Source organism: Ranitomeya imitator, chromosome 4 (genome assembly GCF_032444005.1).
Source record: "Ranitomeya imitator isolate aRanImi1 chromosome 4, aRanImi1.pri, whole genome shotgun sequence".
Classification (NCBI taxonomy): domain Eukaryota; kingdom Metazoa; phylum Chordata; class Amphibia; order Anura; family Dendrobatidae; genus Ranitomeya; species Ranitomeya imitator.
The window spans coordinates 239,138,699-239,210,238 of record NC_091285.1 but is presented as its reverse complement, the minus strand read 5'-3'; the positions used below and the strand labels follow the sequence as shown (position 1 = coordinate 239,210,238).

The 71,540-nt window shown below is 46.5% G+C and overlaps 1 protein-coding gene across 5 annotated transcripts; it reads left to right on the top strand.

The window, feature by feature from the left end:
- The first annotated feature begins 13,809 nt into the window (after positions 1-13,809).
- On the top strand, positions 13,810-69,126 carry TMPO (thymopoietin). 5 transcript variants are annotated; one of them, XM_069764443.1, is made up of 11 exons: positions 13,989-14,345; positions 30,569-30,695; positions 30,794-30,943; positions 47,830-47,927; positions 59,825-59,932; positions 60,185-60,304; positions 67,075-67,164; positions 67,284-67,394; positions 67,623-67,688; positions 68,000-68,094; positions 68,217-69,126. In XM_069764443.1, the coding sequence occupies exons 1-11, from the start codon at positions 14,121-14,123 to the stop codon at positions 68,518-68,520; spliced, it is 1,494 nt and encodes a 497-aa protein (XP_069620544.1). In that variant the 5' UTR covers positions 13,989-14,120; the 3' UTR covers positions 68,521-69,126. The 5 variants fall into 5 exon arrangements, with proteins under 5 accessions (XP_069620547.1, XP_069620548.1, XP_069620544.1 ...); XM_069764447.1 differs by lacking the exons at positions 68,000-68,094; positions 68,217-69,126 and adding an exon at positions 67,776-67,992 and having other exon boundaries at positions 13,987-14,345; XM_069764445.1 differs by lacking the exon at positions 59,825-59,932 and having other exon boundaries at positions 13,991-14,345.
- Positions 69,127-71,540: the final 2,414 nt, after the last annotated feature.

Sequence of the window (71,540 nt, the reverse complement as noted above, 5' to 3'; positions counted from 1 at the left end):
AGCCCTCCACCAGCATGTTAAAGAGCGCATCGTCCATGCACTCAGGCAATCTGTGAGCACAAAGGTGCACCTGACAACAGATGCATGGACCAGTAGGCATGGCCAGGGACGTTACGGTCTAGGAAACAGTTGGCTGTAGCCGTTCGCACCCCCTCCTCCTCGTCCTCCTGCAGAAGCGAGACCTCGTCCACAGACCGCAGTCGCACAACCACTCCATCCGCAGCTGCCACTGTTGCACACCAGGTCTCCCATTATGGGGCAGCTACTGGCAAACGTCAGCAGGCTGTATTGGCTATGAAGTGTTTGGGCGACAACAGACACACCGCTGAAGTTCTGTCCGAGTTCTTGCAGAAAGAAACGCAGTCGTGGCTGGGCACTGTAGATCTTGAGGCAGGCAAGGTAGTGAGTGATAACGGAAGGAATTTCATGGCTGCCATCTCCCTTTCCCAACTGAAACACATTCCTTGCCTGGCTCACACCTTAAACCTGGTGGTGCAGTGCTTCCTGAAAAGTTATCCGGGGTTATCCGACCTGCTCCTCAAAGTGCGTGGACTTTGCTCACATATCCGCCGTTCGCCCGTACACTCCAGCCGTATGCAGACCTATCAGCGTTCTTTGAACCTTCCCCAGCATCGCCTAATCATAGACGTTGCAACAAGGTGGAACTCAACACTGCACATGCTTCAGAGACTGTGCGAACAGAGGCGGGCTGTTATGTTTTTGTGGGAGGATACACATACACGGGCAGGCAGTAGGATGGCAGACATGGAGTTGTCAGGTGTGCAGTGGTCGAAGATTCAAGACATGTGTCAAGTCCTTCAGTGTTTTGAGGAATGCACACGGCTGGTTAGTGCAGACAACGCCATAATAAGCATGAGCATCCCCCTAATGCATCTGCTGATGCAAAGTTTGACGCACATAAAGGATCAGGCGTCTGCAGCTGAGGAAGAGGAAAGCCTTGATGACAGTCAGCCATTGTCTGGCCAGGGCAGTGTACAGGACGAGGTAGCGGGCGAACAGGAGGAGGAGGACGAGGAGGATGATGGGGATGATTATATTTTTAATGAGGAAGCTTTTCCGGGGCCAGTGGAAATTGTTGGCGCGGCAAGGCCGGGTTCTGGTTTTTGGAGGGACACAAGTGATGTGGATTTGCCTGAAACTGCCCCTCAACCAAGCACAACCACAGATTTGAGAACTGGAACTTTGGGCCACATGGCGGATTATGCCTTACGTATCCTCAAAAGGGACACACGCATAACAAAAATGATGAACGATGACGATTACTGGTTGGCCTGCCTCCTTGATCCTCGCTATAAAGGCAAATTGCAAAATATAATGCCACATGAGAACTTGGAACTAATATTAGCAACCAAACAATCAACTCTTATTGACCGTTTGCTTCTGGCATTCCCTGCACACAGCGCCCATGATCGTTCTAACACGAGCTGCAGAGGCCAGCAGACCAGAGGTGTTAGAGGGGCAGAAATCAGAAGTGGCGTTGGCCAGAGGGGTTTTCTGACCAGGTTGTGGAGTGATTTTGCTATGACCGCAGACAGGACAGGTACTGCAGCATCAATTCAAAGTGACAGGAGACAACATTTGTCCAGTATGGTTACTAACTATTTTTCATCCCTTATCGACGTTCTCCCTCAACCGTCATTCCCATTTGATTACTGGGCATCAAAATTAGACACCTGGCCAGAATTGGCAGAATATGCATTGCAGGAGCTTGCTTGCCCGGCAGCTAGTGTCCTATCAGAAAGAGTATTCAGTGCTGCAGGTTCAATACTAACAGAAAAAAGGACTCGTCTGGCTACCCAAAATGTAGATGATCTAACCTTCATTAAAATGAACCACAACTGGATTTCGAAATCTTTTGCCCCACCTTGCCCGGCTGACACCTAGCTTTCCTATGTAAAGGTCTTGCCTGTGGACTATTCTGAACGACTTTTCCAATCTCGTAATTTGCAGCACCTGATTGTCCAGCATCCGACATGTTTACACCTCCCTAAATGGCCAAAGTCCCCACATGGGGCCGTGGTATCGCCACTTGGCGCCAGCACCCGTGAGAGTACTGTTTGTCTGAAGAGGTGGGTGTGCCCGCTTTTGGTCGACGGCACTGCCACTAGGTCCCTCATAGTACAATAAAGTGTCTGGCGGTGGTGGTGCGCACCCAACGTCAGACACACTGTTGTAATATGAGGGGCCCTGGGCCTGTACCGCCGGCCACAAGACAGTCCCCCCCCCAGGTCAAACAGTGCTCTACCACTTGCAAAATTTTCTCTCACAGCTCCCCCAATGTTTAGTCTATGCGCTGACATTCTTCAATGCCTGGCACTGTCAATACCATTGTATTGACATTTTTCTTATGTTAGGCCTTCGAAGCCTGTCTGCGGTCACTCCTTCCACTAGGCCTCCACTGACCTGTCTACTGCTGCCCGTGTTCCCCTGGAACCAATTTTAAATTGCCTACAGCCAGCCCAATTTATTATGTTAGGGCTTCGAAGCCTGTCTGCGGTCCCTCCTTCCACTAGGCCTCCACTGACCTGTCTACTGCCGCCCGTGTTCCCCTGGAACCAATTTTAAATTGCCTACAGCCCAATTTTTGTTATGTTAGGCCTTCGAAGCCTGTCTGCGGTCACTCCTTCCACTAGGCCTCCACTGACCTGTCTACTGCTGCCCGTGTTCCCCTGGAACCAATTTTAAATTGCCTACAGCCAGCCCAATTTATTATGTTAGGGCTTCGAAGCCTGTCTGCGGTCCCTCCTTCCACTAGGCCTCCACTGACCTGTCTACTGCCGCCCGTGTTCCCCTGGAACCAATTTTAAATTGCCTACAGCCAGCCCAATTTATTATGTTAGGGCTTCGAAGCCTGTCTGCGGTCCCTCCTTCCACTAGGCCTCCACTGACCTGTCTACTGCTGCCCGTGTTCCCCTGGAACCAATTTTAAATTGCCTACAGCCAGCCCAATTTATTATGTTAGGGCTTCGAAGCCTGTCTGCGGTCCCTCCTTCCACTAGGCCTCCACTGACCTGTCTACTGCTGCCCGGGTTCCCCTGGAACCAATTTTAAATTGCCTACAGCCAGCCCAATTTATTATGTTAGGGCTTCGAAGCCTGTCTGCGGTCCCTCCTTCCACTAGGCCTCCACTGACCTGTCTACTGCTGCCCGTGTTCCCCTGGAACCAATTTTAAATTGCCTACAGCCAGCCCAATTTATTATGTTAGGGCTTCGAAGCCTGTCTGCGGTCCCTCCTTCCACTAGGCCTCCACTGACCTGTCTACTGCTGTCCGTGTTCCCCTGGAACCAATTGTAAATTGCCTACATCCCAATTTTTGTTATGTTAGGCCTTCGAAGCCTGTCTGCGGCCCGTTCTTTCCACTACTACTACACTGACCAGGCCACTGCTGCCCGTGTTCCCCTGGAACCAATTTTAAATTGCCTACAGCCAGCCCAATTTATTATGTTAGGCCTTCAAAGCCTGTCTGCGGTCCCTCCTTCCACTAGGCCTCCACTGAGCTGTCTACTGCTGCCCGTGTAAAAATAAGTATTTTGCTTATAAAAAAGAAAATACTGGAGAGATATCAAATGCAGACATTTTAACATTAAAAACAAACACATACAACAAAAATCTGGTACAGTACTAAAAATGGCCACCAGCTACAATAACTTTCTCCTGCAAGTAGTTAACTGAAAGTTTTTTTCAATTTAAAACACAGATATGGCATCCACCGAGTGTTGTCCTGTCGCGTCTTCTTTATATTATTGCCAAGAAGATGCAAAACAATGAAAATAATAAAATCATTATTTACCAAAAAAATAGAGTAAGTCAAAACCACATTGCAAATAAACATTCATTACAAATAAAGAAGCAGGGCGCGTCCGAGGGTGAGTATGTACCTAATAAGAATATAATCACCCTCGGACGCGCCCTGCTTCTTTCCGACAGCCTTCCTTCCTAAGAATCAGCCCTTCCGTAGTGTAGAGAGAGGGTGTGTTACACTCCAAGGTGTTCCCCAGGTTGCCTTTCCTGAGCTTCGATCTTCATGCTCTCGTTTAGTAGTTGTCGGAAAGTAGGCTGCATTAGGCCTACAAATTGGGTATGGGGTGGAGAGAGATGGTGTGTTACACTCCAAGGTGTTCCCCAGGTTTCCTTGCCATTGCTTCGGTCTTCCGACTCTCGTTTAGTAGTTGTAGAAAACTACACTGCATTAGGCCTACAAAATGGGTATCTGGTGGAGAGAGATGGTGTGTTACACTCCAAGGTGTTCCCCAGGTTTCCTTGCCATTGCTTCGGTCTTCCGACTCTCGTTTAGTAGTTGTAGAAAACTACACTGCATTAGGCCTACAAAATGGGTATCGGGTGGAGAGAGATGGTGTGTTACACTCCAAGGTGTTCCCCAGGTTTCCTTGCCATTGCTTCGGTCTTCCGACTCTCGTTTAGTAGTTGTAGAAAACTACACTGCATTAGGCCTACAAAATGGGTATCGGGTGGAGAGAGATGGTGTGTTACACTCCAAGGTGTTCCCCAGGTTTCCTTGCCATTGCTTCGGTCTTCCGACTCTCGTTTAGTAGTTGTAGAAAACTACACTGCATTAGGCCTACAAATTGGGTATCGGGTGGAGAGAGATGGTGTGTTACACTCCAAGGTGTTCCCCAGGTTTCCTTGCCATTGCTTCGGTCTTCCGACTCTCGTTTAGTAGTTGTAGAAAACTACACTGCATTAGGCCTACAAAATGGGTATGGGGTGGAGAGAGATGGTGTGTTCCACTCCAAGGTGTTCTCCAGGTTGCCTTTCCTGAGCTTCTATCTTCAGGCTCTCGTTAAATTGTGGTTAAATGGAACAACTGCATTTGGCGTACTAGTTGGTTTGGGGCCTAATAACAGTGTCTGCCGCTCCTTGCTGTTCTCCTGGTTTCCTGTCCTGAAATTCCGTTTTCAGGCGCTCGTTAAGTAGTTGTTAATGTTAGACTGCATTTGGCCAACTAGTGGGGTTGGGGCCTACTATCGGTGTCTGCCACTCCTTGCTGTTCTCCTCCACTGAACAAAGCTGTGCCGCCTGTTTACTACGGTTGCCAATTTTGAACTGCATTTCGACTACTTACTGATTTGGGCCTACTCTCTGTGTCAGCCTCTCATTCCAGTTGTCCTCCACTGCAATGCCCCCTGGTTATTCCTGTGTTACCAATTTTGAACTGCATTTAGCCAACTTTATTCTTTGGGCCTATATCTGTGTTTCCTCCTCATCCTGCCCATTGCCCAGCCAGTGATAGATGAGTCTGCTGGTACATTGACCCATAACGCAACATTCCCCGTGCACGCTACACAACAACATTGTGACCCTGCTGAAAGTCAGGTTGCTCTTCCCGCATACCATACCACCTTACACGGGGACAAAGAGGAAGGTGCAGGTTCCTTCATCAGGTGGGGGGAGGAATACTAGTTGGCGACGTCACTGGCACAGGGCCTCTCATAGTACGCAAAAGTGTTGCTGCCGGTGGGAGGCGCCCCCGTCGTGCAAACACACTGCTGTACTTTGAGGGGCCCTGTGCCAGTGCCAATGCCAACGAGTGGGCCCCCCCTGCTTGCTCAGGTTCACAGCACTTGCAAAGTTGAAATACTTACCTCTCCCTGCTCCACTGCCGTGACGTGGTCCAGATTTCCTGGGCCCACTAATTACTTGAACCAGCCCTACCCCCCACAACTTTAGCCAAATGACCCCCAATTTCAAATGCCTTCCAATTATTATAAGGTAAATTACGCTTGACAAGCTTCATTAAGAAGAATGGATGGTTTTGACATTAAAATGGGCACTCTAGGTGTTTTCCTGGCCCCCACTCACTGCCGACTATGCTGCCCCATTGACTTGCATTGGGTTTCGTGTTTCGGTCGATCCCGACTTTACGTCATAATCGGCCGATTTCACTCGACCCGACTTTTGAGATAGTCGGGTTTCGCGAAACCCGGCTCGACTCTAAAAAGGTCAAGGTCGCTCAACTCTACTCACCACATATCTAGATAAGTTCCTTGGGGGGTCTAGTTTCTAAAATGGGGTCACTTGTGGGGGGTTTCTACTGTTTAGGCACACCAGGGGCTCTGCAAGCGCAACGTGACGCCCGCAGACCATTCCATCAAAGTCTGCATTTCAAAAGTCACTACTTCCCTTCTGAGCCCCGACGTGTGCCCAAACAGTGGTTTACCTCCACACATGGGGTATCAGCGTACTCAGGAGAAACTGAACAACAACTTTTGGGGTCCAATTTCTCCTGTAACCCTTGGGAAAATAAAAAATTCTGGGCTAAATAATTATTTTTGAGGAAAGAAAACGTATTTATTATTTTCACGGCTCTGCATTATAAACTTCTATGAAGCACTTGGGGGTTCAAAGTGCTCACCACACATCTAGATAAGTTCCTTTCGGGGTCTAGTTTCCAAAATGGGGTCACTTGTGGGGGGTTTCTACTGTTTAGCCACATCAGGGGCTCTGCAAACGCAACGTGACGCCCGCAGAGCATTCCATCAAAGTCTGCATTTCAAAATGTCACTACTTCAATTCCGAGCCCCGGCATGTGCCCAAACAGTAGTTTACCCCCACATATGGGGTATCACCGTACTCAGGAGAAACTGGACAACAAATATTGGGGTCAAATTTCTCCTGTTACCCTTGGGAAAATTAAAAAATTCTGGGCTAAATAATTATTTTTGAGGAAAGAAAACGTATTTATTATTTTCACGGCTCTGCATTATAAACTTCTGTGAAGCACTTGGGGGTTCAAAGTGCTCACCACACATCTAGATAAGTTCCTTTCGGGGTCTAGTTTCCAAAATGGGGTCACTTGTGGGGGGTTTCTACTGTTAAGCCACATCAGGGGCTCTGCAAACGCAACGTGACGCCCACAGAGCATTCCTTCAAAGTCTGCATTTCAAAACGTCACTACTTCACTTCCGAGCCCCGGCATGTGCCCAAACAGTAGTTTACCCCCACATATGGGGTATCAGCGTACTCAGGAGAAACTGGACAACAACTTTTGGGGTCAAATTTCTCCTGATACCCTTGGGAAAATAAAAAATTGCAGGCTAAAAATCATTTTTGAGAAAATAATTTTTTTTTTTATTTTCATGGCTCTGCGTTATAAACTTCTGTGAAGCACTTGGGGGTTCAAAGTCCTCACCACACATCTAGATTAGTTCCTTTGGTGGACTAGTTTCCAAAATGGGGTCATTTCTGGGGGATCTCCAATGTTTAGGCACACAGGGGCTCTCCAAACGTGACATGGTGTCCGCTAATGATTGGAGCTAATTTTCCATTTAAAAAGCCAAATGGCGTGCCTTCCCTTCCGAGCCCTGCCGTGCGCCCAAACAGTGGTTTCCCCCACATATGGGGTATCAGCGTACTCAGGACAAACTGGACAACAACATTTGGGGTCCAATTTCTCCTATTACCCTTGGCAAAATAGGAAATTCCAGGCTAAAAAATCATTTTTGAGGAAAGAAAAATTATTTTTTATTTTCATGGCTCTGCGTTATAAACTTCTGTGAAGCACCTGGGGGTTTAAAGTGCTCAATATGCATCTAGATAAGTTCCTTGGGGGGTCTAGTTTCCAAAATGGGGTCACTTGTGGGGGAGCTCCAATGTTTAGGCACACAGGGGCTCTCCAAACGCGACATGGTGTCCGCTAACAATTGGAGCTAATTTTCCATTCAAAAAGTCAAATGGCGCGCCTTCCCTTCCGAGCCCTGCCGAGTGCCCAAACAGTGGTTTACCCCCCACATATGAGGTATCGGCGTACTCGGGAGAAATTGCCCAACAAATTTTATGATCCATTTTATCCTATTGCCCATGTGAAAATGAAAAAATTGAGGCGAAAATAATTTTTTTTTAAAAAAAAGTACTTTTTCATTTTTACAGATCAATTTGTGAAGCACCTGAGGGTTTAAAGTGCTCACTAGGCATCTGAATAAGTTCCTTGGGGGGTCTAGTTTCCAAAATGGGGTCACTTGTGGGGGAGCGCCAATGTTTAGGCACACAGGAGCTTTCCAAACGCGACATGGTGTCCGCTAACGATGGAGATAATTTTTCATTCAAAAAGTCAAATGGCGCTCCTTCCCTTCCGAGCCTTACCATGTGCCCAAACAGTGGTTTACCCCCACATATGAGGTACACTACTCAGGAGAAATTGCCCAACAAATTTTAGGATCCATTTTATCCTGTTGCCCATGTGAAAATGAAAAAATTGAGGCTAAAAGAATTTTTTTGTGAAAAAAGTACTTTTTCATTTTACGGATCAATTTGTGAAGCACCTGGGGGTTCAAAGTGCTCACTATGCATCTAGATAAGTTCCTTGGGGCGTCTAGTTTCCAAAATGGGGTCACTTGTGGGGGAGCTCCAATTTTTAGGCACACGGGGGCTCTCCAAACGTGACATGGTGTCCGCTAAAGAGTGGAGCCAATTTTTGATTCAAAAAGTCAAATGGCGCTCCTTCCCTTCCAAGCCCTGCCGTGCGCCCAAACAGTGTTTTACCCCCACATATGAGGTATCAGCGTACTCAGGACAAATTGGACAACAATTTTCGTGGTTCAGTTTCTCCTTTTACCATTGGGAAAATAAAAAAATTGTTGCTAAAAGATAATTTTTGTGACTAAAAAGTTAAATGTTCATTTTTTCCTTCCATGTTGCTTCTGCTGCTGTGAAGCACCTGAAGGGTTAATAAACTTCTTGAATGTGGTTTTGAGTACCTTGAGGGGTGCAGTTTTTAGAATGGTGTCACTTTTGGGTATTTTCAGCCATATAGACCCCTCAAACTGACTTCAAATGTGAGGTGGTCCCTAAAAAAAATGGTTTTGTAAATTTCGTTGTAAAAATGAGAAATCGCTGGTCAAATTTTAACCCTTATAACTTCCTAGCAAAAAAAAATTTTTGTTTCCAAAATTGTGCTGATGTAAAGTAAACATGTGGGAAATGTTATTTATTAACTATTTTGTGTCACATAACTCTCTGGTTTAACAGAATAAAAATTCAAAATGTGAAAATTGCGAAATTTTCAAAATTTTCGCCAAATTTCCGTTTTTATCACAAATAAACGCATAATTTATTGACCTAAATTTACCACTAACATGAAGCCCAATATGTCACGAAAAAACAATCTCAGAACCGCTAGGATCCGTTGAAGCGTTCCTGAGTTATTACCTCATAAAGGGACACTGGTCAGAATTGCAAAAAACGGCCAGGTCTTTAAGGTCAAAATAGGCTGGGTCATGAAGGGGTTAATAAACCTAGCAAAAAAGCTAAACAAAAAACAAGTGTGGGATTGCACTTTTTTTGCAATTTCACCACACTTGGAAATTTTTTTCCCGTTTTCTAGTACAAGACATGGTAAAACCAATGGTGTAATTCAAAAGTACAACTCGTCCCGCAAAAAATAAGCCCTCACATGACCATATTGACGGAAAAATAAAAAAGTTATGGCTCTGGAAAGGAGGGAAGTGAAAAATGAAAACGCAAAAACGAAAAAGGGCCGCAACTTGAAGGGGTTAATCCCAACCCTAACCACACGCCTAACCCTGAAACACCCCTAACCCAACGGTAAGCGTAATCCATACCCTAACCCCAACTTTAGCCCCAACCCTAACTTTAGCCCTAACCCTAACTTTAGCTCCAACCCTAACCCTAACTTTAGCCCCACCCCTAACTTTAGCCCCAACCCTAACCCCAATGGGAAAATGGAAATAAATAATTTTTAATTTATTATTTTTCCCTAACGCGGTGATAAATAGGGGTTTGATTTACTATTTATAGCGGGTTTTTATGTTTGGCAGATGTCACACATTAAAAGACGCTTTTTATTGCAAAAAAATAGTTTTGGCGTCACCACATTTTGAGAGCTATTTTTCCATCTTTTGATCCACAGAGTCATGTGAGGTCTTGCTTTTTGCGGGACTAGTTGACGTTTTTATTGGTACTATTTTCAGGCACATGACATTTTTTGATCCCTTTTTATTACGATTTTTGTTAGGCAGAATGAAGAAAAACCAGCAATTCATGAATTTCTTTTTGGGGGGTGTTTATACCGTTCCACGATTGGTAAAATTGATAAAGCAGATTTATTCTTCGGGTCTGTACGATTACAGCGATACCTCATTTATATCATTTTTCTATGTTTTGGTGCTTTTATACAATAAAAACTTTTATATAAAAAATTATTATGTTTGCATCGCTTTATTCTGAGGGCTATAACTTTTTTATTTTTTTGATGATGCTGTGTGGCAGCTCGCTTTTTGCGGGACAAGATGACGTTTTCAGGGGTGCCATGTTTATTTATATCCGTCTTTTTGATCGCGTGTTATTCCACTTTTTGTTCGGCGGTATGATGATAAAGCTTTGTTTTTTGCCCCGTTTTTTATTTTTTTATGATGTTCACTGAAGGGGTTAACTAGTGGGACAATTTTTTAGGTCGGGTTGTGAAGGACCAAATTAAGAAAGATTCTCCATTTTGTGCTTTTCGACTCCATTTTGCTGTTTTAAGATAAATTTTGTTACTAGGCCAAAGTTCACAGTTGTTATGAGACCTTGATTGTTACAATCTGGACAGGACATGAGACTGAGGGTGTATTGTTCTATGAGACTTTGACGTACAGACTGTTCCTGCATTCTTATAGGTTACGAACCGTGAGTGTGTTCTTATGCTTATTGTTTGAAGTATAATTTCTATGACTATGAAAAGTGATACAAAATAAACGGGGGCCCAGAGATCTGCTGGATCCCCCATACAGAGACACTCGTCTCCGTCTGGTCATTTTCAGTTGCCGGCAACGCCCTGTAGATTAATTTGGAAATCACTGAGTCAACCGTGAAGGATCAATTTAGATCCTCCCTCAACAGGGTCGTTACGGACGCGGCAATACTAAATATGTGTACTTTTATTGTTTATTTACATAAAGAAATGTAGTTATTGAAACAATTTTTTTTATTTATGAATTTGAAAAAAATATTTTTACACAGTATAATAGTTTTTTTTAAAACTCTTACATTGTCCTAGGGTGGGACATCACTGTATAAAGTCAGATCGCTGATCTGACACTTTGCACAGCACTGTGTCAGATCAGCGATCTGACAGGCAATGAAGGAGGCTTCTCGGGTCTTGCTCTCAGCAGGCACTGACAAGCCACCTCCGTGTAGGACCCAGCGGCCATTTTAGATCCGTGCGCATGCAGGGAGGAGACCCTTAGAACAACGCGATCACATTGCGTTGTTCTGAGGGTCTCAGGGAAGCACGCAGGGAGCCCCCTCCCTGCGCGATGCTTCCCTATGCCACCGGAACGCTGCAATCTTGTTTGATCGCAGTGTTCCGGGGGTTAAAGTGCTGGGAGCGGTCCGTAACCGCACCTGGCATAGTGCTGGATGTCAGCTGTGATAATCAGCTGACACCCGGCCTGGAGCGCAGCTGATCGCTTGTGACGTACTATGTCCATGGGAATTAGGGCCCAGGTCACATGAACGGAATGGTACGTCCAATGGTAGAAAGAGGTTAATATGTTTGGATACAGCACTCTGAACAACCAGCTTCTTTAGCAATGACCTTTTGTGGCTTACCCTCCTTGTGGAGTGTGTCAATGACTGCCTTCTGGACATGTCAAGTCATCAGCCTTCTCCATGATTGTTAGACACCATATGCAAACTTACATAACATAGCCGAACAAAGAGATCCAGAATAAAGTAAAAAAATCAATTGCTTTATTAATAAAATTGTTTAAATAACATCAACAAACAAACAAGAGCGCCCTAACCAAGGGGGACGCTAGGTCATAGCACATAGGAAGCACGTATACACATACCCCATAAGATGCACATAATGTGCATAAAGATCTACGTTCCAATCTAATAAAGGCTACCTAAGTATGCACATGTAAGGCTACTTTCACACTAGCGTCGGTACGGGCCCGTCGAAGTGCGTCGGGCCGACGCATGCTGTGAAGTAAAAGCACAATGGGGGCAGCGGATTCAGCTTTACAACGCATCTGCTGCCCCATTGTAAGGTCCGGGGAGAAGGGGGCGGAGTTCCTGCCGCGCATGTGCGGTCGGAAAAAGCGGACCCGACGGACAAAAAAACGTTGCAAAAACACATCATATCCGTCGCACAACGGATGCAACGTGTGGCAATCCGTTGCTAATGAAAGTCTATGGAGAAAAAACGCATCCTGCAGGCAACTTTGCAGGATGTGTTTTTTCTTCAAAACGACGCATTGTGACGTGCGTCGAACGACGCTAGTGTGAAAGTAGCCTAATAGACAAAATACTTTACCAGAGGTAGTGATGAAAATAAAGCTATCCTTGTGCCGACCACCGCGTCCCTCCTCACCCCTGTACGCACAGGGCGCCCCCTCCTCTTGCTTCATTAGCGTCCCTGGAGCCTGCGCAGTAAGTACGAAGGGCAGCGCAACTGCGCATGCCCGGAAAAAAATACAGCGCAGACGCTGGGGACGCTAATGAAGGAGAGGAGGTGGTGCCCGGCGTGCACAGGCCCAGAGTTACGGCTGTGCTGCGTCTGATTAGGGGAGGAAAGACCCGCCCCGGGGACGGTTTCATGGTATGAGGGGGCACATTTTATAAACGTTTATTTTGGCGTGTGCAGGCATCATAACTAAAAGAGCCACCTTGTCAGTATGCAGCATTTGTGCCTGGGGGGGTGGGGGGTGACAGGTTTCCTTTAAGGGAGGAAGTATGCAGACCAGCCAAACGCAAGTGTGAACCCGGCATAAGCCATGATCATCAACATTAAAGGGAACCTGTCACCCCAAAATTCGCGGGTGAGCTAATCCCACCGGCATCAGGGGCTTATCTGCAGCATTCTGTAATGCTGTAGATAAGCCCCCGATGTTACCTGAAAAAGGAGAAAAAGACGTTAGATTATACTCACCCAGGGGCGGTCCCGCTGCTGGTCAGGTCGGATGGGCGTCTCCGGTCCGCTCCGGCGCCTCCTATCTTCTTTCCATGACGTCCTCTTCTGATCTTCAGCCACGGCTCCGGCGCAGGCGTACTTTGCTCTGCCCTCTTGAGGGCAGAACAAAGTACTGCAGTGCGCAGGCGCCGGGCCTCTGACCTTTCCGGCGCCTGTGCACTGCAGTACTATCCTCTGCCCTTAAGAGGGCAGAGCAAAGTACGCCTGCGCCGGAGCCGTGGCTGAAGATCAGAAGAGGACGTCATGGAAAGAAGATGGGAGACGCCGCAGCGGACCGGAGACGCCCATCCGACCTGACCAGCAGCGGGACCGCCCCTGGGTGAGTATAATCTAATGTCTTTTTCTCCTTTTTCAGGTAACATCGGGGGCTTATCTACAGCATCACAGAATGCTGCAGATAAGCCCCTGATGCCGGTGGGATTACCTCACCCGCGATTTTCGGGGTGACAGGTGCCCTTTAACAGAAAAAAAAAAACCACTTGAAATAGATCACTCTGAGTGTTAGGACTCTATATGAGTTTCACTTGTTGTATTGAAGAACTGAAATAAATTAACTTTTTGATGATATTCTAATTTTGTGGGAAGCAACTATATATTTATAGTAAATCAGATCAATTTTTCCTTTAAATCCATTATCCCTTCAAAATCCATTCTGGATTTTGGCTGATCAAAAAATAAGCGTGACAGAAACGATGCTAGAAGAAAAACCTGCAAGAAGTTCACAGTGTGGTGTCCTGTAGGGCAGATGTGTGTGTGACTCCTGAGGGGACATTTGTGAATAGCCGGGTCCTGGCTCAGCCTCCCTCCCTGGCTGCAGACAGATCAGAGCCGTTTGTCTCTCCCCGCCCTCCTCAGTGGGCAGCAGCACAAAGGCGGCGCAGCCTCCACAGCTCCGTCCCAGGGACTCACTCGAATCTGTATTGTAAGGCCGAGTTGTGATGTGTTTTTTTTTTTTTTTTTTTTAAAGGCCGCCCTCAACCAATCCCCGCTCGCCTTGCTTTGCCCGGTAGCCAATCCCAGCGCGTGTTATTGTTTGGCCTCCCGCTTCTTCGTCGCGCACACTGCGGCCGTTACTAGCGTGCAACTGTTTCCGTTCGCAGCTCGGCACAATTGGCAGCCTTCTGTCAGGGCGGTGACTGGCGGCTTGTCCTGCATGTGCGCGCCATGTCCGAGTACCTAGAAGACCCCTCTGTTCTCACCAAAGAGAAGCTGAAGAACGAGCTCATCGCTAATAAGGTGGTCCTCCCCAGCGGGGAGCAGCGCAAGGACGTCTATGTGCAGCTGTACCGCCTGCACCTCAGCTCCCGCAACCGCGCCACTCCGGACTTCTCCAGCGACGAAGAGCGGGAGTCCACGCCGGTACGGGGCAGAGGCCGGCCGCCGGGACGGGTGAGCACGGGGAAGGGCTGAGGGGCACGGAGAACCGCCGCTGGGAGAAATGAATGAGGCTGCACTGTCACTACCTGCTCAGGCCTCTTCATGAATATTCTATGAGGGAGCCATGGCGGCTCCAGAAGTAACTGATCCCAGCTGTGTGGTGTTAAGTAACGGTTCAGAAAGGGACCGCCGGCCGGATACACCGCAGCCTCTCGTGTCCGGTCTGAGCATTACCTCGGGGGGTTGTGTGTGCTCTGTGCGGCTTGTCCCGCTGCAGCGCCACCTGGTGGAGCGGGCGAGTCCGCTTCCCGCCTTTTTTCTTAACTTGAATGTCTTCTGGTTGTGGCGCTCTCGGCGTGTCACTGTCAGCCTTAGCCTTCTTGTCTGTAGGTTGTGGCGCTCTCGGTGTGTCACTGCCAGCCTTAGCCTTCTTGTCTGTAGGTTGTGGCGCTCTCGGTGTGTCACTGTCAGCCTTAGCCTTCTTGTCTGTAGGTTGTGGCGCTCTCGGTGTGTCACTGCCAGCCTTAGCCTTCTTGTCTGTAGGTTGTGGCGCTCTCTGTGTGTCACTGTCAGCCTTAGCCTTCTTGTCTTCTGGTTGTGGCGCTCTCGGCGTGTCACTGTCAGCCTTAGCCTTCTTGTCTGTAGGTTGTGGCGCTCTCGGTGTGTCACTGTCAGCCTTAGCCTTCTTGTCTGTAGGTTGTGGCGCTCTCGGCGTGTCACTGTCAGCCTTAGCCTTCTTGTCTGTAGGTTTGTGGCGCTCTCGGCGTGTCACTGCCAGCCTTAGCCTTCTTGTCTGTAGGTTTGTGGCGCTCTCGGCGTGTCACTGTCAGCCTTAGCCTTCTTGTCTGTAGGTTGTGGCGCTCTCGGCGTGTCACTGTCAGCCTTAGCCTTCTTGTCTGTAGGTTGTGGCGCTCTCGGCGTGTCACTGTCAGCCTTAGCCTTCTTGTCTGTAGGTGGCGCGCTCGGCGTGTCACTGTCAGCCTAGCCTTCTTGTCTGTAGGTTGTGGCGCTCTCGCCGTGTCACTGTCAGCCTTAGCCTTCTTGTCTGTAGGTGGCGCGCTCGGCGTGTCACTGCCAGCCTTAGCCTTCTTGTCTGTAGGTGGCGCGCTCGGCGTGTCACTGCCAGCCTTAGCCTTCTTGTCTTCTGGTTGTGGCGCTCTCGCCGTGTCACTGTCAGCCTTAGCCTTCTTGTCTGTAGGTGGCGCGCTCGGCGTGTCACTGCCAGCCTTAGCCTTCTTGTCTTCTGGTTGTGGCGCTCTCGCCGTGTCACTGTCAGCCTTAGCCTTCTTGTCTTCTGGTTGTGGCGCTCTCGGTGTGTCACTGTCAGCCTTAGCCTTCTTGTCTGTAGGTTGTGGCGCTCTCGCCGTGTCACTGCCAGCCTTAGCCTTCTTTTCTTCTGGTTGTGGCACTCTCGGTGTGTCACTGCCAGCCTTAGCCTTCTTGTCTGTAGGTTGTGGCGCTCTCGGTGTGTCACTGCCAGCCTTAGCCTTCTTGTCTGTAGGTTGTGGCGCTCTCTGTGTGTCACTGTCAGCCTTAGCCTTCTTGTCTTCTGGTTGTGGCACTCTCGGTGTGTCACTGCCAGCCTTAGCCTTCTTGTCTTCTGGTTGTGGCACTCTCGGTGTGTCACTGCCAGCCTTAGCCTTCTTGTCTGTAGGTTGTGGCGCTCTCTGTGTGTCACTGTCAGCCTTCTTGTCTTCTGGTTGTGGCGCTCTCGGCGTGTCACTGCCAGCCTTAGCCTTCTTGTCTGTTGGTTGTGGCGCTCTCGGTGTGTCACTGTCAGCCTTAGCCTTCTTGTCTGTAGGTTGTGGCGCTCTCGGTGTGTCACTGTCAGCCTTAGCCTTCTTGTCTTCTGGTTGTGGCACTCTCGGCGTGTCACTGTCAGCCTTAGCCTTCTTGTCTGTAGGTTGTGGCGCTCTCTGTATGTCACTGTCAGCCTTAGCCTTCTTGTCTTCTGGTTGTGGCGCTCTCGGTGTGTCACTGTCAGCCTTAGCCTTATTGTCTGTAGGTTGTGGCGCTCTCACCGTGTCACTGTCAGCCTTAGCCTTCTTGTCTGTAGGTTGTGGCGATCTCACCGTGTCACTGTCAGCCTTAGCCTTCTTGTCTGTAGGTTGTGGCGCTCTCACCGTGTCACTGTCAGCCTTAGCCTTCTTGTCTGTAGGTTGTGGCGCTCTCACCGTGTCACTGTCAGCCTTAGCCTTCTTGTCTGTAGGTTGTGGCGCTCTTTGTGTGTCACTGTCAGCCTTAGCCTTCTTGTCTTCTGGTTGTGGCACTCTCGGTGTGTCCCTGCCAGCCTTAGCCTTCTTGTCTTCTGGTTGTGGCACTCTCGGTGTGTCACTGCCAGCCTTAGCCTTCTTGTCTGTAGGTTTGTGGCGCTCTCGGTGTGTCACTGTCAGCCTTAGCCTTCTTGTCTGTAGGTTGTGGCGCTCTCGGCGTGTCACTGTCAGCCTTAGCCTTCTTGTCTGTAGGTTGTGGCGCTCTCGCCGTGTCACTGTCAGCCTTAGCCTTCTTGTCTGTAGGTTGTGGCGCTCTCGCCGTGTCACTGTCAGCCTTAGCCTTCTGGTTGTGGCGCTCTCGGTGTGTCACTGTCAGCCTTAGCCTTCTTGTCTGTAGGTTGTGGCGCTCTCGGTGTGTCACTGTCAGCCTTAGCCTTCTTGTCTTCTGGTTGTGGCGCTCTCGGTGTGTCACTGTCAGCCTTAGCCTTCTTGTCTTCTGGTTGTGGCACTCTCGGCGTGTCACTGCCAGCCTTAGCCTTCTTGTCTTCTGGTTGTGGCGCTCTCGGCGTGTCACTGTCAGCCTTAGCCTTCTTGTCTGTAGGTTGTGGCGCTCTCGGCGTGTCACTGTCAGCCTTAGCCTTCTTGTCTGTAGGTTGTGGCGCTCTCGGCGTGTCACTGTCAGCCTTAGCCTTCTTGTCTGTAGGTTGTGGCGCTCTCGGTGTGTCACTGCCAGCCTTAGCCTTCTTGTCTGTAGGTTGTGGCGCTCTCGGTGTGTCACTGCCAGCCTTAGCCTTCTTGTCTGTAGGTTGTGGCGCTCTCGGTGTGTCACTGCCAGCCTTAGCCTTCTTGTCTGTAGGTTGTGGCGCTCTCGGTGTGTCACTGTCAGCCTTAGCCTTCTTGTCTGTAGGTTGTGGCGCTCTCGGCGTGTCACTGTCAGCCTTAGCCTTCTTGTCTGTAGGTTGTGGCGCTCTCGGCGTGTCACTGTCAGCCTTAGCCTTCTTGTCTGTAGGTTTGTGGCGCTCTCGGCGTGTCACTGCCAGCCTTAGCCTTCTTGTCTGTAGGTTTGTGGCGCTCTCGGCGTGTCACTGTCAGCCTTAGCCTTCTTGTCTGTAGGTTGTGGCGCTCTCGGCGTGTCACTGTCAGCCTTAGCCTTCTTGTCTGTAGGTTGTGGCGCTCTCGGCGTGTCACTGTCAGCCTTAGCCTTCTTGTCTGTAGGTGGCGCGCTCGGCGTGTCACTGTCAGCCTAGCCTTCTTGTCTGTAGGTTGTGGCGCTCTCGCCGTGTCACTGTCAGCCTTAGCCTTCTTGTCTGTAGGTGGCGCGCTCGGCGTGTCACTGCCAGCCTTAGCCTTCTTGTCTGTAGGTGGCGCGCTCGGCGTGTCACTGCCAGCCTTAGCCTTCTTGTCTTCTGGTTGTGGCGCTCTCGCCGTGTCACTGTCAGCCTTAGCCTTCTTGTCTTCTGGTTGTGGCGCTCTCGGTGTGTCACTGTCAGCCTTAGCCTTCTTGTCTGTAGGTTGTGGCGCTCTCGCCGTGTCACTGCCAGCCTTAGCCTTCTTTTCTTCTGGTTGTGGCACTCTCGGTGTGTCACTGCCAGCCTTAGCCTTCTTGTCTGTAGGTTGTGGCGCTCTCGGTGTGTCACTGCCAGCCTTAGCCTTCTTGTCTGTAGGTTGTGGCGCTCTCTGTGTGTCACTGTCAGCCTTAGCCTTCTTGTCTTCTGGTTGTGGCACTCTCGGTGTGTCACTGCCAGCCTTAGCCTTCTTGTCTTCTGGTTGTGGCACTCTCGGTGTGTCACTGCCAGCCTTAGCCTTCTTGTCTGTAGGTTGTGGCGCTCTCTGTGTGTCACTGTCAGCCTTCTTGTCTTCTGGTTGTGGCGCTCTCGGCGTGTCACTGCCAGCCTTAGCCTTCTTGTCTGTTGGTTGTGGCGCTCTCGGTGTGTCACTGTCAGCCTTAGCCTTCTTGTCTGTAGGTTGTGGCGCTCTCGGTGTGTCACTGTCAGCCTTAGCCTTCTTGTCTTCTGGTTGTGGCACTCTCGGCGTGTCACTGTCAGCCTTAGCCTTCTTGTCTGTAGGTTGTGGCGCTCTCTGTATGTCACTGTCAGCCTTAGCCTTCTTGTCTTCTGGTTGTGGCGCTCTCGGTGTGTCACTGTCAGCCTTAGCCTTATTGTCTGTAGGTTGTGGCGCTCTCACCGTGTCACTGTCAGCCTTAGCCTTCTTGTCTGTAGGTTGTGGCGATCTCACCGTGTCACTGTCAGCCTTAGCCTTCTTGTCTGTAGGTTGTGGCGCTCTCACCGTGTCACTGTCAGCCTTAGCCTTCTTGTCTGTAGGTTGTGGCGCTCTCGGTGTGTCACTGCCAGCCTTAGCCTTCTTGTCTGTAGGTTGTGGCGCTCTCGGTGTGTCACTGTCAGCCTTAGCCTTCTTGTCTGTAGGTTGTGGCGCTCTCGGTGTGTCACTGCCAGCCTTAGCCTTCTTGTCTGTAGGTTGTGGCGCTCTCTGTGTGTCACTGTCAGCCTTAGCCTTCTTGTCTTCTGGTTGTGGCGCTCTCGGCGTGTCACTGCCAGCCTTAGCCTTCTTGTCTTCTGGTTGTGGCGCTCTCGGTGTGTCACTGCCAGCCTTAGCCTTCTTGTCTGTAGGTTGTGGCGCTCTCGGTGTGTCACTGTCAGCCTTAGCCTTCTTGTCTGTAGGTTGTGGCGCTCTCGGCGTGTCACTGTCAGCCTTAGCCTTCTTGTCTGTAGGTTTGTGGCGCTCTCGGCGTGTCACTGCCAGCCTTAGCCTTCTTGTCTGTAGGTTTGTGGCGCTCTCGGCGTGTCACTGTCAGCCTTAGCCTTCTTGTCTGTAGGTTGTGGCGCTCTCGGCGTGTCACTGTCAGCCTTAGCCTTCTTGTCTGTAGGTTGTGGCGCTCTCGGCGTGTCACTGTCAGCCTTAGCCTTCTTGTCTGTAGGTGGCGCGCTCGGCGTGTCACTGTCAGCCTAGCCTTCTTGTCTGTAGGTTGTGGCGCTCTCGCCGTGTCACTGTCAGCCTTAGCCTTCTTGTCTGTAGGTGGCGCGCTCGGCGTGTCACTGCCAGCCTTAGCCTTCTTGTCTGTAGGTGGCGCGCTCGGCGTGTCACTGCCAGCCTTAGCCTTCTTGTCTTCTGGTTGTGGCGCTCTCGCCGTGTCACTGTCAGCCTTAGCCTTCTTGTCTGTAGGTGGCGCGCTCGGCGTGTCACTGCCAGCCTTAGCCTTCTTGTCTTCTGGTTGTGGCGCTCTCGCCGTGTCACTGTCAGCCTTAGCCTTCTTGTCTTCTGGTTGTGGCGCTCTCGGTGTGTCACTGTCAGCCTTAGCCTTCTTGTCTGTAGGTTGTGGCGCTCTCGCCGTGTCACTGCCAGCCTTAGCCTTCTTTTCTTCTGGTTGTGGCACTCTCGGTGTGTCACTGCCAGCCTTAGCCTTCTTGTCTGTAGGTTGTGGCGCTCTCGGTGTGTCACTGCCAGCCTTAGCCTTCTTGTCTGTAGGTTGTGGCGCTCTCTGTGTGTCACTGTCAGCCTTAGCCTTCTTGTCTTCTGGTTGTGGCACTCTCGGTGTGTCACTGCCAGCCTTAGCCTTCTTGTCTTCTGGTTGTGGCACTCTCGGTGTGTCACTGCCAGCCTTAGCCTTCTTGTCTGTAGGTTGTGGCGCTCTCTGTGTGTCACTGTCAGCCTTCTTGTCTTCTGGTTGTGGCGCTCTCGGCGTGTCACTGCCAGCCTTAGCCTTCTTGTCTGTTGGTTGTGGCGCTCTCGGTGTGTCACTGTCAGCCTTAGCCTTCTTGTCTGTAGGTTGTGGCGCTCTCGGTGTGTCACTGTCAGCCTTAGCCTTCTTGTCTTCTGGTTGTGGCACTCTCGGCGTGTCACTGTCAGCCTTAGCCTTCTTGTCTGTAGGTTGTGGCGCTCTCTGTATGTCACTGTCAGCCTTAGCCTTCTTGTCTTCTGGTTGTGGCGCTCTCGGTGTGTCACTGTCAGCCTTAGCCTTATTGTCTGTAGGTTGTGGCGCTCTCACCGTGTCACTGTCAGCCTTAGCCTTCTTGTCTGTAGGTTGTGGCGATCTCACCGTGTCACTGTCAGCCTTAGCCTTCTTGTCTGTAGGTTGTGGCGCTCTCACCGTGTCACTGTCAGCCTTAGCCTTCTTGTCTGTAGGTTGTGGCGCTCTCACCGTGTCACTGTCAGCCTTAGCCTTCTTGTCTGTAGGTTGTGGCGCTCTTTGTGTGTCACTGTCAGCCTTAGCCTTCTTGTCTTCTGGTTGTGGCACTCTCGGTGTGTCCCTGCCAGCCTTAGCCTTCTTGTCTTCTGGTTGTGGCACTCTCGGTGTGTCACTGCCAGCCTTAGCCTTCTTGTCTGTAGGTTTGTGGCGCTCTCGGTGTGTCACTGTCAGCCTTAGCCTTCTTGTCTGTAGGTTGTGGCGCTCTCGGCGTGTCACTGTCAGCCTTAGCCTTCTTGTCTGTAGGTTGTGGCGCTCTCGCCGTGTCACTGTCAGCCTTAGCCTTCTTGTCTGTAGGTTGTGGCGCTCTCGCCGTGTCACTGTCAGCCTTAGCCTTCTTGTCTTCTGGTTGTGGCGCTCTCGGTGTGTCACTGTCAGCCTTAGCCTTCTTGTCTGTAGGTTGTGGCGCTCTCGGTGTGTCACTGTCAGCCTTAGCCTTCTTGTCTTCTGGTTGTGGCGCTCTCGGTGTGTCACTGTCAGCCTTAGCCTTCTTGTCTTCTGGTTGTGGCACTCTCGGCGTGTCACTGCCAGCCTTAGCCTTCTTGTCTTCTGGTTGTGGCGCTCTCGGCGTGTCACTGTCAGCCTTAGCCTTCTTGTCTGTAGGTTGTGGCGCTCTCGGCGTGTCACTGTCAGCCTTAGCCTTCTTGTCTGTAGGTTGTGGCGCTCTCGGCGTGTCACTGTCAGCCTTAGCCTTCTTGTCTGTAGGTTGTGGCGCTCTCGGTGTGTCACTGCCAGCCTTAGCCTTCTTGTCTGTAGGTTGTGGCGCTCTCGGTGTGTCACTGCCAGCCTTAGCCTTCTTGTCTGTAGGTTGTGGCGCTCTCGGTGTGTCACTGCCAGCCTTAGCCTTCTTGTCTGTAGGTTGTGGCGCTCTCGGTGTGTCACTGTCAGCCTTAGCCTTCTTGTCTGTAGGTTGTGGCGCTCTCGGCGTGTCACTGTCAGCCTTAGCCTTCTTGTCTGTAGGTTGTGGCGCTCTCGGCGTGTCACTGTCAGCCTTAGCCTTCTTGTCTGTAGGTTTGTGGCGCTCTCGGCGTGTCACTGCCAGCCTTAGCCTTCTTGTCTGTAGGTTTGTGGCGCTCTCGGCGTGTCACTGTCAGCCTTAGCCTTCTTGTCTGTAGGTTGTGGCGCTCTCGGCGTGTCACTGTCAGCCTTAGCCTTCTTGTCTGTAGGTTGTGGCGCTCTCGGCGTGTCACTGTCAGCCTTAGCCTTCTTGTCTGTAGGTGGCGCGCTCGGCGTGTCACTGTCAGCCTAGCCTTCTTGTCTGTAGGTTGTGGCGCTCTCGCCGTGTCACTGTCAGCCTTAGCCTTCTTGTCTGTAGGTGGCGCGCTCGGCGTGTCACTGCCAGCCTTAGCCTTCTTGTCTGTAGGTGGCGCGCTCGGCGTGTCACTGCCAGCCTTAGCCTTCTTGTCTTCTGGTTGTGGCGCTCTCGCCGTGTCACTGTCAGCCTTAGCCTTCTTGTCTTCTGGTTGTGGCGCTCTCGGTGTGTCACTGTCAGCCTTAGCCTTCTTGTCTGTAGGTTGTGGCGCTCTCGCCGTGTCACTGCCAGCCTTAGCCTTCTTTTCTTCTGGTTGTGGCACTCTCGGTGTGTCACTGCCAGCCTTAGCCTTCTTGTCTGTAGGTTGTGGCGCTCTCGGTGTGTCACTGCCAGCCTTAGCCTTCTTGTCTGTAGGTTGTGGCGCTCTCTGTGTGTCACTGTCAGCCTTAGCCTTCTTGTCTTCTGGTTGTGGCACTCTCGGTGTGTCACTGCCAGCCTTAGCCTTCTTGTCTTCTGGTTGTGGCACTCTCGGTGTGTCACTGCCAGCCTTAGCCTTCTTGTCTGTAGGTTGTGGCGCTCTCTGTGTGTCACTGTCAGCCTTCTTGTCTTCTGGTTGTGGCGCTCTCGGCGTGTCACTGCCAGCCTTAGCCTTCTTGTCTGTTGGTTGTGGCGCTCTCGGTGTGTCACTGTCAGCCTTAGCCTTCTTGTCTGTAGGTTGTGGCGCTCTCGGTGTGTCACTGTCAGCCTTAGCCTTCTTGTCTTCTGGTTGTGGCACTCTCGGCGTGTCACTGTCAGCCTTAGCCTTCTTGTCTGTAGGTTGTGGCGCTCTCTGTATGTCACTGTCAGCCTTAGCCTTCTTGTCTTCTGGTTGTGGCGCTCTCGGTGTGTCACTGTCAGCCTTAGCCTTATTGTCTGTAGGTTGTGGCGCTCTCACCGTGTCACTGTCAGCCTTAGCCTTCTTGTCTGTAGGTTGTGGCGATCTCACCGTGTCACTGTCAGCCTTAGCCTTCTTGTCTGTAGGTTGTGGCGCTCTCACCGTGTCACTGTCAGCCTTAGCCTTCTTGTCTGTAGGTTGTGGCGCTCTCACCGTGTCACTGTCAGCCTTAGCCTTCTTGTCTGTAGGTTGTGGCGCTCTTTGTGTGTCACTGTCAGCCTTAGCCTTCTTGTTTTCTGGTTGTGGCACTCTCGGTGTGTCCCTGCCAGCCTTAGCCTTCTTGTCTTCTGGTTGTGGCACTCTCGGTGTGTCACTGCCAGCCTTAGCCTTCTTGTCTGTAGGTTTGTGGCGCTCTCGGTGTGTCACTGTCAGCCTTAGCCTTCTTGTCTGTAGGTTGTGGCGCTCTCGGCGTGTCACTGTCAGCCTTAGCCTTCTTGTCTGTAGGTTGTGGCGCTCTCGCCGTGTCACTGTCAGCCTTAGCCTTCTTGTCTGTAGGTTGTGGCGCTCTCGCCGTGTCACTGTCAGCCTTAGCCTTCTTGTCTTCTGGTTGTGGCGCTCTCGGTGTGTCACTGTCAGCCTTAGCCTTCTTGTCTGTAGGTTGTGGCGCTCTCTGTGTGTCACTGTCAGCCTTAGCCTTCTTGTCTTCTGGTTGTGGCACTCTCGGCGTGTCACTGCCAGCCTTAGCCTTCTTGTCTTCTGGTTGTGGCGCTCTCGGCGTGTCACTGTCAGCCTTAGCCTTCTTGTCTGTAGGTTGTGGCGCTCTCGCCGTGTCACTGTCAGCCTTAGCCTTTTTGTCTGTAGGTTGTGGCGCTCTCGGTGTGTCACTGTCAGCCTTAGCCTTCTTGTCTTCTGGTTGTGGCGCTCTCGGTGTGTCACTGTCAGCCTTAGCCTTCTTGTCTGTAGGTTGTGGCGCTCTCGGTGTGTCACTGTCAGCCTTAGCCTTCTTGTCTGTAGGTTGTGGCGCTCTCTGTGTCACTGTCAGCCTTCTTGTCTTCTCGTTGTGGCGCTCTCGGTGTGTCACTGTCAGCCTTAGCCTTATTGTCTGTAGGTTGTGGCGCTCTCACCGTGTCACTGTCAGCCTTAGCCTTCTTGTCTGTAGGTTGTGGCGATCTCGGTGTGTCACTGCCAGCCTTAGCCTTCTTGTCTTCTGGTTGTGTCACTGTTAGCCTTCTTGTCTGTAGGTTGTGGCGCTCTCTGTGTGTCACTGTCAGCCTTAGCCTTCTTGTCTTCTGGTTGTGGCACTCTCGGTGTGTCACTGCCAGCCTTAGCCTTCTTGTCTGTAGGTTGTGGCGCTCTCGGTGTGTCACTGTCAGCCTTAGCCTTCTTGTCTGTAGGTTGTGGCGCTCTCGCCGTGTCACTGTCAGCCTTAGCCTTTTTGTCTGTAGGTTGTGGCGCTCTCGGTGTGTCACTGTCAGCCTTAGCCTTCTTGTCTTCTGGTTGTGGCGCTCTCGGTGTGTCACTGTCAGCCTTAGCCTTCTTGTCTGTAGGTTGTGGCGCTCTCGGTGTGTCACTGTCAGCCTTAGCCTTCTTGTCTGTAGGTTGTGGCGCTCTCTGTGTGTCACTGTCAGCCTTAGCCTTCTTGTCTGTAGGTTGTGGCGCTCTTGGTGTGTCACTGTCAGCCTTAGCCTTCTTGTCTGTAGGTTGTGGCGCTCTGTGTGTCACTGCCAGCCTTAGCCTTCTTGTCTGTAGGTTGTGGCGCTCTCGCCGTGTCACTGTCAGCCTTAGCCTTTTTGTCTGTAAGTTGTGGCGCTCTCGGTGTGTCACTGTCAGCCTTAGCCTTCTTGTCTTCTGGTTGTGGCGCTCTCGGTGTGTCACTGTCAGCCTTAGCCTTCTTGTCTGTAGGTTGTGGCGCTCTCGGTGTGTCACTGTCAGCCTTAGCCTTCTTGTCTGTAGGTTGTGGCGATCTCGGTGTGTCACTGCCAGCCTTAGCCTTCTTGTATGTTGGTTGTGGCGCTCTCGGTGTGTCACTGTCAGCCTTAGCCTTCTTGTCTGTAGGTTGTGGCGATCTCGGTGTGTCACTGTCAGCCTTAGCCTTCTTGTCTTCTGGTTGTGGCGCTCTCGGTGTGTCACTGTCAGCCTTAGCCTTCTTGTCTGTAGGTTGTGGCGCTCTCGGTGTGTCACTGTCAGCCTTAGCCTTCTTGTCTGTAGGTTGTGGCGCTCTCGCTGTGTCACTGCCAGCCTAAAGCTACTTTCACACTAGCGTCGGATTCGGCCTGTCGCATTGCGTCGGGCCGAGATTCCGACGCTAGCGTTTGTTGTGCCGCACAACGGGTGCAGCGGATGCTTTTTCTCCGGCGCATCCGAGGCCGCATTGTAAGGTGCGGGGAGGTGGGGGCGGAGGTCCGGCCGCGCATGCGCGGTCGGAAAAAGCTGTCCGGCTGCAAAAAAAAGTTACATTTAACGTTTTTTGCTCCTGGCGGTCCGCCATAACACGGCGCAACCGTCGCAAGACAGTTGCGACGTGTCAATACATCGCAATGCGTCGGTAATGTAACTCTATGCGGCAAAAACGCATCCCGCAAACAACTTTGCAGGATGCGGTTTTTCCCCTAAACGACGTATTGCGACGCATTAAAAAAAACGCCAGTGTGAAAGTAACCTTAGCCTTCTTGTCTGTAGGTTGTGGCGCTCTCGGCGTGTCACTGCCAGCCTTAGCCTTCTTGTCTGTAGGTTGTGGCGCTCTCGGTGTGTCACTGTCAGCCTTAGCCTTCTTGTCTGTAGGTTGTGGCGCTCTCGCTGTGTCACTGCCAGCCTAAAGCTACTTTCACACTAGCGTCGGATTCGGCCTGTCGCATTGCGTCGGGCCGAGATTCCGACGCTAGCGTTTGTTGTGCCGCACAACGGGTGCAGCGGATGCTTTTTCTCCGGCGCATCCGAGGCCGCATTGTAAGGTGCGGGGAGGTGGGGGCGGAGGTCCGGCCGCGCATGCGCGGTCGGAAAAAGCTGTCCGGTTGCAAAAAAAAGTTACATTTAACGTTTTTTGCTCCTGGCGGTCCGCCATAACACGGCGCAACCGTCGCAAGACAGTTGCGACGTGTCAATACATCGCAATGCGTCGGTAATGTAACTCTATGCGGCAAAAACGCATCCCGCAAACAACTTTGCAGGATGCGGTTTTTCCCCTAAACGACGTATTGCGACGCATTAAAAAAAACGCCAGTGTGAAAGTAACCTTAGCCTTCTTGTCTGTAGGTTGTGGCGCTCTCGGCGTGTCACTGCCAGCCTTAGCCTTCTTGTCTGTAGGTTGTGGCGCTCTCGGCGTGTCACCGCCAGCCTTAGCCTTCTTGTCTGTAGGTTGTGGCGCTCTCGGCATGTCACTGTCAGCCTTAGCCTTCTTGTCTGTAGGTTGTGGCGCTCTCGGCATGTCACTTCCAGCCATAGGGTATGTGTCCACCTTCAGGATGGCCGGCGGTTTAGTCGGAGCGGCTTTGACGCTCTGCGCTAAGCTCCACCCCTTCTGGAGACGTTATGATGCCGGATGTGTTCATAGCACACATCTGGGATCATCGCACCCATCGCATAGGGTCCTGTGCTATATCTTGTGGCGACGCAGCGTCGCCGCAAGATATATGGACATGCTGCGATCTGAAAAGACGCACAGCATGTCCAGAGTCGCAGGGCCGCTGCGTGCGTGTTACCACGCATAGTGGAGACGGCAGCGTCAAACACGCAGCGTTTACTGCACGTGGACACATACCCTTAGCCTTCTCATCTTTTGGTTGTGGCGCTCTCGCCATGTCACTGCCAGCTTTAGCCTTCCCTGAAGGAGACCTCTTTATGAACCTCTCACTGAACCAACATCGTGGCAATATTTACTCTGTGTACATTGGGCTTTGTAGCACTGACCGAGCCATGAGTTGGTGCAGAGAGCGCTAATGTGCATTTTCCTCATTTGGGTATATGAGAAGACTAAACTGACAAATGGGAGCCATGGACATCAAGGGTTAATTGTCTTGGTGTCCATCAAACAGACGACAGTTCACCATGCAGAATGTTTTCTTCTGATCATAAAACAGGCAGTCTGTTTAATAATTCTAATTGAGGGCCCATTGACATAGCAGATGTTATGGATGTGGGATACGTTGGTGTATAGTTTATTATTATTTTCTTGGGATGAATTTGTAGGTGTAGATCCCATAACATCCTCCCACTGTCATCCATAGGATAGAGCATACAACATAAACCCCTCACTATTTGGTGGCCATGAGTTTCAGGATCTGACTGTTTACTGAAGTGGCTTTGTCTGAGATTCTGCCCTCGTCCTTGTGCACATGCCCCAATACTGCTCGTTTTTCCCGCTGTTATAGTCAGAAGCAAATAGTCCTTGGTGAGATAATCCTCCATAAGGGAATATATCTTAAGGTACCGTCACACTTTAGCGAGGCTGCAGCGATACCGACAACGATCCGGATCGCAGCAGCGTCGCTGTTTGGTCGCTGGAGAGCTGTCACACAGACAGCTCTCCAGCGACCAACGATCCCGAGGTCCCCGGTAACCAGGGTAAACATCGGGTTACTAAGCGCAGGGCCGCGCTTAGTAACCCGATCTTTACCCTGGTTACCATCGTTAAAGTAAAAAAAACAAACGCTAGATACTTCAAAAGCAAAAGAAAAAAGTGAGCTGCACAGCCTTCCTTCTTCCGGCAGATCAGCAGCAGTGAGTGGTGACAGACTGGCTTCAGTATAGGGGGTGCTCGCATGGAAGATAGATGCAAACATGTAGACAAGAACAGAAAATGCGGCAGCACTCACCCATCTGTGGTCCAATTCTTTATTCAAAACGCGAAAAAATACAGCCTTGCGGTCCGAGGGAGTGCAGATGGACGGGAGGTGAGCAGGTGAACGACGACGGCCGTTTCGCGCTGATCCAAGCGCTTCTACGGGTCCTGTAGAAGCGCTTGGATCAGCGCGAAACGGCCGTCGTCGTTCACCTGCTCACCTCCCGTCCATCTGCACTCCCTCGGACCGCAAGGCTGTATTTTTTCAGGTTTTGAATAAAGAATTGGACCACAGATGGGTGAGTGCAAACGCTACATACTTACCTACCGCTGTCTGTCCCCGGCGCTCTGCCTCTCTGCTCTGGCTGTGAGCGGCAGGCAGCCGGAAAGCACAGCGGTGACGTCACCGCTCTGCTTTCCGGCCGCTGTGCTCACAGCCAGAGCAGAGAAGCAGAGCGCCGGGGACAGACAGCGGTAGGTAAGTATGTAGCGCTTGTTTTTTTTACTTTAACGATGGTAACCAGGGTAAACATCGGGTTACTAAGCGCGGCCCTGCGCTTAGTAACCCGATTTTTACCCTGGTTACCAGCGAAGACATCGCTGAATCGACGTCACACACGCCGATTCAGCGATGTCAGCGGGACCTCAACGATCAAAAAATGGCCCAGGCCATTCCGACACGACCAGCGATCTCACAGCAGGGGCCTGATCGCTGGTACGTGTCACACATAGCGAGATCGCTACTGAGATCGCTGTTGCGTCACAAAACTTGTGACTCAGCAGCGATCTCGCTATGTGTGACGGGGCCTCTACAGTTGGACCATAAACAATATTTATCTCTTATTCGCATATTGATGGTAAGTGTATCTCTGGGATCCCCATGAATCCCAAGAAATAACCGCAGTCCTAATCGCATGACCGCACTACTGCTCTAATCATTGGCCATGTGACTGACAGGGATAGCAGAGTCCTGTACTGCTGCTGAATGGGCTGGCAATAGTGATGAGCAAACGTTCATGGATAAGATGTTATCCGAGCATGCTCGTGTGCTAACCTAGTGTCTTCAGCGTGCTCTAAAAATATGTTCTAGTCCCTGCAGCTGAATGTCTCACAACTGTTTGACAGTCACAACACAAGCAGGGATTGCCTGACAAACTGACAATCCCTGCATGTGCTGCAGCTGTCAAACCAAGGGGATTTGAACATATTTTTGATCATGCCAAAGATACTGTTAATACACGAGCACGTTCGCTCATGACTAGCTGGCATTGCTCGTATGTGACCACTGCTCCATTTGAATGGGAAATGCGGATAGCTTGGGGTTAGGCGATTAATGTTGTGTTTTTTTTTTTTAACCCAATTGTTTTGTTTGTCCATCAATCATGTCAGAGGATTTTGCCTTTACTGTAGGACAGTGAGCCCCAACCTGTGGCTCGGGGGCCCTTGATGTGTGGCAGGTGGCTCTGTCAGCATGGTGCATTAGCACCAGGTGTAGCAAACAGCTATTAAGAGTAGATCTCTAGATGGTGACACTTGCGTGTAGCCCGGCACAGGAAAGCAGATCAGGATGGGGGTAAGATGGGAAACCCTTGAGCTTTGGCATACTGAGTTGGTGTGATTTCAGTGGAAAAGCTTTGACTGGCATTATACCGGTAATGTAGGCTCTGGGTGTCACTGAGTGGGGCAGGAGCTGGATGTAGCTTGCGACCCTTTTTTATAGCTGAATGTGGTTCTCGAGGTTGGGGACTTCTGTTGCAGGACAGTGCAGGTGTAGCTTAGACTCTTTTTTTTGAACAGAAATGTGGTGCTTGATTTCTATATCTACCGTTTCCAATCTTTTTCTGAACTCCTAATTGTATGTGTACCTTGCTGGTCTCCTCAGTTCCTATTCCAGTGGTCACAGGCTACAGAAGTGATGCTCTGTCCAAGTCAGAAGATTGCTGCGAGACTCCGGGCTTTGACAGCAGTGCTGATATTTTATCCTTCGGTGGCCGTCATGGGCCAATTTATAAAATGTAAAAGCAGGCAACACCTTTAATAAACAAGCAGGGTGTTGGCACCATCATGATATAGACCAGCATAGAGACAGTAAAGGTACCGTCACACACAACGATATCGTTGCTTTTTGTGACGTAGCAACAATATCGTTAACGAAATCGTTGTGTGACAGCGACCAACGATCAGGCCCCTGCTGGGAAATCGTTGGTCGCTGGGGAAAGTCCAGGACTTTATTTCGTCGCTGGATCTCCCGCAGACATTGCTGAATCGGCGTGTGTGACGCCGATTCAGCGATGTCTTCACTGGTAACCAGGGTAAACATCGGGTTACTAAGCGCAACCAATATAAAAGTAAAAAAAAAAAAACACTACATACTTACTTACATTCCTGTCACGTTCCTCAGCGTTAGCTTCCCTGCGTCCCCCAGTGTCAGCGCCGGCCATAAAGCAAAGCACAGCGGTGACGTCACCGCTTTGCTTTCCGGCAAGCGCGCTTACACAGAGCAGGGAAGCTGAGGCCGGGGGACGCGGCAGGAATGTAAGTATGTAGTGTGTGTTTTTTTTTTTTTTTTTACAATGGTAACCAGGGTAAACATCGGGTTACTGAGCGCGGCCCTGCGCTTAGTAACCCGATGTTTACGCTGGTTATCCGGGGACTCCGGGATCATTGGTCGCTGGAGAGCTGTCTGTGTGACAGCTCTCCAGCGACCAAACAGCGACGCTGCAGCGATCGGCATCGTTGTCTAGATCGCTGCAGCGTCGCTTAATGTGACGGTACCTTAAGATTGACTATTATACTCCACTTTTTCTCGCCCTGAATAAGGTAGAAGAGTGCATCTGGTTTGCTTCTGATTTCACCTTTTTAACATGTGATTTAATAATCTGCTGATTTACATTCTATGCTGTATTTTTGTTTTTAAGAAAGCGACAAAGAAGACAGATAAACCAACTGTAGAAGGAAACGATGAACAAGGCATAGCTTCTCTCAGTAATGAAGCTCTCAGGGAGGAGTTGATGAAATACGGAGTGAAGGCTGGTCCTATATTGGGTATGTTTTCTGAATAAAGCATTTTAGTTTCATCCCTTTATATTGTATAGTCTTGCACAAAGTTATTGCTACCTATCTTTCTTTTTTCTCATTTACAGACAGTACAAGGAAAGTTTATGAACAAAGGCTTTCAAAGGAGAAGGAGCAGCAAAATGTGGCATCTATTGCGCCTCCTGTAGCAGACTTGTCAACTGCCGATAACAAACAGAATGGAAACACAGATTCTGGACAGTATAGCGACAATGATGGTAAAGCTTCAATTAGAATTTCAATTTGTTGTTTGGCCTTAGCATATAAGTCTGCAGTCACATAGTGACTGCTTATGCATGAAAACGAAAATATCCAGCTCTGGAATTAAAATAAAGTTTATTATTGAACAACTTTAAAAATACTGTAAAGCTGCTTGATAATCCGGAGGAAGAAATGCTTTGAGCAACTGGACGTGCTTCGAACACGTGTAGTGTTCTTAGTCCTCAGTTTTTTTTTTTTTGTGGTTTTTTTTTTTTTTTTCCAGAAAACTGAGAACTAGGAACACTACATGTGTTTGAAACGCGTCCAGTTGCTGAAAGCATTTCTTCCTCCGGATTGTCAAGCAGCTTATTTTTAAAGTTGTTCAATAAAGACTTTTGATTTTAATTCCGGAGCTGGATACCTTCGTTTTCATGCATAAGTACCAGGCTTCAAGCAGAGATATTTTCTGTGCTCGGATCAGTCTCATGGGCTGTGAGAATAACATCACAAGGGTGAGCTGAATTTCCATTTTTTTCAGGCAACCCTGTTAAGGAGGTATTATTGCTGTCTGGAAAACTATATGAATTAACAGGTTTGATATTTTGGTCTCCTTTTCTGAAATTTTTAAGAAAGCGGGAAAAAAACCCTAATGATGATCATGGTTCTGACCATTTTATGGGTGTGTATGTATATGTGTGTGTGTGTATGTATATATATATATATATATATATATATATATATATATATATATATATATATACATACATACATACATACATACATACATACATACATACATACATACATACATACATACATACATACATACATACACACATACACACACACATACACACACACATACACACACACATACACACACACATACACACACACACACACACACACACACACATACACACACACACACATACACACACACACACATACACACACACACACATACACACACACACACACACACACACATACACACACACACACATACACACACACACACATACACACACACACACATACACACACACACACATACACACACACACACACATACACACACACACACACATACACACACACACACACATACACACACACACACACATACACACACACACACACATACACACACACACACACATACACACACACACACACATACACACACACACACACATACACACACACACACACACACACACACTGTTTTTGAAGTGGGTACTCTTGACTCATAAGTATCACAACCCTTTAAAACTGCTTCAGGTAATGAAAAGCTCTCATAAGGAGCGTTTCCTGAAGTGATTTCCATTAGAAAACTTGTTTCTGAGCCGGACACTGCATTGATGTATGCGATATGCATGCTCCCAGGAAGAGTCTGTCTAGTGGGTGCGGCCCACGCTCAATACAAGTGTATGGAGCAAGGCCACGCCCACTAGCCGGGCTTTGCCCGGGAGTATGTATAATGCATATATACCCTCCGGTCTCAGCTCAGAAATCATTGAATCCTTACAGCGCGTATGCTGGGGGGGGGGATTCATAAGTCTGCAGTCATACAGAGTGACTGTAGATTTTTCATTTTAGACCGGGATAGTTCCTTTAATAATTCCATCACCTGTGCAATACTAAGGAAATCCTGAAAACCCGACTTGTTGGGGGCTGTGAAAACTGGAGTTTGGGAAACACTGCTACCGTAGATGAAGTTATAAAAGAAACCACAGGATATTTTCTTGTGTTCTATGGAACAGTAGGTGGAGACTAGTAAATTGTAAATCTTATCACAGATTTCTCAGCGTGTTGTGGCGGTCTATGTAAAGTGTATAGTGAAAACTCCCATTACCAATTTCAAAACCGCTAAGTCATCTTTGCAGGTTAATGTTTTAGAAGCAGCTGTATCTTCCCTTATTAGCTGAGTGCATTATGACCAGGTTCATAACCATTTTCTGTGTAAAGTTAAAGCCCAGGGAGGGAGGTGAGGTAACGTTTTGACTTGTGCGTTTCACTAGTTCACTTCCTGTTGGGATGCAGCTGTGAATGAATTCACCATGTTTGTGAATCACTTTTGGTAAATTGATTCCTCCATTGTATTATGTAGACCAGTAAGTCACGAAAATGACATGCCAGATCAAATGTTCCAATTTGCCATTCAAATGCTGAATAGAATTCACTCCTCACAGTTGATATCACAGGGAAGATAATCTCACCAGATTTTTAAATCTCACTGATAAAATAAAAGTAAATTCTGCATCTCTGTACAACACTGAGAGAAAATCCTCTTGTTTGATAACATATTTAGGAAAACACAACTGCGTATACTTTTCACTTTTTATGTTTCTCGTAACCCAGGTTATCTTAAACTTTTCTCGTTTTCTCGTAGCTTTTGCCAAGTTAGTGAAAGACTATGTTCACACGTTGCGTTTTTGCTACCTTTTTTTTTTACGTCAATACTTTTTACAGTACCAGCAAAGCTGGTGCAAATCTCATGCAAACATTGTTGTGATTTTTTTTTTTTTTTTCTTTTTTTTTTTTCTGACTGAATTGGAAAACTGCTTCATTTTGTTAAACCTGCAGCATGTCACGTTTTCCACCCATAGAAGCAATGAGTAAGTGCAAAAATGCAGGTATCGGGTTTCGGTGCAGAAACTCTGGCAATAAACTATATCAGCATGCACAAAAGACAAATGTACCAAAAAAAGCAGCAAAATCTGTTTTTAACACCTTCACGACATGCCCCGTACTAGTAACATAGTAACATAGTAACATAGTTAGTAAGGCCGAAAAAAGACATTTGTCCATCCAGTTCAGCCTATATTCCATTATAATAAATACCCAGATCTACGTCCTTCTACAGAACCTAATAATTGTATGATACAATATTGTTCTGCTCCAGGAAGACATCCAGGCCTCTCTTGAACCCCTCGACTGAGTTCGCCATCACCACCTCCTCAGGCAAGCAATTCCAGATTCTCACTGCCCTAACAGTAAAGAATCCTCTTCTATGTTGGTGGAAAAACCTTCTCTCCTCCAGACGCAAAGAATGCCCCCTTGTGCCCGTCACCTTCCTTGGTATAAACAGATCCTCAGCGAGATATTTGTATTGTCCCCTTATATACTTATACATGGTTATTAGATCGCCCCTCAGTCGTCTTTTTTCTAGACTAAATAATCCTAATTTCGCTAATCTATCTGGGTATTGTAGTTCTCCCATCCCCTTTATTAATTTTGTTGCCCTCCTTTGTACTCTCTCTAGTTCCATTATATCCTTCCTGAGCACCGGTGCCCAAAACTGGACACAGTACTCCATGTGCGGTCTAACTAGGGATTTGTACAGAGGCAGTATAATGCTCTCATCATGTGTATCCAGACCTCTTTTAATGCACCCCATGATCCTGTTTGCCTTGGCAGCTGCTGCCTGGCACTGGCTGCTCCAGGTAAGTTTATCATTAACTAGGATCCCCAAGTCCTTCTCCCTGTCAGATTTACCCAGTGGTTTCCCATTCAGTGTGTAATGGTGATATTGATTCCTTCTTCCCATGTGTATAACCTTACATTTATCATTGTTAAACCTCATCTGCCACCTTTCAGCCCAAGTTTCCAACTTATCCAGATCCATTTGTAGCAGAATACTATCTTCTCTTGTATTAACTGCTTTACATAGTTTTGTATCATCTGCAAATATCGATATTTTACTGTGTAAACCTTCTACCAGATCATTAATGAATATGTTGAAGAGAACAGGTCCCAATACTGACCCCTGCGGTACCCCACTGGTCACAGCGACCCAGTTAGAGACTATACCATTTATAACCACCCTCTGCTTTCTATCACTTAGCCAGTTACTAACCCATTTACACACATTTTCCCCCAGACCAAGCATTCTCATTTTGTGTACCAACCTCTTGTGCGGCACGGTATCAAACGCTTTGGAAAAATCGAGATATACCACGTCCAATGACTCACCGTGGTCCAGTCTATAGCTTACCTCTTCATAAAAACTGATTAGATTGGTTTGACAGGAGCGATTTCTCATAAACCCATGCTGATATGGAGTTAAACAGTTATTCTCATTGAGATAATCCAGAATAACATCCCTCAGAAACCCTTCAAATATTTTACCAACAATAGAGGTTAGACTTACTGGCCTATAATTTCCAGGTTCACTTTTAGAGCCCTTTTTGAATATTGGCACCACATTTGCTATGCGCCAGTCCTGCGGAACAGACCCTGTCGCTATAGAGTCCCTAAAAATAAGAAATAATGGTTTATCTATTACATTACTTAGTTCTCTTAGTACTCGTGGGTGTATGCCATCCGGACCCGGAGATTTATCTATTTTAATCTTATTTAGCCGGTTTCGCACCTCTTCTTGGGTTAGATTGGTGACCCTTAATATAGGGTTTTCATTGTTTCTTGGGATTTCACCTAGCATTTCATTTTCCACCGTGAATACCGTGGAGAAGAAGGTGTTTAATATGTTAGCTTTTTCCTCGTCATCTACAACCATTCTTTCCTCAGTATTTTTTAAGGGGCCTACATTTTCAGTTTTTATTCTTTTACTATTGATATAGTTGAAGAACAGTTTGGGATTAGTTTTACTCTCCTTAGCAATGTGCTTCTCTGTTTCCTTTTTGGCAGCTTTAATTAGTTTTTTAGATAAAGTATTTTTCTCCCTATAGTTTTTTAGAGCTTCAATGGTGCAATCCTGCTTTAGTAGTGCAAATGCTTTCTTTTTACTGTTAATTGCCTGTCTTACTTCTTTGTTTAGCCACATTGGGTTTTTCCTATTTCTAGTCCTTTTATTCCCACAAGGTATAAACCGCTTACACTGCCTATTTAGGATGTTCTTAAACATTTCCCATTTATTATCTGTATTCTCATTTCTGAGGATATTGTCCCAGCCTACCAGATTAAGGGCATCTCTAAGCTGTTCAAACTTTGCCTTCCTAAAGTTCAATGTTTTTGTGACTCCCTGACAAGTCCCCCTAGTGAAAGACAGGTGAAACTGCACAATATTGTGGTCGCTATTTCCTAAATGCCCAACCACCTGCAGATTTGTTATTCTGTCAGGTCTATTAGATAGTATTAGGTCTAAAAGTGCTGCTCCTCTGGTTGGATTCTGCACCAATTGTGAAAGATAATTTTTCTTGGTTATTAGCAGAAACCTGTTGCCTTTATGGGTTTCACAGGTTTCTGTTTCCCAGTTAATATCCGGGTAGTTAAAGTCCCCCATAACCAGGACCTCATTATGGGTTGCAGCTTCATCTATCTGCTTTAGAAGTAGACTTTCCATGCTTTCTGTTATATTTGGGGGTTTGTAACAGACCCCAATGAGAATTTTGTTACCATTTTTCCCTCCATGAATTTCAACCCATATGGACTCGACATCCTCATTCCCTTCGCTAATATCCTCCCTTAAAGTGGACTTTAGACAAGACTTTACATAGAGACAAACCCCTCCTCCTCTCCGATTTTTACGATCCTTTCTAAACAGACTGTAACCCTGTAAGTTAACTGCCCAGTCATAGCTTTCATCTAACCATGTCTCGGTTATTCCCACTATGTCAAAGTTACCTGTAGATATTTCTGCTTCTAGTTCTTCCATCTTGTTTGTCAGGCTTCTGGCGTTTGCGAGCATGCAGTTTAGAGGATTTTGTTTTGTTCCAATCTCCTCACTGTGGATTGTTTTAGAAATGTTCTTACCTCCCTTCTGAGTATGTTTTCCTGGGTCGTCTTTGTTCGAGTCTAATGTTTTTCTTCCCGTCCCCTCTTCTTCTAGTTTAACGCCCTCCTGATGAGTGTAGCGAGTCTTCTGGCGAATGTGTGTTTCCCAGGTTTGTTGAGGTGTAGTCCGTCTCTGGCGAGGAGTCCATCATACCAGTAATTCACACCGTGGTCCAGGAATCCAAATCCTTGTTGTCTGCACCATCGTCTTAGCCAGTTGTTTGCATCAAGGATCCTGTTCCATCTCCTGGTGCCATGCCCGTCTACTGGAAGGATAGAAGAAAAAACTACCTGTGCATCCAGTTCCTTTACTTTCTTCCCCAACTCTTCAAAGTCCTTGCAGATTGTCGGTAGGTCCTTCCTTGCCGTGTCATTGGTGCCAACATGTATCAGAAGAAATGGGTGGACGTCCTTGGAGCTGAAGAGCTTTGGTATCCTAGTACAGCGCATGTCGTGTCTTCCGCCTTTGATGTGGGCTCCGGCGCTGAGCCCACATCAAAGTCGCAACATGTCAGCTGTTGTGTACAGCTGACATATGTGCGCAATAGCGGCAGGTGGAATCACGATCCACCTGCCGCTATTAACCTGTTAAATGCCGCTGACAGCGGCATTTATCTACTGCTACCGCCCAGCCGGAAACGAGCGCATCGCCGACCCCCATCACATGATCGGGGGTCAGCAATGCGTCAGGATAGTAACCATAGAGGTCCTTGAGATGGTTACTGATGCCGGCTAGCTGTGAGCGCTAGCAAGTGGTCGGCGCTCATAGCAAGCCTGCAATTCAGGTACATAAAAAAACAAAAAAGAGTTCCCAATAGGGTCTAGGCAAAGTGACCAGTATAAGGGTTAATTATGTAAAATAATAACCACCAATAATATAATGTAAATGCCCGGAAATCCCAATGAGAAGACAAACGGGGTATTTAATGAAAATATAAAAATTTATTGCACATATAAAGGTATACAGACAAAAAAAGGCGTAGGGTAGAAAGACGGCTAAAGAGTATCGGCCAGATGAAGATGGATAGATGCCGACCAGAGAAAATGACTGTGTGGTCACCAGTATCACAACACTGGACTCAGTAAACATAAATACGCCAAAGCACTATATTAATCCTGCCATAAGAGGATACATAATATCAGTAGTGACCATGATCAATGGCTATAGTATAGATACACATAACCTACTGAACACTAAATAGGCAAGATAGTACAAAAGTAAGGTGCATTAGAGCAGTCAGCAGTAGAGGAACACCGTAAAATCATTGAATAAACTATTTACCTTCGGACATAGTGCAAGCCTTGTGCTGGGGCACCGGTGAGCCACACAGAAGCCTCGACGCACACGCACATTTCACCGTCCTCGGCTTCGTCAGGAGGCATGGCTTTAGAGCGGGGGAAACGAACTATATATGTAGCCATGAACCCTAATCAGCGAATCGAAGCGCCGTGGTGTATGATGTCCCGCCCCGTGACGGAGCCGGCCGGCGCGCCGCACGGTCGATGGGAAAGAGGACGTGCGTCATCGTTCCCCATCACCATAGCGACGCGTCCAGCCCGCATCGCCACAGGGAAGTACAGCGCATACAGCAGGCGCCTCTGCACATGACAGGAAGCAGATGTATGAGACTGCAAATAGTACGTAAGTATTCAGCAAGATGTATGACATGATTACCGCACAGAAACTAATAATGCTTGGCACAAGTGCCCATAGAGCAGCATATATATGCTGCCACATAAGTATAAGGCACTGTACAACACACATAGAGGTATAACACATTGTACCATTACAAAGAGAAATCCAATCACAAATTATAATAACATAAACAGTATAAATAATTCTGGCTATAAATCATTATAATATAAGCGAATAATTGATCAGATGACTGATAAATAAAAATATGTATGGAGGACATCCAAAACATTCTAAAGTCACACAAATCCAATCATCAGATCAAAAGAAGGTTTTCGATTGCGGATTAGAAGAACATCAGTACATCTGAAGCAGTCGTAATGTCTTATAAGAAGGTTTTTCATACGATGAAGTATGCACTGCAGATACACCATGGGGCTGTGCTGATGGTTCGTAATGAAAGGTTCCTTAATGACTAACAATATATCTATAAGGATACAGAAGGGATAAATCAATAACAAGAAAAACAACATACACAAAACACAAATCCGTAACCCATTAAAATAGCGCATGTATATAGTTACAAAAAAGACTTTAACACCAAATGGTCTCAATGAGACTATTAGTTTCGAGTATCTAACGTCACTATCCATCGCATTTCCTTTTGTAACAATTTTTGTTTGAGGTTACCGCCGCGTATGCCCATATAGACATGATCAATGCCTCTAACAGAGAGTCCCTTGGGGTTGCAGTGATGAGTATTGAAAAAATGTCTAGGAATAGGTTTTAGAAGATGTGGTTCTGAGCAAGTGATCGCGTTTTTGATGTCTTTGACATGTTCCTGTATCCGAATCTTAAGGGATCTGGTTGTCATTCCTACATATATGTAGCCACAGGGGCAGCTGGCATGATAGACAACCGCCTCCGTGTCACATGTAATGTGGTGTACTATTTTAAAGGTTTTATCTCCTTTCGCATTCGAGAATTCTTTAGTCCTCAAAATATAACGACATGCTGAACACTTGCCACAAGAAAAGCAACCCCAAGGGGGACCTTTACTGTCAATTGCAAATTGATTACTTTTAGGTACAACATAGTGACTCTGCCACAGCAGATCACCCAAAGTCCGGGATCTGCGCCATGTGATGGAAGGATAAGGTGTAAGTTGTTGCTGCAGATCTGTCAGATAGTAAGACAGGCCAATGTTTTTTAAAAATCTGATTGATTTCAGTCCAATTTGAGTTAAACTTGGTTATAAATCTAGGTGTTAAATCTGCTCGTGTGTTTTTCTTACAACTAGATTTAGATAGAAGAGTAGATCTATTTGTATATAGGGCACGTGAATAGCCTCTGTTGATGTCGTGGTTAGGATAACCTCTATTTCTAAATCTATGGCGCAGATCCCTGGCCTGTGCGTGGAATGCTGTGTCATCCGAGCAAATGCGACGTGCTCGCAAAAATTGTCCTATAGGGATAGAGCTTTTTAATTTAGGTGGATGTGATGAAGTAAAGTGTAATAAAGAGTTTGTCGCGGTGGTTTTTCTGAATATATCTGTACTGACAGACCCGTCATTTAATTTAAAGATTTGAAGATCCAGAAATTCTACGGTGGTTTAACTATATTTCCAAGTTAGTTTGATGTTAAATATGTTATTATTAAGATGACATAGGAATGACTCAAGGTGCGACGCGGAGCCCTGCCATATAAAAAAAATGTCGTCGATATAACGTAGCCACGAGATAACCGAGCTATGACCAGGTGTGTCAAGGACCGTATCCCTCTCCCACAGCCCCAGGAACAAATTAGCGTATGAAGGCGCACATGACGCCCCCATCGCTGTTCCCTGGAGCTGTAGGAAGGGGCGGTCCTTGAACACAAAAAAATTGTGGGTAAGTATGAAATCCAGTAAGTCAAGAATAAACTGTATGAGTACAAAATCAAAATTCGTCATTTCCAGAAAAAAATCGCGCAGCTCGTATCCCGTGGCCATGTCCGATCGAGGTGTAAAGGGACTCCATGTCGCAAGTGACAAACCACATGTCATCATCAAGAGTGAGACCATCAAGTCTTTTAAGGACATCGGTGGTGTCCCTAACAAAAGATGGGAGTGTTTCAACACACTTCTGCAAATAAAAATCAATAAACTTGCATGCTGGTTCACAAAGACCCCCAATGCCAGAGACTATCAGTCTCCCTGGTGGGCAGCGGGGGTCCTCTTATAGAGGTCCTTGAGACCTCTATGGTTACTGATGCCGGCTAGCTGTGAGCGCTAGCAAGTGGTCGGCGCTCACAGCAAGCCTGCAATTCAGGTACATAGCAGCGATCTGATCGCTGCTATGTAAATGAGCCGATCGAGTTATGCCAGCTTCTAGCCTCCCATGGAGGCTATTGAAGCATGGCAAAAGTTAAAAAAAAGTTTTTAAAAATATGAAAAAAATAGTTTAACCCCTTCATGACCCAGCCTATTTTGACCTTAATGACCTGGCCGTTTTTTGCAATTCTGACCAGTGTCCCTTTATGAGGTAATAACTCAGGAACGCTTCAACGGATCCTAGCGGTTCTGAGATTGTTTTTTCGTGACATATTGGGCTTCATGTTAGTGGTAAATTTAGGTCAATAAATTATGCATTTATTTGTGATAAAAACGGAAATTTGGCGAAAATTTTGCAATTTTCACATTTTGAATTTTTATTCTGTTAAACCAGAGTTATGTGACACAAAATAGTTAATAAATAACATTTCCCACATGTCTACTTTACATCAGCACAATTTTGGAAACAAATTTTTTTTGTTGCTAGGAAGTTATATAGGTTAAAATTTGACCAGCGATGTCTCATTTTTTTTTTCAACAAAATTTACAAAATTATTTTTTTTAGGGACCACCTCACATTTGAAGTCAGTTTGAGGGGTCTATATGGCTGAAAATACCCAAAAGTGACACCATTCTAAAAACTGCACCCCTCAAGCTGCACAAAACCACATTCAATAAGTTTATTAACCCTTCAGGTGCTTCACAGCTGCAGAAGCAACATGGAAGGAAAAAATGAACATTTAACTTTTTAGTCACAAAAATGATATTTTAGCAACAGTTTTTTTATTTTCCCAATGGTAAAAGGAGAAACTGAAACACGAAAGTTGTCCAATTTGTCCTGAGTACGCTGATACCTCATATCTGGGGGTAAACCACTGTTTGGGCGCAGGGCTTGGAAGGGAGGGAGCGCCATTTGACTTTTTGAATGGAAAATTGGCTCCACTCTTTAGCGGACACCATGTCACGTTTGGGGAGCCCCCGTGTGCCTAAAAATTGGAGCTCCCCCACAAGTGACCCCATTTTGGAAACTAGACCCCCCAAGGAACTTATCTAGATGCATATTGAGCACTTTAAACCCCCAGGTGCTTCACAGAAATTTATAACGCAGAGCCATGAAAATAAAAAATAATTTTTCTTTCCTCAAAAATGATTTTTTTTAGCCTGGAATTTCCTATTTTGCCAAGGGTAATAGGAGAAATTGGACCCCAAATGTTGTTGTCCAGTTTGTCTTGAGTACGCTGATACCCCATGTGTGGGGGTAAACCACTGTTTGGGCGCACGGCAGGGCTCGGAAGGGAAGGCACGCTATTTGGCTTTTTAAATGGAAAATTAGCTCCAATCATTAGCGGACACCATGTCGCGTTTGGAGAGCCCCTGTGTGCCTAAACATTGGAGATCCCCCACAAATGACCCAATTTTGGAAACTAGACCCCCAAAGGAACTAATCTAGATGTGTGGTGAGCACTTTGAACCCCCAAGTGCTTCACAGAAGTTTATAACGCAGAGCCATGAAAATAAAAAGAAATTTTTCTTTTCTCAAAAATGATTTTTTAGCCCACAATTTTTTATTTTCCCAAGGGTAACAGGAGAAATTTGACCCCAATATTTGTTGTCCAGTTTCTCCTGAGTACGGTGATACCCCATATGTGGGGGTAAACCACTGTTTGGGCACATGCCGGGGCTTGGAAGTGAAGTAGTGATGTTTTGAAATGCAGACTTTGATGGAATGCTCTGCGGGCGTCACGTTGCATTTGCAGAGCCCCTGATGTGGCTAAACAGTAGAAACCCCCCACAAGTGACCCCATTTTGGAAACTAGACCCCCCCCAAGGAACTTATCTAGTTATGTGGTGAGCACGTTGAACCCTCAAGTGCTTCACAGACGTTTACAACGCAGAGCCGTTAAAATAAAAAATCATTTTTCTTTCCTCAATAAAATGATGTTTTAGCAAGCAGTTTTTTATTTTCTCAAGAGTAACAGGAGAAATTTGACCCCAAAAGTTGTTGTCCAGTTTCTCCTGAGTACGCTGATACCCCATATGTGGGGGTAAACCACTGTTTGGGCACACGTCGGGGCTCGGAAGTGAGGGAGCACCATTTGTCTTTTTGAATACAAGATTGGCTGGAATCAATGGTGGCGCCATGTTGTGTTTGGAGACCCCTGATGTGCGTAAACAGTGGAAACCCCTCAATTCTACCTCCAACACTAACCCCAACACACCCCTAACCCTAATCTCAACTGTAGCCATAACCCTAATCCCAACCGTAACCCCTAAACACAACCCTAAGGCTAAGTGCCCACATTGCGGATTCGTGTGAGATTTTTCAGCACCATTTTTGAAAAATCCGCGGGTAAAAGGCACTGCGTTTTACCTGCGGATTTACCGCGGATTTCCAGTGTTTTTTGTGCGGATTTCACCTGCGGATTCCTATCGAGGAACAGGTGTAAAACGCTGCGGAATTCCAGAATTGATATGCTGCGGAAAATACAACGCAGCGTTTCTGCGCGGTATTTTCCACACCATGGGCACAGCGGATTTGGTTTTCCATAGGTTTACATGGTAAACCTGATGGAACACTGCTGCGAATCTTCAGCGGCCAATCCGCTGCGGTTCCGCAGCCAAATTCGCACCGTGTGCACATAGCCTAATTCTAAAGGTATGTGCACACGCTGCGGATCGTCAGCAGTTTCCCATGAGTTTACAGTTGAATGTAAACCTATGGGAAACAAAAATCGCTGTACACATGCTGCAGAAAAACTGCACGGAAACGCAGCGGTTTACATTCTGCAGCATGTTGCTTCTTTCTGCGGATTCTGCAGCGGTTTTACAACTGCTCCAATAGAAAATCGCAGTTGTAAAACCGCAGTGAAATGCGCAGAAAAACCGCAATAAATCCGCAGCGGTTTAGCTGGGCAGACCAGTGTTTCCAGCCATGGCCGATGATATTGCAGCATCGGCCATGGCTGGATTGTAATATTTCACCAGTTTTAATAGGTGAAATATTACAAATCGCTTTGATTGGCAGTTTCACTTTCAACAGCCAATCAGAGCGATCGTAGCCACGGGTGGTGGGGGGGGGGGAGGAGTGAAGCCCCCCCCCTGGGCTGTACTACCACTCCCCCTGTCCGTGCAGGCTGGGTGAAATTGGAGTTAACCCTTTCACCCGATCTGCAGGGACGCGATCATTCTGTGACACAGCATATGCGTCGGATTGGCACCGACTTTCATGACGCATACGCTGTGTCACAGGTCGGGAAGGGGTTAAATCACCCCTCTTTCGCCCCATCCCAAATAAAACAATTGAAAAAAATCAAACCTACACACATTTGGTATCGCCGCGTTCAGAATCGCCCGATCTAAAATAAAAAAAAGCATTAACTTGATCGCTAAACAGCGTAGCGTGAAAAAAATTGAAACGCCAGAATTGTTTTTTTTGGTCGCCGCAACATTGCATTAAATTGCAATAACGGGTGATCAAAAGAACGTATCTGCACAAAAGTGGTATCATTAAAAATATAAGCTCGGCACGCAAAAAATAAGCCCTCACCCGACCCCAGATCACGAAAAATGGAGACACTATGGGTATCGGAAAATGGTGCAATTATTTTTTATTTAGCAAAGTTTAGAATTTTTTTTCACCACTTAAATAAAAAATAACCTAGACATGTTGGGTGTCTATAAACTCGCAATGACCTGGAGAATCAATGGCAGGTCAGTTTTAGCATTTACTGAACAAAGCCACCAGAAGAATGACCATGAAATGCTGTATGGCATCCGTACACACATCTGCTGTTGCTCTCCTCACCGCTGTATCACAGCTTGTCCACTCTCACCTTCTTGTACTGCGAGTACGTGAAAAAGATCGGTAGTGTCGAAACATTATTTGATATTGGTCACCTATGTAACGAAAAACATATGCTTAGTAATCTATTGTGGAATCGGTCCATCACAGTAAAACGTTTTAGTTGCATCCATCGAAGAGTGTGTGTGTTAAATACAATTTATCTACTGCTAAGGGTTCCACTGTACTCCACCTGCACCTCTACACCTACATTATAAAGTGTATTCCAGATCATCTGTTATCAATGATGGAACGTTACCATTTTTAACTGCTTCAAACTTTCCACACCCTTAACGCTATTGATGGAAGTTACCAAGATGGAGTGCGTGTGCAGTAATGTCATTTTGACATTGTTGTGCATTATGTTTATTTTTTGCAGAACTTTTTCAGGGGAATCTACAAAAAAAAAACACCATGTGTACATGCCCTAAATTGGTGGGACAGTTACCGTATATACCCGAGTATAAGCCGACCCGAGTATAAGCCGAGACCCCTAATTTTGTCACAAAAAACTGGGAAAGCGTAATGACTCGAGTATAAGCCTAGGGTGGAAAATGCAGCAGCTACCGGTAAATTTATAAAATTAAAATAGATACCAATAAAAGCTAAATTAATTGAGACATCAGTAGTTAGTGTTTGAATATCCATATTGAATCGGGAGCCCCATATTATGCTCCATGCAGTTTATGATGGGCCCCATAAGATGCTCCATATGAAAATATGCCCATATAATGCTGCACAAACGTTGATTATGGCCCCATAAGATGCTCCATACAGACATTTGCCCCATATGATGCTGCACATGGCCCCATAAGATGCTCCATAGAGATATTTGCCCCATAGAGCTGTTTGCCCCATATAATGCTGCACATGGCCCCATACAGATATTTGCCCCATATAATGCTGCACATGGCCCCATACAGATATTTGCCCCATATAATGCTGCACATGGCCCCATACAGATATTTGCCCCATATAATGCTGCACATGGCCCCATACAGATATTTGCCCCATATAATGCTGCACATGGCCCCATACAGATATTTGCCCCATATAATGCTGCACATGGCACCATAAGATGCCTTATACAGATATTTGCCCCTATAATGCTGCACATGGCCCCATAAGATGCCCCATACAGATATTTGCCCCCTATAATGCTGCACATGGCCCCATAAGATGCCCCATACAGATTTTTGCCCCATATGCTGTTGCTGCGATTAAAGTCATACTCACCTCTCAAGCCCCAGGCACTTGCTATATTCACCTGCTCCGCATTCCACCGTCGGCGCCGCTGTCTTCCCCATCCTCTGCACTGACTGTTCAGGCAGAGGGCGGAGCGCACACTAATCGCGTCACCGCGCCCTCTGACCTGACCATCACTGCAGAGGACGGGGAAGACACAGCGGCCGGTGGTGGAACGCGGAGCAGGTGAATATCGCGCACTGAGTTATACTCACCTGCTCCTGGCACGGTGTCCTTTGTTCTCCTGCGCCCGCAGCTTCCTGTATTGAGCGGTCACGTGGTACCGCTCATTACAGTAATGAATATGCGGCTCCACCCCTATGGGAGTGGAGCCGGGTCCATATTCCTTAAGGTACCTTCACACATAACGATATTGTTAACGATATCGTTGCTATTTGTGACGTAGCAACGATATCGTTAATGAAATCGTTATGTGTGACAGCGACCAACGATCAGGCCCCTGCTGGGAGATTGTTGGTCGCTGAATAAAGTCCAGAACTTTATTTCGTCGCTGGACTCCTGCTGACATCGCTGGATCGGCGTGTGTGACACCGATCCAGCGATGTCTTCACTGGTAACCAGGGTAAACATCGGGTAACTAAGCGCAGGGCCGCGCTTAGTAACCCGATGTTTACCCTGGTTACCATGCTAAAAGTAAAAAAAAACAAACACTAGATACTTACCTAACGCTGTCTGTCCTCCAGCGCTGTGCTCTGCACTCCTCCTGTACTGGCTGTGAGCCGGAAAGCAGAGCGGTGACGTCACCGCTCTGCTTTCCGGCTCACAGCCAGTACAGGAGGAGAGCAGAGAAGCAGAGCGCAGCGCTGGAGGACAGACAGCGGTAGGTAAGCATCTAGTGTTTGTTTTTTTTTTACTTTTAGGATGGTAACCAGGGTAAACATCGGGTTACTAAGCGCGGCCCTGCGCTTAGTTACCCGATGTTTACCCTGTTACCGGCATCGTTGGTCGCTGGAGAGCGGTCTGTGTGACAGCTCTCCAGCGACCAAACAGCGACGCTGCAGCGATCCGGATCGTTGTCGGTATCGCTGCAGCGTCGCTTAATATGAAGGGGCCTTTACTGTAATGAGCGGTACCATGTGACCGCTCACTACAGGAAGTAGCTGCCGGGAACCAGGGACGTGCAGGGACCGCGCCAGGAGCAGGTGAGTATTATTACACAGCTGCTGCTCCCTCTCCCCTGCCAAATCCAGGGAATGAATCGAGTATAAGCCGAGAGGGGCAATTTCAGCCTAAAAAAATGGGCTGAAATTCTCCGTTTATACTCGAGTATATACGGTAATTGTCAAAGTGCTGCAGAGAATTTTATTTGTCCAGCACCTAAAAATCCAGAGGAATATTTCACTGTAAACCTATGGAATATTTCACAGTACCATGTAAACCTATGGAAAACCAAATCCGCAGTGCACATGCTGTGGAGAATTCCACGCGGAAACGCTGCAGTTTATTTTCCGCAGCATGTCAATTCTTTGTGCGGATTCCGCAGTGTTTTACACCTATTCCATTATAGTAATCCACAAGTGTAAAAACGCAGGCAAAATCCGCAAGTAAAACACAGGGTGTTTTACCTGCGGATTCTGCAGAATCCGTGCTGAAAAATCCGCAATGGAATCCGCAACGTGTGCACATACCCTAAAATTTTGGAATCGGGCTTGTGTTCTACACAGCTATTTACAAATTACTTCAAAATGCTATGCTCTCTTCATTTGATCTGTGGTTTGTGGCCACACTGCTAATGAGTGGAATTTGCATTCTCCTTTACTATAAATACATCAATGTATATAGTGCATGTGTATGAATAATAAAAAATATTCCTTGTTTTGTTTAACTATGTATGTGTACACATATACCCCAGATAGTTTTCATACATTGTACATTTATAGCATACTATTAGGATATGCTGTGGAAATATGAGTTGCGGTAGACTTACTTGATGAGCATAAAAACATTTGTTTGTGATAAACTGGGATATACGTCACTCTGTAGGGAAATACTCTTTATATTGCAAGAAAGTATTTCATTATGATTGCTCCATATTTCATTATGATTGCTCCAATTACCTCTGTGTTTTATAAACACTTTTTTTTTCATGCTTTTTAATCTGCCTATTTATAGAACCCAGGACAGACCAGACTTTTGAGCCTAGAGAGCCAATAAGAAGTAAACAAAAGGCTCAAGTAACCTCTCGGTCCAAAAGACTGGAGCAAAATGAGGTATGTTAAAGGTGGTTCTTACATGAATAGGTTTTGAAAGTTTTATTTGTTTTTTCTTTCAGCATACAGTGACGTTGCCTTGTCCAAATGTTAAAAATTTGAGTGCCTTAAAGGGAATCTGTCATGTTAAAATTATGTGGGGTTAATCTGGAATTGAATAGCGCTCTAAATTTGTGGCCACTGCACTGAAAGCCCGGCTGCCTGAAGGAAGTTAAAGGGGTATTCCTATCCCAATATGTAGTAGGTATAATATTAGCAAATTCCTCCAATCAGAAAAGTAGTAGTTTTTCTAACTTGCCATGTCTTCCTCATGAGCAGTGCATTGCAGGACCTTGGGTATCCAAGGTTATGACCGTAGCAACTAGCGGTCACTAGCAGTGGTCGTAACCATGGATACCTAAGGTCCTGCAGTGTCTGCACAGGAGGAAAGACCTCAGGAAAACTATACTTCATTTATAATTGGAAGTATTTGCTAATATTATTACACATACTTATTGAGATAGGATTTGGAGCTGGAAGTACCCCTTTTAACTTTAAACCTGTTGGCAGCTTTCAGTCATGGAAGCGTGTCTTCAGTCACAGCTTTGTACACAGTGCTCAAGGACCTTAACCATACACTGACTGACAGCTGGCTTATTTTCTACCAGAAGCCAGGCTAAAGTTTTTTTTTTTTCTTTTTTCCCAACTAGAACACAGCACTCATTTGTCTGCACATCAGCTGAGACAAAGAAAGTTGGCTTAGCGATTTAACTAAGACAGCTAAGGCTAGGGTCACATTGCGTTAGTGCAATCCGTTTAGCGCTAGCGGATTGCGCGAACGCAATGTTTTTTATGGGGCCGCGTTCGGGGTCGCGGTAACGTCCCCGCTCTCGCAGATCCCCGATCTGCGAGAGCGGGGAACGGACCGCGGGCGCGCCTCGGACGCTGCAAGCTGCGTCCGCGGCGCGCCAGGAATCTCCGGCGCGTCGCTAGCGCGTGCCGAACATGGCACGCGCTAGTGTAGCGCGTTCCCATTAGCGTGAATGGGCGCGTTAACGGCCGCGTTGCACGGCGTTAACTTCGCCGTGCAACGCTGTCCGTTTAACGCGGTCCCATAACGCAATGGGAACCCAGCCTTACCCTCTTTAGGCCTCTTTCACAGGTTAGTGTGTCCAGGACGTGGGGTGACAGTTTTCACACGTACCAGAGACACTTACACACCTGGACCCATTCACTTGAATTGGTCTGTGCATATGTCAGTGTGTTTCCGTGGACCCTATGTCCATTGGCAAAATATGCTGAAATGTCTGTTTTTAACAGCAGTACAGGCCACAAAACGTCTGGCACATTTGCACAGGGATGTCATCAGTGTGACACATAGCAGTGCCTGAGAAGCAGCAATACAGTTAGCACTGTTCCCCGGCACCGGATGCAGAAGACTGCTTTCATCATTCTCTCCTGCTCTGCTAGCGAGCAGAGGAGAATGATGAGTTATATTCAACTGATAACCGCGACAGCTGATGGGACTATAGCTCCCACCAATCTACACCTGCTGCTGCTAACAGTGAGAGTAGGCGGCAGGTGATTGGACAATTCATCGGCTGTCTCCTGCGCTATAAATACAATAAAAAAAAACTGGCATGGGTTCCCCAATATTTTTGATAACGAGCCAGGCAAAACTGACTAGCTGGGGGCTGCAACCCTTTATTATTATTATTGCTGTACTTTATGCATGCCAGCAAGTAACATAGTAACATAGTTAGTAAGGCCGAAAAAAGACATTTGTCCATCCAGTTCAGCCTATATTCCATCATAATAAATACCCAGATCTACGTCCTTCTACAGAACCTAATAATTGTATGATACAATATTGTTCTGCTCCAGGAAGACATCCAGGCCTCTCTTGAACCCCTCGACTGAGTTCGCCATCACCACCTCCTTAGGCAAGCAATTCCAGATTCTCACTGCCCTAACAGTAAAGAATCCTCTTCTATGTTGGTGGAAAAACCTTCTCTCCTCCAGACGCAAAGAATGCCCTCTTGTGCCCGTCACCTTCCTTGGTATAAACAGATCCTCAGCGAGATATTTGTATTGTCCCCTTATATACTTATACATGGTTATTAGATCGCCCCTCAGTCGTCTTTTTTCTAGACTAAATAATCCTAATTTCGCTAATCTATCTGGGTATTGTAGTTCTCCCATCCCCTTTATTAATTTTGTTGCCCTCCTTTGTACTCTCTCTAGTTCCATTATATCCTTCCTGAGCACCGGTGCCCAAAACTGGACACAGTACTCCATGTGCGGTCTAACTAGGGATTTGTACAGAGGCAGTATAATGCTCTCATCATGTGTATCCAGACCTCTTTTAATGCACCCCATGATCCTGTTTGCCTTGGCAGCTGCTGCCTGGCACTGGCTGCTCCAGGTAAGTTTATCATTAACTAGGATCCCCAAGTCCTTCTCCCTGTCAGATTTACCCAGTGGTTTCCCGTTCAGTGTGTAATGGTGATATTGATTCCCTCTTCCCATGTGTATAACCTTACATTTATCATTGTTAAACCTCATCTGCCACCTTTCAGCCCAAGTTTCCAACTTATCCAGATCCATCTGTAGCAGAATACTATCTTCTCTTGTATTAACTGCTTTACATAGTTTTGTATCATCTGCAAATATCGATATTTTACTGTGTAAACCTTCTACCAGATCATTAATGAATATGTTGAAGAGAACAGGTCCCAATACTGACCCCTGCGGTACCCCACTGGTCACAGCGACCCAGTTAGAGACTATACCATTTATAACCACCCTCTGCTTTCTATCACTAAGCCAGTTACTAACCCATTTACACACATTTTCCCCCAGACCAAGCATTCTCATTTTGTGTACCAACCTCTTGTGCGGCACGGTATCAAACGCTTTGGAAAAATCGAGATATACCACGTCCAATGACTCACCGTGGTCCAGTCTATAGCTTACCTCTTCATAAAAACTGATTAGATTGGTTTGACAGGAGCGATTTCTCATAAACCCATGCTGATATGGAGTTAAACAGTTATTCTCATTGAGATAATCCAGAATAACATCCCTCAGAAACCCTTCAAATATTTTACCAACAATAGAGGTTAGACTTACTGGCCTATAATTTCCAGGTTCACTTTTAGAGCCCTTTTTGAATATTGGCACCACATTTGCTATGCGCCAGTCCTGCGGAACAGACCCTGTCGCTATAGAGTCACTAAAAATAAGAAATAATGGTTTATCTATTACATTACTTAGTTCTCTTAGTACTCGTGGGTGTATGCCATCCGGACCCGGAGATTTATCTATTTTAATCTTATTTAGCCGGTTTCGCACCTCTTCTTGGGTTAGATTGGTGACCCTTAATATAGGGTTTTCATTGTTTCTTGGGATTTCACCTAGCATTTCATTTTCCACCGTGAATACCGTGGAGAAGAAGGTGTTTAATATGTTAGCTTTTTCCTCGTCATCTACAACCATTCTTTCCTCATTATTTTTTAAGGGGCCTACATTTTCAGTTTTTATTCTTTTACTATTGATATAGTTGAAGAACAGTTTGGGATTAGTTTTACTCTCCTTAGCAATGTGCTTCTGTTTCCTTTTTGGCAGCTTTAATTAGTTTTTTAGATAAAGTATTTTTCTCCCTATAGTTTTTTAGAGCTTCAATGGTGCCATCCTGCTTTAGTAGTGCAAATGCTTTCTTTTTACTGTTAATTGCCTGTCTTACTTCTTTGTTTAGCCACATTGGGTTTTTCCTATTTCTAGTCCTTTTATTCCCACAAGGTATAAACCGCTTACACTGCCTATTTAGGATGTTCTTAAACATTTCCCATTTATTATCTGTATTCTCATTTCTGAGGATATTGTCCCAGTCTACCAGATTAAGGGCATCTCTAAGCTGTTCAAACTTTGCCTTCCTAAAGTTCAATGTTTTTGTGACTCCCTGACAAGTCCCCCTAGTGAAAGACAGGTGAAACTGCACAATATTGTGGTCGCTATTTCCTAAATGCCCAACCACCTGCAGATTTGTTATTCTGTCAGGTCTATTAGATAGTATTAGGTCTAAAAGTGCTGCTCCTCTGGTTGGATTCTGCACCAATTGTGAAAGATAATTTTTCTTGGTTATTAGCAGAAACCTGTTGCCTTTATGGGTTTCACAGGTTTCTGTTTCCCAGTTAATATCCGGGTAGTTAAAGTCCCCCATAACCAGGACCTCATTATGGGTTGCAGCTTCATCTATCTGCTTTAGAAGTAGACTTTCCATGCTTTCTGTTATATTTGGGGGTTTGTAACAGACCCCAATGAGAATTTTGTTACCATTTTTCCCTCCATGAATTTCAACCCATATGGACTCGACATCCTCATTCCCTTCGCTAATATCCTCCCTTAAAGTGGACTTTAGACAAGACTTTACATAGAGACAAACCCCTCCTCCTCTCCGATTTTTACGATCCTTTCTAAACAGACTGTAACCCTGTAAGTTAACTGCCCAGTCATAGCTTTCATCTAACCATGTCTCGGTTATTCCCACTATGTCAAAGTTACCTGTAGATATTTCTGCTTCTAGTTCTTCCATCTTGTTTGTCAGGCTTCTGGCGTTTGCGAGCATGCAGTTTAGAGGATTTTGTTTTGTTCCAATCTCCTCACTGTGGATTGTTTTAGAAATGTTCTTACCTCCCTTCTGAGTATGTTTTCCTGGGTCGTCTTTGTTTGAGTCTAATGTTTTTCTTCCCGTCCCCTCTTCTTCTAGTTTAACGCCCTCCTGATGAGTGTAGCGAGTCTTCTGGCGAATGTGTGTTTCCCAGGTTTGTTGAGGTGTAGTCCGTCTCTGGCGAGGAGTCCATCATACCAGTAATTCACACCGTGGTCCAGGAATCCAAATCCTTGTTGTCTGCACCATCGTCTTAGCCAGTTGTTTGCATCAAGGATCCTGTTCCATCTCCTGGTGCCATGCCTGTCTACTGGAAGGATAGAAGAAAAAACTACCTGTGCATCCAGTTCCTTTACTTTCTTCCCCAACTCTTCAAAGTCCTTGCAGATTGTCGGTAGGTCCTTCCTTGCCGTGTCATTGGTGCCAACATGTATCAGAAGAAATGGGTGGACGTCCTTGGAGCTGAAGAGCTTTGGTATCCTATCGGTCACATCCTTGATCATCGCACCTGGAAGGCAGCATACTTCTCTTGCAGTTATGTCCGGTCTGCAGATGGCTGCTTCGGTGCCTCTCAGTAGTGAGTCTCCCACCACCACCACTCTTCGTTGCTTCTTGGCTGTACTTTTTGCTGTCACTTGTTGCTGTGTGCCCTTTTCTTTTTTGCTTGCTGGTATTGCTTCATTCTTAGGTGTGCCATCTTCATCCTCTACAAAGATTTGATATCGGTTCTTCAGTTGTGTGGTTGGTGATTTCTCCATGGTCTTCTTGCTTCTTTTGGTCACATGCTTCCACTCATCTGCTTTTGGAGGTTCTCTGACACTTTTTGCACCTTCTGTGACCAGTAGAGATGCTTCTGTTCTGTCTAGAAAGTCTTCATTCTCTTTGATGAGTTTCAAAGTTGCTATTCTTTCTTCCAGACCCCGCACCTTTTCTTCTAAAAGGGCCACTAGTCTACACTTCTGACAGGTGAAATTGGATTTCAGAGTATGCCCTCTTTAAAGATGGCCGCGAGTGTCTTTCGCGCATGCGCAGTTGCGTCATCGCGGGTCTCGGCTATTGCGGCGCCTTGTAGGGCGGATCACATGGGGCCCGTGTGTTTCTGCTTCCGCTGGTCGTGCAGGCCGGGTTCAGGATGACGTGACGCGCAGGTGAGTGCAATCACCGCTATTTCCGGGTGGATGTACATTTAACCTGTGCCCCTTATCGGGTACACCCCCTGAGGAAGGTAGTCGCTGAAACGCGCGTTGGGGTGGACGGGAACGGCGTGCATGTGCACTGTGACCCCCTACTGTGGTATGTACAGTGGGGCAAAAAAGTATTTAGTCAGCAATAGTGCAAGTTCCACCACTTAAAAAGATGAGAGGCGTCTGTAATTTACATCATAGGTAGACCTCAACTATGGGAGACAAACTGAGAAAAAAAAATCCAGAAAATCATTGTCTGTTTTTTTTAACAATTTATTTGCATATTATGGTGGAAAATAAGTATTTGGTCAAACAAAATTTCATCTCAATACTTTGTAATATATCCTTTGGCAATGACAGAGGTCAAACGTTTTCGGTAAGTCTTCACAAGGTTGCCACACACTGTTGTTGGTATGTTGGCCCATTCCTCCATGCAGATCTCCTTTAGAGCAGTGATGTTTTTGGCTTTTCGCTTGGCAACACGGACTTTCAACTCCCTCCAAAGGTTTTCTATAGGGTTGAGATCTGGAGACTGGCTAGGCCACTCCAGGACCTTGAAATGCTTCTTACGAAGCCACTCCTTCGTTGCCCTGGCGGTGTGCTTTGGATCATTGTCATGTTGAAAGACCCAGCCACGTTTCATCTTCAATGCCCTTGCTGATGGAAGGAGGTTTGCACTCAAAATCTCACGATACATGGCCCCATTCATTCTTTCATGTACCCGGATCAGTCGTCCTGGCCCCTTTGCAGAGAAACAGCCCCAAAGCATGATGTTTCCACCACCATGCTTTACAGTAGGTATGGTGTTTGATGGATGCAACTCGGTATTCTTTTTCCTCCAAACACGACAAGTTGTGTTTCTACCAAACAGTTCCAGTTTGGTTTCATCAAACCATAGGACATTCTCCCAAAACTCCTCTGGATCATCCAAATGCTCTCTAGCAAACTTCAGACGGGCCCGGACATGTACTGGCTTAAGCAGTTGGACATGTCTGGCACTGCAGGATCTGAGTCCATGGTGGCGTAGTGTGTTACTTATGGTAGGCCTTGTTACATTGGTCCCAGCTCTCTGCAGTTCATTCACTAGGTCCCCCCGCGTGGTTCTGGGATTTTTGCTCACCGTTCTTGTGATCATTCTGACCCCACGGGGTGGGATTTTGCGTGGAGGCCCAGATCGAGGGAGATTATCAGTGGTCTTGTATGTCTTCCATTTTCTAATTATTGCTCCCACTTTTGTTTCTTCACTCCAAGCTGGTTGGCTATTGCAGATTCAGTCTTCCCAGCCTGGTGCAGGGCTACAATTTTGTTTCTGGTGTCCTTTGACAGCTCTTTGGTCTTCACCATAGTGGAGTTTGGAGTCAGACTGTTTGAGGGTGTGCACAGGTGTCTTTTTATACTGATAACAAGTTTAAACAGGTGCCATTACTACAGGTAATGAGTGGAGGAAAGAGGAGACTCTTAAAGAAGAAGTTACAGGTCTGTGAGAGCCAGAAATCTTGATTGTTTGTTTCTGACCAAATACTTATTTTCCACCATAATATGCAAAAAAAATGTTAAAAAAAACAGACAATGTGATTTTCTGGATTTTTTTTTCCTTTTTGTCTCCCATAGTTGAGGTCTACCTATGATGTAAATTACAGACGCCTGTCATCTTTTTAAGTGGTGGAACTTGCACTATTGCTGACTGACTAAATACTTTTTTGCCCCACTGTATATGTACTAACCCTATATCTACAACTAAGGTCACATGTACCCATGACAGTTGTCCTATACCTTGCTATACATACATGACGTAATTACATACCTACTAAGGGCTTTTGGATCACTGTTTATGGTCAGTCACGTGCACCCTGCCCTGTCCCTTTGATATGTGTAGGATTTTGCGGAGGGGATTTTCCTGCCTGCCATGTTGTATACCTGTCTATATATTAAAGTTTTTGTACGTTTACATAATTTAGGATTTTTTGACTTTTTCGCCTCTTGAGTATATTCTATGTACCGTATTTTTCCGACTATAAGACGCACTTTTCCCCCAAAAAAATTGTGAGGAAAATGGGGGGGTGCGTCTTATAGTTGGAAGGTAGGCTTACCGACATTGTGGCGGCGACAGAGGTGCGGGGATGATGTGGTGCGGTGATCGGTATGGCGTGAGCAGGGTCCTGTCCACATATGAGGTGAATCCGTGGCCCGGTATTGAAGGAGAGAAGCAGAGCTCGGTGAGTTACGGTTTTCCCGGTGGTGGCGGCCATCTTCCTGAGGCCGCGCGTGCGAAGATTGAGTTTTCTGCTTCCTCGCACTTCAGGAAAATGGCCGCGGGAGGCCGCGCGTGCGCAGATAGAGATCGTGGTGGCCATTTTCCTGAAGCCGAGCTCGCAGATTGAGATCTCGGCTTCAGGAAAATGGCCGCCGCGATCTCCATCTGCGCACGCGCGGCCTCCCGCAGCCATTTTCCTGAAGCCCTGGGAAGCAGAGTACTGAATCTGCGCACGCGCGGCCTCCCGCAGCCATTTTCCTGAAGCCCTGGGAAGCAGAGTACTGAATCTGCGCACGCGCGGCCTCAAAGATGGTCGCCGCCACCGGGAAAACCGTAACTCACCCAGCTCTGCTGCTCTCCTTCAATACCAGGCCGCGGATTCACCTCAAATGTGGACGGGACCCTGCTCACGCCATACTGGTCACCGCGCCACATCATCCCTGCACCTCTGTCGCCTCCACAATGCCGTTATGCCCGCCGCCACCGGGAAAACCGTGACTCACCCAGCTCTGCTGCTCTCCTTCAATACTGCCGTGGCGTCACCTCAAATGTGGAAGGGACCCTGGCTGCCGCCACCTGAGGATGTGACCGCACATCTGCCGCCGCCACAGCACTGCCGCAACCTCCCCATGGACACCAGGCCATGGCGTCGCCCACCTAAGCAGGATGGGACCCTGCTCAGGTGCACACCGTTCCGCCCACCGCACCTCAGCATCACCTCACCTCTGCCACCACCATGCCTCATGTGACCCTGCTCTGCCACTGCCTGCCCTCAGGTAAGAAATCTTAAATTCGGACAATAAGACGGACCCCCATCTTATAAAAAAAATCTTTTTCTGCAATTTTCACCCCAAATTTGGGGTGCGTCTTATGGTACGGTGCGTCTTATAGTCCGAAAAATACGGTATATTTGCAGTTGTCCAAATATGGTCCCAGTCTGTCCCAGCAAATATTATGGTTATACAAAAATGTTAGAGCAATAAGACGGACTATGTATTCCATTGACTATCTAGTGTTGAATATATGATGTGAAATGTTTTTATGTGCAATATAATCATTATAATTTGTTATAACTAACCACAGTTAGTTACTATGCCTGGGCAACGTTGGGCTCTTCAGCTAGTTTGAAATAAATACAAGATACACTTTTCCATTTTATTGAAAAATAACAAACACCGTTGTACTCGCCTAACACCCATTCCATTGAAACCCAAGTCTCCTGTAATAAAACAAAAATAAAAAAACAATATTCCTCACCCATCCGATGTTCTTTCCCACACTGTAATCTATGTCCGAGGGATAAAGTTTTCAACCTAGACGGTACCAAGATGCAACTGTCCAGGCTGAGAACCAGTGATGAATGAGCTGCTGTGAGCCCAGCATCAGTGAGCAGCAGTGACCACCTCGAGGTTACCGTGGGTCACTGAGGCTGTTCCCAGTCAGGCTGAACTGTAATGACCTCCGCATCATGAGAAAAAGTCAGAGTTCACCACAGATCTTTGATGTGTCTTATATATTATAATCTACTATATAATTGTCACTTCCGTCTGTCTGTCTCTGTCTGTCACGGATATTCATTGGTCGCGGCCTCTGTCTGTCATGGAAATCCAAGTCGCTGATTGTTCGTGGCAAAACGCCCACGACCATTACCATGACCAATCAGCGACGGCCATAGTCTGGCAGCGAAATGGCCTTTGCTTTTCTGCCCTGCAGTCAGCGCTGAGCGCTCACACAGAGTTAATGCCAGAGTTAACGGACCACGGTGTAATGCACTCCGTTAATGCAGCAATTAACCCTGTGTGACCAACTTTTTACTATTGATGCTGCTCATGCAGCATCAATAGTAAAAAGATCTAATGTGACAAATAATAATAATAATAAAAAAAAAAAAGGTTGTTCTCACCTTCCGACGTCGCCTGCTGTCCTCGGCAGTGCAAGCAGCAGGTTCCGGTTCTAAGAATGCTATGCGAGAAGGACCTGCCATGACGTCACGGTCATGTGACCGCGACTTCATCACACGTCCTGCGCTCATACCAACCCAGGGACCGGAAGCTGCCGCGTGCACCGCACACTGGCGCCAGGACTACAAAGAGCTCTCGGAAGGTGAGTGTTTTATTTTAAATGTTTTTAACCACGCATATAGTGCCCACATTGCTATATACTACGTGGGCTGTGTTAAATACTGCGTGGGCTCTGTTATGCTGTGCAATACACTACGTGACTGTAATATACTATGTGGCTCTACAATATACTACGTGGCTGTTATATACTATGTGGCTCTGCTATATACTACGTGGCTGACCAATATACTACATACCTGTGCAATACACTATGTGGCTATATACTACGTCGGTTGTGTTATATACTGCGTCATTGTGCAATATAGTACGTAGCCTGTGCTATATACTACCTACATATTCTAGAATACCTGATACGTTAGAATCGGGCCACCATCTAGTATGTATGTATGTATGTATATCTATCGATCTCTATCAGAAAGCGGTTGCCCTCACTGTTATTAATGAAAGCAGGTAGAGAATGATGGGAGTAATAGTCCCATCAGCTGCTGTTATCAGTTGAATATAAGGGGTAATTTTTCTCCTTACGGAGAGTGACATGTCAAGCATGCCGAGATGAGGAGCTGCAATGATCATCAAGGAAACACGCAAATTGTCTCTACAAAGAGGAAGAGGACTAGAACTCTAGTGCCACCTATAGGAATTAGCAATCCTAAATGGCAGTCGGCCATTTAACGAGACCTTATCACATGACTTAGGATAAAAGCCAAAACCAGAATCTCAATTTGCAAATTGAGATTCTGGTTTTGGCTTTTATCCCAAATCATGTGACAAGGCTCGTTAAAGGGTCGGCATTGACTTTTAGGATTGCTACTTCCTGGTGGTGGCACTAGAGTTCTAGTCCTTTCTCTCTGAAGAGACAATTTGCAGTTGAATATAACTCATCATTCTTCCCTGCTCGCGCTGATTGTCGGCAGAGCAGGAGAGAATTATGGCCGCTGTCTTCAGCGCTAGGGAACAGCAGTAACTGTACCGCTGCTTCTCAGGCGCCGGTACGTGTGGTACTTATGCAGCACATGGTTGCACACACAGATACTGTGATATCCGGTATTAGTTTTTCCGGTACTGGAAATACCAGGACTTGGGTTGATCGAATAGCTTCAGGATAAGTGCTTATCCGAATAGCTTTACTGGTTACCTGGAGCCCTCCTGCTAAGTAGCTGTTTGGCACCGCAGCTACACTTGTCGCGGCTGTGTGACAGTTACAACACATGCATGGTGAGCCCAACAAACAGGCTATCCATGCATGTGTTATGACTGACACAGCCGCTGCGGCGCCAAACAGCTGATTATCGGGAGCAGACCAGGTTACCGAGGCAGCTATTCGGATAAGCACTTATCTAAAGCTATTCGATCTACCCTAATCAGGGCGTGTGAAACCAGCCTTATGCATATAACTGATCCTTTGCTGACCAAACCTGTTGTGCACAAGCTGCAAGAAAAGCTCCAAAGACCATCTTATTACCAGAGTACCATGCACATTTCTCAATAACGTGGAAAAGCATACATGTGAATTTTCTCCACCTCCACTCTGACCAGAACAATCGATTTGTGGGGTGGAAAGAAGTTAGTTTGCATTTTGAGACCGTTACTTTGACACATACTATAGAGTTAACTTATGAATATATTAGTCGACAATTGGTGAGCTTAAATGAGTTGTTGATTGTATATTCAATGCAATTTTATTCCTAAGAATGTACAGGTATTTGAATTTTTGGCTTTTTTGCATGTAGATAGCTGAAGATACGGATGTCTTGTCAGAACTAAATGTCAAACGAAGTAGCAGGCTGCCTCCGAAGGATTTTCTGCCTGAGATTGAGGAATTATCCATCAATCTAATTGTAAAGATATTTCTTTTCTGACTTATTTCCACTCAATGTTTGCACTTTTCACGAGTATTTTTATTTTTTTCCTCTGAGCTACTTTTCACTATTATCTCTTTCACTGACTTGCTGTTTCTGAATGATGGGATTTGGTGGTAGAGCTCACCACATTGTATTTTGCTTGTTCTTTGTTTTGTTTTTTTTCCTTTTGTAGTATATAGTGTACTTTAGGAAGTTTCTCACCTACATATTTATTTATCCCTTGACCAGAACATTTCCGGTGATTCCTTTTCTGAGCTTCCAAAGATGTTGGAGTCTGAAAAAGGTGGTCGACTGCAGGCTGTTTCTAAAGAGTCAACAACTGTAGCAAGAAGGACACCAAGAAAGAGGGTGACTGCATAGTTATTGTTTATCACCATGCTTTGGGGTTGGGTCGGGTTTCAGTACACTGCAATGCTTTAGATGTTTTTCCAGTACGTTCCTCCCGAATGCACACCAGGAAGTAGTCCTTCCAAGACCTTTGATGGGACAGTATCACAGAGAGGTTAAAAGGCCTCTCCCACTTCGACCCTCCAGTGTTATTCCTGTCCCTACAGGGGATGGAGGCATCAGAGCTCCTAGAGTGAAGATGATGTCTTGTGGAGCTTCATTGCATGGACTTGGAGGGCATTGCAGGAGGGTTCACAGATTTCCCTTCCTTGCCAAGCAGTCCTGTGCCAACACCTATGAGTAGAGGTCCCTCAGCCATCAAGAGTTGTATCAGAGTACAGACTCCGAGGGTCTCAGATTTCCCCTCCACCTGTCAAGCGGTCCTGGGCCGACACCTCTCTGGGTAGAGGTCCCTCAGTCAACAGACAGCCAGTGTATCTTCTGAACTGATGCAGTGTTCCAGGTTGTGACACAGCTTCCCTCCATGGTGGGCTCTCAGCATTACCAGTCCCCTCTGCTCTAATGGTATCTGGAGGCGACGGCTATGAGGAAGGAAGGGGTGAAGTTATGGGATGGTGTGGAGGCAGCACAGGTAAGTGCACTGTGTAAATGTCTCAAATATGTAGTCCTCTGGGCTCATACTAGCCTCATGCCTTTATGCCAAAGCTGGGCCCATGGCCTCATCTGCTGAAGCTTGGTGTCAGGTACAGAAGTCAGGCCTTGGATCTCTAGGCTAAAGTTAGGTTGCGTGTCTGGCCTACTTCTCATGATTTGAATTCAGTTTGCTGCATGTCATGCCTGCACAGGGCCTCACAATTGAGCTTCAGAGTTTAACTTATGCCGAGCATGTTTGTCTTCCCTTTGTGGATGAACAACACTCGGATGTTTTCAGTGTTGTCTGCCGTTCCAGTATCCGTCAGTCTACTCCATCCGTAATAAGACGCATGGTGTTAATACATCATATTATCTCTGTAATGACGGCCCTCCAGCAGCATCTCATTAATTGGCTTATTTAGGTGGGTCTAGTCATACAATTCAGATGTACCACTCAAAGGTTTTTCTTGAATTCAGAGGAATTAGTCTCTCAAATGCAAGTCTGAGTTTGATCTCGTGTCTTGCACCTTCAAGCGTGGCCCTAGCCTGTGCCTCACAGGGTCTCTGGCTTTGTGCATCGTGCTTATGCCCATGGTCTGTATTAAGACTTAACCCTTAATTGCGGAGTTCATACTATAAGGGTATGTGCACACGTTGAGGATTTGCCTGCGGATCCGCAGCGGATTTGGCCCTGCGGATTCGCAGCAGTTTTCCATCCAGTTTACAGTACCATGTAAACCTATGGAAAACAAATAGATGGGAAGCTATATGCCATAAAATTGCACACAACTTTTTATTGATACAATATTAAAAGATTAAACGTAAAACTAGTTAGTATGGGGACCGCAATATACAAAAAAAAAAAATTACAGGTGAATCATCACCTTTAAAGGGAAACTGTCACCACCCCCAGGTGTTTGTAACTAAAAGAGCCAACTTGTGCAGCACTAATGCTGCATTCTGTTAAGGTGGCTCTTTTAGTTCTTGTCCCTGCCAATACTGAAGTAATCGGTTTTAGAATTTGTCCCTCATACCTTGAATTTGTCGGGGGGGGGGGGGGGGGGGGGGGGGCAGGTCTTTCCCCCACACAGTCGCACCACAGCTGTCAGTTACTTCCTCATTTATTCTGGGCACCGCCTCAGTGTTATGGCATTTTTCCGGCGCCTGCGCTGTAATCTTAGTCCTTGGGCATGCGCAGTTAGCGCTGCCCGTCCACTGACATCACATGTTGTCTGTCTTATTGCGCCTGCGTGGACGTGCGGCCCGAGATCCCGCCCCGCAGTCTCTTCTGATTTATTCATACTGTGGGGCTGGGAATCTTGGGCATGCGCAGTACTTATATGCGGCTCTCCCTCCGTCTCTTTCCTACTGTGCAGCGTCATAGGAATCTGACACCATGCCCAAGGACTGTACCTTTAAATGACTGTGGCAGCCCTGACGCGCCTTTCGCTTTTAAGCTTTTTCCAACGGAGATGCACACTCCTTTGGAAAAAGCTTAAACACGAAACGCGCGTCATGGGTGCCACAGTCATTTAAAGGTACAGTACTTATTATATTTACTTCCATCCTTAAGGTTTCCTATCCCTGTTCCTTACTACCATGCCCCCTTCTTACGGATTTGTTTTGCTGCATACATCATAATTAGGCACTAATTGAAACCGTTTTCATACTACTTTTGTGGCTGAAACATGTGGAGGCAGTTACTATTACATGGATTGACAATGGAATATCTAAGGATATTGCAAACACTGTTATGGGGCTTGTTATATTTTGACTACTTCACTATGTATGATACATAATACAGATTTTTGGAAGCTTCATTTCTCCACAAATTTATAAATACTTAATCTTCACTTTAATCCTAATAACCGCTCCATTCTTAAAGGTGATGATTTACCTGTAATTTGTGTACCTTTTTTTTTTTTTGGCACTTTTTTTTGCATATTGCTGTCCCCGTACTAACTGGTTTTACGTTTAATCTTTTAATATTGTATCAATAAAAAGTTTTGAGTAATTTTATGGCCTATAGCTTCCCGTCTATTTTTTTGATTTATGTAATGTTTGGAACTGCCATTGATCTAGGCATGGTATATACTCTTTGAGCTATGGAAAACCAAATCCGCAGTGCACATGCAGAAACGCTACAATATATTTTCCTCAGCATGTCAATTCTTTGTGCGGATTCCGCAGTGTTTTACACCTGCTCCTCAATAGGAATCCGCAGGTGTTAATACGCAAGTGAAATCCGCACATAAATGCTGGAAATCCGCAGGTAAAATGCAGTAGGTTTTACCTGTGGATTTTTCAAAAACTGAGCAGAAATCCTCAACGTGTGCACATTCTGTACCCTTACATGACATACTACTGATTTGGGAGTGGAAAAAAATCCCATGAGTTAGATGCTAATTTCTTCATGCTGTAGGGGAAAAGATCCCTCCTGACTCCACATAAGGCAGTCGGGCTAGTTCCCTTGCTCAACATCCTGTTAACAGATTCTAGTATCAGAATCTAGTTATCAAGGAAGACATCTAGGCCTTCCTTGTACTTTTGTCTTGAGCAGTACAGCATGAAGTGGCAGAGTCCCATACTCTCTGGTACTCTTAGGGTATGTGCACATGTCAGGATTTCTTGCAGAAATTTTCCTGACAAAAAACGGACATTTCTGCCAGAAATCTGCATGCGTTTTTTGTGCGTTTTTCCCAAATGCATAGAATTGCAGGAAAAACGCAGAAAATCCTCAAAAATAATGAACATGCTCATTTTTTTTTCCGCGATGCGTTTTTTTCGTGGAAAAAAACACATCCATGTGCACAAAACATGCAGAATGCATTCTAAATGATAGAATGCATAATGTATGCGTTTTTTAATGAGTTTTTATAGCGTTTTTAGCATGAAAAAAACGCGAAAAACCTGAACGTGTGCACATGGCCTTACAGTGCAGTACCCACAGTCTAGGGGCTCTTGACTAAAGAATCCATAGTTGGGTCTCTTGCACATAAGGATCCATAGTCTCACTGCTCTTACAGTAGATAATCACCCTCTGTGATTAAAAGAAACTCTGTTTCCTGCTAGAAATAGAGGCTAGTCCCTGTCTCCCGTGGAGTCCACGTGTACAGTTATAATTCAAAAGATCTCATGCCGTTCCCTCATTTATTTGCACATGGCAGTGGGATCGCCTTTTGGGCCTTTTATTTTCTCTAGGCTGAGTGAGTCCAAGTTTTAGCTTGTCCTGGTTACCAAAAAAAAAAAAAAAGTATGTATATGGCACAACCGACAGTAAGGGCATTATATTTATTGTATAATAATAATAATAATAATAATAATAATTATTAATTTAGGCCACTTTCATCAATTCCAGAGTCCAGACTCTGTGATTAACAGCGGCACCACAGGAAAGATGAGTCACGCGTCTCTATGAACCCATGGTTGGTAATGGCAGGGGATGTTATCTGACAGACTGCATATTTCCTTAAGGTACCGTTACACTAAACGACTTTCCAACGATCACGACCAGCGATACGACCTGGCCGTGATCGTTGGTAAGTCCTTGTGTGGGAGCTGTCACACAGACAGCTCTCTCCAGCGACCAACGATCAGGGGAAAGACTTCGGCATCGTTGAAACTGTCTTCAACGATGCCGAAGTCCCCGGGTAACCAGGGTAAACATCGGGTTACTAAGCGCAGGGCCGCGCTTAGTAACCTGATATTTACCCTGGTTACAATTGTAAAAGTTAAAAAAACAAAAACAGTACATACTCACATTCTGATGTTTGTCACGTCCCCCGGCGTCCACAGGGTTAACTGCAAATGCACGCGCTGCTGCCGAGAGCTTTCCCTGCACTGTCAGCGCCGGCCGTAAAGCGGCGGTGACGTCACCGCTATGCTTTGCTTTACGGCCGGCCGGCGCTGACACAGTGCAGGGAAAGCTCTTGGCAGCAGCGCGTGCATTAGCAGCGCTCCTGCCGAAAGCCGTTTTAACCCTGTGGGGGACGTGACAGACATAGGAATGTGAGTATGTACTGTTTGTTTGTTTTTTTAACTTTTACAATGGTAACCAGGGTAAATATCAGGTTAATAAGCGCGGCCCTGCGCTTAGTAACCCGATATTTACCCTGGTTACCAGTGAACACATCGCTGGATCGGCGTCACACACGACGATTCAGCGATGACAGCGGGTGATCAGCGACCAAAAAAAGGTCCTGATCGTACCCAGCGACCAACGATCTCCCAGCAGGGGCCTGATCGTTGGTTGCTGTCACGCTTAACGATTTCGTTAACTATATCGTTGCTACGTCACAAAAAGCAACCATATCGTTAAAGGGATCCTGTCACCCCGAAAATCGCGGGTGAGGTAAGCCCACCGGCATCGGCAGTGCGCAGGCGTCGGGCCTCTCTGACCTTTCCGGCGCCTGCGCACTGCAGTACTTTGTTCTGCCCTCAACAGGGCAGACAAGGTACGCCTGCGCCGGAGCCGTGGCTGAAGATCAGAAGAGGACGTCTTGTAATGAAGATGGGAGGCGCCGCAGCGGACCATAGACACCCATCCAACCGGACCAGCAGCGGGACCGCCCCTGGGTGAGTATAATCTAATGTCTTTTTCTCCTCTTTCAGGTAACATCGGGGGCTTATCTACAGCATTACAGAATGCTGTAGATAAGCCCCTGATGCCGGTGGGCTTACCTCACCCGCGATTTTCGGGGTGACAGGTTCCCTTTAACTAAATCGTTATGTGTGAAGGTACCTTTAGTCTGCATTGCATCCAGCCACTTACTTGAGGCCTAAAGATTTAAGGATTCAGAATAAGATGTCCGGGGTCTCCTGGGTGTGTACTGTATACTTATACATTACTTATGTAATGTATCCCAATGCTCTGACCATTTATTCATATGCTAAAGCTTATTGGCTTGATTTTTCAGCATTCAGGGGGCCACTGTCCTGCAGGACTCTTTGTGCTATGGTAAGCTAGTCTGAGCCCAGGAGGACCAGTGAAAGAACAGTCCTGTGCACATGCAAGTTTATTATTGGTCTGCTACAGTCCTCACTGCATTTGTGGAAGTGGCTATCACCATACTTTTGCTGGACAGTAAGAGGCATTTAAGGTCTATTCTATGTGATGTTTATAGCTTTAATTTATCTAGCAATCACGTCAGTTCATTATTGGTGTTGGGTACAACAGGAGCGTTCTCGCTCAGTTTTTGCTGTTACAATGTGTATACACATTTAATACTAAATTTTTGGCATTATAGACACATATCAGGCACTCGCTATGTTGTTTTCTATAATTGTCTATTTTTTTCTGATCTTACAGATGGGTTACTACTAGTGATGAGCAAATATACTCGTTACTCGAGATTTCCCCAGCACGCCTGGGTGTCCTCTGAGTATTTTTTAGTGCTCAGAGTTTGTTTTTCTTGCCTCAGCTGAATGATTTACATCTGTTAGCCAGCTTGATTACATGTGGGGATTCCCTAGCAACCAGGCAACCCCCACATGTACTTATGCTGGCTAACAGATGTAAATCATTCAGCTGAGGCGATGAAAACGAAATCTCTGAGCACTAAAAAATACTCTGAGGACACCCGAGCGTGCTCAGGAAATCTCGAGTAACTCATCACTAGTTACTATATCTAGCCTTATTCTTGCCCGGGACTTTGGTCCCTTTAGGGCTTCTGTACCCATCCTGATGCCATTTCTCTGGCACTATTCTGGCTGTGCTGTCCAGAGGAACGTACTGGAAAAAGGGAACTGGATCTACCAGTAATTCGATTTCCAGGTAGTCCCTCAGGACAGCACCCTTATTTTCCCTCCCTTATGTTCATCTTTAGGCTTACACAAGATCAATCTTCCTGAAGATTGTTCATTCATGGAGCTGGGGTCATTAAAGTATTTATCTTGCATATGAATTTCTAGTGGCTCGTATAGACCAATTGCATCCAGCCTTCTGTGGTACTTTGAAAAACAGTGGAGGTGGAAGGAGCCTTTTAGCCTTTGTGATCCTGTCCCGCTCTAGGTCAAGGAAGGACTACATCCTGGTGTGCTGTCCTGAGGGACTATTTGGAAATTAAATTACTAGTAGGTCTAATTCCCTTTTTTTTTTTTTCCCATCACCTTTTCCATAAAAAAAAATATATATATAGGTGGTAGCTACAGACCCTGCTGATGAAACAGATAACTCTGAGGCTGCGCCTATATCCGAAACTATATTGGCTTCAAGCAACAGAACTCTAGTATGTGTTCCCTGCTTCCCGTGAAGTCTTAAAAGTGAATTTGTAACTGAACATTTTCTTTTTGCCCTTGATGATCTGTGTAGACTAATGTAGAATTCTTTCAATTTAAATCCTGTCAGGTTGATTATCAGGTGACTGAAAATTTCAAGCATTCTAATGCATTGCGATCTGTCAGTGAGTTCACAGATTTGTCAAGAAGGACACCAAAGAAACAGCTGATCAGTGAAAAAGTAAATACCGCTAAGTGAATAGTAACTTATTTTCTAGAAACACTGACTCCACACTATTTAAAATAGTGTGAACTTAAAACATTTTATTTTATAGTAAACTATTAATGCATATATTCAGACTTGACTACGTTTTGTTTCTTCATATGTTACACATTTGTGCCCCTATGTGTGTAATGCAGTATTTTTAAACTTGCTGTAGCAAACTGATTAAGCTTCTTTTTTAATAAGGTCATTGATGTTCAAAGTGTTGGTCATACAGATCCAAGTGATCTTCTGAACACAGCAGTGATTGAGGTGACAACTTAATATTTCAGCTTTCCTCTTAAATGTTAATGACCTCATTAGATTGTCAAAATTAAAATAGTATTGTTCACATTGAAGGATGCTGGAAATCTGAGTGAACATCCTCTGGAAACTCCAAACAAGACAAGACAGTTGAAAATAACAAAGTTTGTTACTCCCATTAAAAAACAGGGAAGATATTTACCTAGCACTTGTGGTGATAACTTTCCTTTAGTCACACGCCTAGTTGGGTTTCCTGGGGCCTGCATTTCATTTCTGCACTATATAGTATAGTGTTTTTTGTTTGTTTTTTTTCTATGTAGGTTATAGAAAAGACATTTACAGAAGAAAAACGGGAAGGAAGAGATATTTTGAAGGACATGTTTCCATATGAATCTTCAACCCCTACAGGAATAAGGTTTGTTTTGTTTCCCCCCCCACCCCACCCTTTAGTATGTGTGCAATAAATTATATTTAAAGGTTTGAGCATACTTATTCTTTATTTTTTTTTTTTTCTTTTTCTTTTCCCCTCCATCACAGTGCAAGTTGTCGCAGGCCGATAAAAGGAGCTGCTGGTCGACCTTTTAGTGTCAAAGATTTCAAAGATTACAAATTGGATGAAAGTTATTCTACTAAATATATCTCTAAATATCATCCAGTAATTGAAGAGAAACCTACCAAGGGGAAAAGTGAGCGATCCATCCCCATTTGGATAAAGCTACTTATTCTCCTCATTTTGGCTGTGCTTTCCTTCTTGGTTTACCAAGCAATGGAATCCAATGAAGGGAACCCAATAATGAAATGGTTCCAGGGCAACCAAAATTTAAGCAAAGATGAAAACTGATTTTCAGTGACTCAACATATTTAACAGTCCTGAATACACAAGCTGCCATTTTGTCAGGAACCTGCAAATAATGTGACACCTGAAACCCATTTGTACATAAATAAATATGGTACACATGGAAATCTGCTATCTATTTACTGTGGAAAGCTAGAAGAGGACTGTGCCATAATGAGTAATGTTATTTTTTATTAGACATCGAGCATTTTGTAGTATTTCCTATATTTTTAACAGGAATACTTTAGTTACAGTAATACTTAATTGGCAGAGGAAATCATAAGGCGATGTGAATTAATTTCTTAAATTCACTCAAACAGATCATGCTTCTAGATAGCTTTATGTGAAATTCTAGAGATCGGCTAATCTATTATTAAATCATGAAGAGCAAATGTTTTGCTATAGCTATGTAGTTTAGCCTGCTACAATTATGCTGATAAAATGACTGCAATATTTTTTTAACATTGTTGTGCATTCTGTGTTTCAAAGTAACTCTGTAAGTATTCCTGCCCAGAAATTTCTTATCTACTGTATCTTACACTTGCCAATCTACTGGACATATGATCTTTAAAAATATCATGCAATTAAATAAAAAAAAAGTTGTTAGATGTACTGCGTAATATACTCTTCAAATGAAATTCTCAGCAAATTAGGAACAATATTTTGGGTAACATTGCTTGCTGCAGGAGTATTATGTTTGCGATTTAAAGTCTTTTCACCTATACTGTGAATATGGTCACTGACTAATTGTTGGTTTTTATGTCAATGTTTGATAGATAAAGCAAAGCATTAATGTAGCAGTCTTCTCTTTATTAATGACCGCCAATGCGACTTTTTACGGTGGTCATTAAGGGTCTTGTTACCGCTTTTTTTTTTTTTTTTTTTTTTTTTTTTTTTACATCACTGAAGAATAAGTAAATGGTACCCCTTAATGGCTGAAAGTACAATGGGTATCTGCTGTATAGTGTAGCGAAAATCCTCTGCATTGGCCACTGTGATGCATTGGTTTTAAAACCTATTTCTCCATCGCCACATTGGGGGACAGAGGACCGTGGGTGTATGCTGCTGCCGCTAAGTAAATACAAAAAGGGTTAACTCCTCCACAGTATACACTGCCCACTGGCTCTGGATAGAACCAGTTCATGCCTAGTGTCCGTAGGAGGCACACTGTGTCTGTTGTTCAGACCATACTTTTTTACTTTTATTTTTATTCTTTTATTTTTAACCTTTTGCGCAAGAGGAAGACTGGGGCGACGGACCCTTTCAAGGGTCCGATCTCCCCCAAACATCAACAGGCGAGCACGGCGAGTGTCTCCTCCCCGTACCCTATCCAGCGACATGGGATGCCAACAGCTGGACATAGCCCTGTGAAATCCTTGGGGAGCGAACCCTTAGGATACACAGAGGCTACCTTCCCATGGCGTGCGGCTGCCCCCCTCTGCACCACCACTGAATGAACAGCGGTGCTGCATGGAACTGGACGGTCCCTCTCCACCTCCCCATCAAAGGGGATAGTGGATCAAGGGTTCCTGCACCGTCCCCCCGCATACTACCTTCGCACACGGGAATCGATCCTCCAGCTTCAGCATTGAGTTTCGCTGGGGGGGCTCCAGAGTGCATCGCGGGCCTGGCCGCTTCTCTACCGGGCACAGCTAATTTAGCCCCCGGCTTCGGCCTTAACTAGACCGCAGGTTGAAAACTGCGCACATCACGCCCGAGCCCTCCTAATCTCGACTGCCATCTTCAGTCCCTCTAACGCCAAAAGGGACTACACCACTACACCTGCACAGGGACATCGCTGGGGCACAGGGCCTGGGTAAGTGCTCTGCACACTGGTGCAGGTCCCCCCTTCGTATAGCCACCAAGGTGCTCTGCTGAGACAGCCGCACACAAAGTGCTCTGCTGGTTTTTCAGCTGCAACATCCCTGCAGTATTTTTGGAGGTTAACAGGGTACAACATGTCTCTACTTGAAACCTCCAAAAAGTCTTCGAAAAGTGTTTTTCACTTCTTGCACCTCCTGTCAGGCTGCGCTACCAAGCGGGCATACTGCTCCGCTCTATCATGCTTGTGACCCTAAATGTGCTCAGGAGCCCAACCCCACCGCGACCGAGCCCACGGTGACCAGTCCCCCTGATTGGGATTTGTCACTCTCGCAATCTATGGCTTCCTTGGCTAAAGTGATTGAGTCCCTCCAGGATCCATACAGGAGCAGGACCACTAATCCGCCTGTCCAAGAAAGTTCCCCTACAGCAGGGGAACTATCGGAATACAGGGGCCGTTCATATTCAAGATGCAAACGGGCATCTAGGAAGCTCGGCCCTCCCTCTCCAGGCACCTATAGCGACCATGACTCTGAACCTGAGTTGGATGGACCGTCCCCTTGATCTAGAGTCGCCAGGTTATCAGACTACTGTAGATAGTATCATTGAGGCCGTCAACCAGTCACTGCAGGTCGACGAGGAGGCCGCAACTTCCCATGCGGATAATGCAGTGTCCTTCAAAAGGACCAAACGTCCTCATAGGGTGTTCGCAAATCACCCAGAGTTCCAGTCATAGTTCGGCAACATAGCGAGCGTCTGGACAAACGCTTTGCAGGTCATAGATCTCTGGAGTCCAGATATCCTTTCTCTCCTGACCTCCGCAAACAATGGACAGAATCTCCTCCAGTAGATCCTCCCGTTTGTCCTCCAAAACTCTTCTGTCCCTGCCGGACTGATCCTCCATCAAGTGAAACCAGAACACATGAGCTGCGCGCACAGTGAACAAGCCCGTAGAGACATGTTCACACCACCAAGAGACTTGAAAACACAAAAAAGCACAGTAAAACCAAAAACGCTGTTGCAAAAAAATCAGTGGACAGCAATCCTCCATCAAGGATCGCCTGATTGATGGCCTCGCCCGTTCGGTTTTTGAGGCATCAGGCTCGGCACTTTTTCCCCTCTTTACAGCTAACTGGGTAGCCAAAGCTGTGACTTTTTGGGCAGATTCTCTGCATAAGGCTATGCAGAAGAGTGATCTCCCCTTC

What these genes read in the sequence shown, in the direction of transcription:
- TMPO (XM_069764443.1), top strand. Translation starts at nt 14,121, where the DNA reads ATGTCCGAGTACCTAGAAGACCCCTCTGTTCTCACCAAAGAGAAGCTG. An exon ending in TGAACACAGCAGTGATTGAG is followed by an intron (nt 67,689 to 67,999) that starts GTGACAACTTAA and finishes TTTTCTATGTAG; the next exon opens with GTTATAGAAAAGACATTTAC. An exon ending in TCAACCCCTACAGGAATAAG is followed by an intron (nt 68,095 to 68,216) that starts GTTTGTTTTGTT and finishes CCTCCATCACAG; the next exon opens with TGCAAGTTGTCGCAGGCCGA.